At 41.9% G+C, this 72,089-nt stretch overlaps 2 protein-coding genes across 2 annotated transcripts in view; both read left to right on the plus strand.

Moving 5' to 3' along the window:
- Positions 1–209: 209 nt before the first annotated feature.
- LOC110300014 (liver carboxylesterase 1) lies at positions 210–31,930 on the plus strand. The gene is made up of 14 exons (XM_021170045.2): positions 210–442; positions 2,529–2,733; positions 4,087–4,231; positions 6,455–6,588; positions 9,202–9,355; positions 10,862–10,966; positions 11,856–11,960; positions 14,757–14,795; positions 18,093–18,233; positions 19,986–20,066; positions 21,009–21,156; positions 27,169–27,300; positions 28,302–28,374; positions 31,232–31,930. The coding sequence occupies exons 1-14, from the start codon at positions 388–390 to the stop codon at positions 31,413–31,415; spliced, it is 1,701 nt and encodes a 566-aa protein (XP_021025704.1). The 5' UTR covers positions 210–387; the 3' UTR covers positions 31,416–31,930.
- Positions 31,931–48,022: 16,092 nt separating this feature from the next.
- The window catches only part of LOC110300015 (carboxylesterase 1F), a 28,170-nt gene continuing 4,103 nt past the window's right edge, over positions 48,023–72,089 (plus strand). Inside the window, exons 1-11 of the mRNA XM_021170046.1 lie at positions 48,023–48,122; positions 52,379–52,583; positions 53,569–53,713; positions 55,838–55,971; positions 57,676–57,829; positions 59,738–59,842; positions 60,474–60,578; positions 61,551–61,589; positions 61,934–62,074; positions 62,729–62,809; positions 63,004–63,151. Coding sequence (XP_021025705.1) covers positions 48,071–48,122; positions 52,379–52,583; positions 53,569–53,713; positions 55,838–55,971; positions 57,676–57,829; positions 59,738–59,842; positions 60,474–60,578; positions 61,551–61,589; positions 61,934–62,074; positions 62,729–62,809; positions 63,004–63,151 — 1,309 coding nt within the window. The 5' untranslated portion in view covers positions 48,023–48,070. The remainder of the gene's footprint in view (positions 48,123–52,378; positions 52,584–53,568; positions 53,714–55,837; positions 55,972–57,675; positions 57,830–59,737; positions 59,843–60,473; positions 60,579–61,550; positions 61,590–61,933; positions 62,075–62,728; positions 62,810–63,003; positions 63,152–72,089) is intronic.

Raw genomic sequence — 72,089 nt, forward strand, 5'->3', positions numbered from 1 at the left:
AAAGCTTTTCCCTGTCTGAAGGCACTTACCTGCTGTGCTAGACTCTGCCTTTGGGAGGCTCACAGAACACTGAGGTTTGAATTCCAAAGGGGAGAAACATTATGTAAGAAGTTCCTTGGTTGGTTTATGGACCTCTGTTATCTGAGAGTTGTCCAATGGCTGGTCAAATAAGAGAGAGAGAGAGTTTGTTTAAACTCTAGGTCGGTGTGACTAAGAAGTCCCATTAGGCACCCAGAGAGCTCTCAGTCAGGAATTTTCATTTGGTGATTCTATGCAAATTGACTGAGTGGGCAGGATTTCAGGCATGAGTTTATAGCTGTGGGACAGGATCAGTGCATTATCTCCACCACCAGACACCTCACTAGACCTCAGAGCTACTATTCTTCCATGATGTGGCTCTGTGCTTTGAGTCTGATCTCTCTCACTGCTTGCTTGAGTCTGGGTGAGTATTTCTGGGAGCACATTTGAAATTCTTTGTCCTGGGCCTTGGTGAATGCAGATGCATTCAGGAAAATTAAAAACAGATCCCATTTCTTAGAGGTGTTCACCCTCCAGATATGGACAGAACACACGAGTTACTCTAAGCTGAGGGCTTTGGAGTTTTATGTCCTTGAGTGAGGAATTTAACTTTGCAGTGCCTGCTTCTTCCCCATTGGGTTGCAGTCCAGTGTGAAATGAACAATTTTCTGTAACACTCTGAATACCGGCTGGTCTAGGGGATATATATATATATATATATATATATATATATATATGATTGAAAGTAGAGTATATCCATAGGAAGTTTGACTTGTAGAATTAGCCAAGAACTGTTGAGCATTGAAAAGGTAATTTCTTCCTGAAAATTTCCTGAAAATGGGTGGGGCAAAGCAATGAAGTTATGGCAGAGGGAGATGCACTGGGGTTATTTAGAAGGCTGAGGCAGAATGGAAGCTGCTGTCAATGGTCTTTGTCATGATTTACCCTGGAAAGAAGAGGGGAGACAGGGGAAAGTGGTATAGCCTTGCCTAGTTGGGATAATTTCAGGGGATTTTAAAGATTTAGAAGCTGAGTCTATAAATTTCTGATATACATCTCCAGATCATTGTGTAACTCTTTCCTCTCATTATAGAAGTGTCTACTGTAGCATAGAATTTTGGAAGTCACACAAAATAGCAATGCTGTTACCTATGGACATTTCAACATGTATGCGTCTTAGGAAAGATACCTCGTTGGGTCTGGTAACCTAAAAGCAAAGAGAATAAGCATATGGTTTTCCTCAGTGCGTGGCATGATTTTTTATAACACTGTTTATAGCACTATTGGCTACTCTTGATAACAGACACTCTCGGGCTGGTGAGATGGCTCAGTGGGTAAGAGCACCCGACTGCTCTTCCGAAGGTCCAGAGTTCAAATCCCAGCAACCACATGGTGGCTCACAACCATCCGTAATGAGATCTGACGCCCTCTTCTGGTCTGTCTGAAGACAGCTACAGTACACTTACATATAATAAATAAATAAATCTTTAAAAAAAAAAACAGACACTCTCAAAACTATGATGGACTTGTTGCATTGTTAAATCATTGATCTTGAAGGAAAAACATCTCAAATAAAACATACCTTAAGTTAGAGATACACAGTAGTCAGAAAGAGAACAAATGAGAAGCTATGGGGAGATGAGAGAAGGACTTCGCAGAGCAAGAATAGAGCAGAGGCAGTAGTTATGCAAAGGCCCGATACCCAATTCTCTCCTTCTGCATGATCATGCTTAATGTTATGACTCGCCTCTTCTAGAACCTGAGTGATCCCATAGCTATTTATTGTGTTTATTTACCCACTACATAAAGCCCCTTGGCTAGGTATTCGGTGTCCTTCTTTACACATACCCAATAACACAGGATTATAATCTCTCCCCTTGGACTGACCTGGTTGTATTCATATGCCGTTTTCTCTTCCCAGAAGTGCCCTGCATGGTGCTGTCTCTAGCCATCTGTGCTCCATGCTTATTCTTCATTTATTCTCCATCTTGTCATCTCCCTGCTCGGTTCTGAGTCTGATGTTCTCAATGATGACACCAGCCAAAAGGCCTCATTCCTTCTAATTTCTGTATCTCCTGCTTATCCTTCTTGCAAGTCCCAACCTCTTTATTATCTGAAGGAAGTGTGTCTGTGGTCCTTTTCATGAGGTCATCCTCCAAAGGATAGGGCCACTGTTGGTCATTGTCTCATCCAGCACACAGCTCAGCACTGAGATGTGAATAAATGTCTCTAGTGGTGTCTCAGAGAGAAAACAAATGATATATTTATTCACAATGGGCTCTTTTTTTGCAACTACTTTGGCTAATTTTATACATCCAGTTTCAATTTTCTCCTTCCATCCTTCTTCTAATATAGGAAGAAAATTTCCTTCATCTTACATGAAAAGAAGCCATGGCCTAGAGTGTTGGGATAATAGTTAAGCTCACATGCCTACAGAGTGAAAAAGCCTGCTTGGAATCCAGGTCTGACCTTTCCCTTCTGTTCTATCCCCATTTTCTCTTGTCAAACAGGACACCCATCCTCACCACCTGTGGTGCACACTGTTCATGGCAAAGTCCTGGGGAAGTATGTCAGCTTAGAAGGATTCACACAGCCTGTGGCCGTCTTCCTGGGAGTCCCCTTTGCCAAGCCCCCTCTTGGATCTCTGAGGTTTGCTCCACCAGAGCCTGCAGAGCCCTGGAGCTTTGTGAAGCACACCACCTCCTACCCTCCTTTGTAAGCCACTGGTGCCCTGTTTGGGGGTCCTTGTTCTTATAAATTGAGCACCAACTTCCTGACTGTTTCAGGTGCCTTTCTATTGCTGTGTAGACACCATGACCAAGGCAATTATAGGAGAAAGAGTTGAATTTGAATGAAGACTTACAATGTCAGAGGATGAGTCCATGACTGTCATGTCAAGGAGCATGGTAGTACTTTAGCAGGCATGGTGCTTGAGCAGTAGCTGAGAGCTCACATATTAAGACAACCATGGACCAAAGGTAGGGGAACTAACTTGGAATGATATGCATTTTGAAACCTTAAGCCTATCCCCAGAGACACACCTCCTCCAACAAGGCCACACCTCCCAAACAGTTTTACCAAGTGAACACGAAGTATCCAAATGCATGAGCCTCTGGAGGTCACTCTTATTTAAGACACCATACTAAGTAACTGTCTGTGAGGCAGTTGTCTAACATCTGTGCTTCAGATTTTTATTCTATAAAATGGGGAAAAATAATAGATGTGTGTGGTTGATGTGGGTCTTAAATGACTTTTGTTCATAAAGAGTAAGTGTTTGAATACTTGAAGGACTCCATAATTGCCTCCATTCTTCTCTGTGTTGGACCATTAATTTCTCTTATAAGGGGAGCCATCAGTGATTGCTAGGCTTTGGAAAAGGCAGAACCTTAGCAGGTCAGGGCAGCAGTGCCCTTAGGGTTAATACTTTTTTCCTGGACCTGGCATTTTGAGTCCCAGTAGAGGAAAATAATTTACCCCAAATGGCCCAGATTATTAGTGGTTGAAGCAGAACTATGATGTAGTTTTTCCTAAGCTCCCTTATAAAGCACAATTCCTGATCTGTGCAGTGTATGTGTTTGTTGTTAGAAGTTGTGCCATTGGTTGATGAAAATATCTCAACGATAAGGACATGTTCTTCTGATGGAGTACATCAGTCTATAGCTCATAATAGAAAGCTCAGCAGAGGCTTGGACACAACATCTGTCCTGGCCATGAAGAGGATGCTGTATTGAAGGACAGGCCAGCATCTGAGTTCTTCTCTCCTGGGCTTAGGGTATCCAAAAACTCTGGGAAGGAGAAAGACACCAAACCCTTCTCTCTCTCTCTCTCTCTCTCTCTCTCTCTCTCTCTCTCTCTCTCTCTCTCTCTCTCTCTCTCTCTCTCTCTCTGCAGAGTTAGAAGGCATTAGAGAAGTCAAAGTTTCCTCCAGGAAACACATAGACCTCCCCCCACCCCTTACACACCGATACTAACTGCATGACCAAGTTCAAACCTGGTGCAAGGTTGAGTGGCAGACAGCATGCTCTATTTCCATTTGGTGGAAACTCAGGCGTTCTTTCTCCTTCCCAGGTGCTACCAAAACCCAGAGGCAGCATTGAGGCTCGCCGAGCTCTTCACCAACCGAAGGAAGATCATTCCCCACAAATTTTCTGAGGACTGTCTCTACCTCAATATTTATACTCCTGCCGACTTAACACAGAACAGCAGGTTGCCCGTAAGCATGGAGATCACTGGTCTAGACTTGTGGGTACCAGCATCTGTAGCCTGTGCACCACTGGAAAGGAACAAAGGCAGCTAGGGGCAGTGTCTTCATTGTCAAGGACTTAAGTAGGGGTCCAAGGCCTGTTAACCACCAAATAAGAGACCTTTTTCTGCCTGTGAGTCACAGTGTATTAGACTTTTGGTGGAGACGACCCTGAATCTGAGAAACAAATTGTAACCTTCTAAACTCTCTTATACTAACAATGACAGTAACCTCAAGTTTTAGTTTCTGGAGGGACAACCTGATTCCAGAGTAGCTAAGATATAATTTCAACAAACTTAAGATGAAAACACACACACACACACACACACTCAGAAATTATACATTCTACAGGATAGTTTACCTAAGTAGAAACTAAGGCTCTGATGAGGGAAACCAGGACACACAGTGAGTAGGCAGGGCAATAGCATGGGTCTTTTAATATTTAAACCTGTGCTCTTTGATAAGGACTAGCAAAGGTAGCTGGAGTATCACCTTTCTACCCACAGTAACAGCAATAACTTTCATTGGCCTGAGACAAAGTTCTGAGGGGAGGAGCCTGTGGGAAATGAGAAGTACTCTCCTTTGCCTTTTGTCAACCACGCTGGATTTTACTGTGGGTCATTGCTATCAGTAACTGCCTCTGGCACAGACTGATGCTGCAATGAATCAGCATTTCCACATAAACAAAGGGCCTGAGCTTAGGCAGATTGCCAGTTGGTAGGCCAGTGGTTTGGAATGGGGCTTTTGGAAAGAGCCAATCCCTGGGGTGTAGCAAGTCAAATGCCAAAACCCTGCCAGTCTCCATGGAAAGGAGAAGGGAGAAGAGAGTTTGAACTTGGACTATTATTAGGGCCCACACATACTTTCCAATGCACAGGAAACGTGGGAACAAATGTTCGTTCACTCAAACTCTGATTTCTTCTTTCATTTCTTGTGTACACAGTGTCCCAAGCACAGCCATATTTCTGGTCAAGGAAAGCAAGGACATAAACCACTGTCACACAGCCCTCTATGTCTTAAAGGACCTTGATATCATCAGCCTAGACTTACAAACTGCTCAGGTCGGGGAGGTCATTTCTCACCCTCACTAGCCATTGTCTCCAGCTTCCATAAGATGACCTTGGCTTAGTTGCTACTGGAGGTAGCATAGAACCTGCTTGTGTGGGCAAGAGTGCAGGGATTCTGGGAACCTTCAAGCAGAAGACCATCAATTTATGGACAGAGATCCAAGAGCCAAAGGGACTGGGGTTAAATTCTGCCTCTGCTGTCATCTCTTGTTCCAACTACTGACTTACTGTGTCATGACCATAGGCAACAGAGATTAGGAGCTCAGTGAACAATGCTGGAGCTAGGTGGCTTGGTCAAGCCACATGGTCTGGTGAAACCACACTACTACATTATACCCCAGGTGGCAAAGTGTCTTTCTTTCATGATGCAGTGGGCATTATTCTTATTTCCATATAGTGGCCGTTTCTTTGCCTTATTGCACTTCTTGGTTCACAGTATGCATTATGACTTCTTTTAAACAAATAGGATTTTGTAAACTCTCATTTCTTTTCTGCTCAATATGTACACACATACACACTGCAAATTTTTGCATCCTTTCACCTTCAAGTTTTAGCAGTCTTTGGTACATAATGAGCCCTCAAATAATGTTACCCAAAGTAGTAAAGACATCATGGAGAAAACAGAAGCAAGCTGGACTTAGCAGGGTGGGAGGAGTCAGGTGTGCTGAGGGAGCACTGTAGAAGTGGGTACCATCAGGCTGCTGTGCTCCTCATTAAATAGTCACTTACCAACAGAGAAGTTCAATTTATCACTGGCGGGTCAGTGCTATGAGATGAAGTGGTAGTTCAAGGACTGCCTCTTGCTTTTATGTTCAGTTGGGTGAATAGTCTAGGCATGACGCCATGGGCTTGCAGGGAGAACAGGACCTCCTTGGTGTTCCCATGAAGATTTTCTAAATTTGCTGTCACTGAAGGATGGAACTGAGGAGAAATACTGGGACTTACTGGGACTTCGAGTGTTAAGGCTGATCTGAGGGAGTTGGAAAGGAGAGGATTGCCTGTTACAGCCTTTCTGGACACTGGTGTGTATTTTGGATGAAGCCAAAGTCCAGATACAGGTGACCAAACTAGATGCAGTCTCTCCAATTCTGTTGCTTATGACCTATGTGATTATGTTCTTGTCCAGGTGATGGTGTGGATACATGGAGGTGGACTTGTGATAGATGGAGCATCAACCTATGATGGAGTGCCCCTCGCTGTCCATGAAAATGTGGTTGTAGTGGTCATTCAGTATCGCCTGGGTATCTGGGGATTCTTCAGGTGATATATTAATATTCCTCTTTCTATATCAGTTCTGAAATAGGATTGTTGCTGTTACTATAACAAAAAGCAAGAGACTATGACATTATAGAGAGTTCAAACTTATTTAGCTTAGGTTTCAGATGTTAAAAGTCCAAGACTGTGGTTGCACCAATGAGCCACTGGAGATAGCTCTGAGGTGTGTTAAGGCATGATGCAAAAACAAAAGGAGATCTGAACATGTAAGTAGCTCACATGGCAAGGCAGAATGCCTAGGAGTGGGAAAGAGACAGTCTCCTTTTTGTAAAAACTTATTTATGTGAGAGACAATCAGAGTCACGTGAGAACTATATTAGTTCCATCTCATGGCTACATCTCAAGGAACCAAAGAACCTTCCCCTGGGCCTCAGCTTTCCCAGGTCCTATTACTTCCAAATGCTGACAAACATCGATCAGAACTTCCACACTGAACCATTGGTGGACAAACCATAGCAAAACCTAGCCTTCAGTATGAGTCCTTGTTACAACCCTAGTCAAAGCTCCATGTGTTAAGACCTAATATTATTATATCTATCTCCTGTTATAAACTGTTATGTGGATACCATGGCTATCCTTTACAGAACCCAGAGTGTTCTGTGAGACAGATTAAGTCACTTCAATTCTCTATACAATGCTTCTGTGTTTTTTATAAAGACACAGATGTCCTTGCTAAGGCCTTTATTCTGATGGCATCTCATACCTACTACACTTACATTCTTGTTCCTGGTCCACTGGCCTTTGTATCTATTGTGCCTCCCAACTGCAGTTCCCTTCAGATGCACAAAACACATGACCTGGTTTGTTTTCTCTTGCTATGACAAAACACTCTGACCAAAAGCAACTTGGGGAAAGATAGGATCTATTTGGTTTATACTTCCAGGTCCCAACATATCATCAAGGGAAATCAAAGTAGGAAATATAGCAGGGGCTGAAGCAGAAACCAGGAGCAATGCTGACTATTGATTGACTTTCTACATGTTTCGTACTCAGCTATCTTTCTTATGTAGCCCAGACACACCTAAGTAGGGATGTTGTCATCCATCATGGGCTGGCCTCTTCTACACCACCCATCAGTCATGACAATCCCGCAGATATAGCCACAGGACAATCTGATCTGGGCCACCCATCAGTTGAGTGAGGTTCCCTCTTCCCAGGTGAGTCTAGACTGTGTTAAGTTGGCAACAAGAGCTAACTAGCACAACACATAGACATGATTTATTCGTGTTTCCAGTAAATAATACTGTCTCTATGATGCCTTCCCTTGTTATGCAATCTAAAGTCCCTCCACATAGACTCACTGCTGTCTCCTACCCAATTCTAATTTGCTGCTGTCATTATGTTGGACCATGAAAGGCAGTCTGTGTTCTGGTCAAGTGTCAAGTGAGGCTTACTCAGGAGACCCAGTAGAAAAATCTACAAGGGACCTAACCATAAGCTATGCTCCCAGACACAAGTGCCTGACAACACATCAACTCCTCAACTCCAAAATCCTGTGACTATCAGTCACATAGACAATGTCCCAAGCTCCTGGTATTCTGGCTACAGCCACGTAAGCTCCTCCCCACAGTTACCTGGCAACAGCAAGGTAGCCTAGCTCACTATAAAAGGGGCTACTTGGGCCCCTTCTCTCTCTCTCTCTCTCTCTCTCTCTCTCTCTCTCTCTCTCTCTCTCTCTCTCTCTCTCTCTCTTAAGCTCTTGCTCTCTCATTGTCCCTTACCTCTTGCTCTCCTTTTCCTCTTCCCTTCTTGCCTCTCTCCACGTGGCCATGACTGACTTCTAATTCTCTATTCCTTCCTTCCTCCCTTCCTTCCTTCCTTCCTTCCTTCCTTCCTTCCTTCCTTCCTTCCTTCCTTCCTTCCTCCCTCCCTCCCTCCCTCCCTCCCTCCCTTCCTTCCTCCCTCCCTCCCTTCCTACAAAATGCCTTCAAACCATGTACCCACTCTGTTCATCAAGATCTGCCTTGTTAGAGCAATAGAGCAGGTCTCCCTCTCAGGGAGGCCACAGCTGCTAGCCAGACTCTGGCCCGTGTGGGAACCACCCAGTGCCTTCTCCCCCTTCCCCCTTTTCCCTTTGGTCCTGGGGCAGTCCTAGTCACCCCCTGGGTTCCCACCTGTTCTCAGCTCTTCCATGGTGTCCAGCAACATCTTGCGATGCCCAAGAGCAAGAACCCATTGTCCCTTGACTGTGAGGCCCAGGGACCCTAGACTGCTCCCTCTCTACCCCTGTGGACTGGGGTTCCATGGATTCCCAGAGCCAGATGCCCACCCGGGTGGCATGGAGAACAGTTGGTAGTCTCTCGTGCCCACCCATCCAGAGCCCCGGAGCTCTGGCAGGACACCGGTCATCTCTCCCACCCCCTTTATTTCCCTGCTACCGGCACCCCACATCATATTCTGTTTCCATCTATTGGCCTGTGGTATACAGCAAGGGCTAAGTGTAACCAAAGATTTTATGTGGGATGAGCTGCAGGTGAACACTCTCATCAGTGATGTGGAGCCCCCCTTATTTCAGAGAACTTGCAGAGATCCCAATCTCCTTCTATCTCTTATGACACAGCCACAGCATCTTTACTTCTATCCACTGTTGTCTTACAGCACAGAGGATGAACACAGCCGGGGAAACTGGGGTCACTTGGACCAGGTGGCTGCACTACATTGGGTCCAAGACAACATTGTCAACTTTGGGGGCAACCCAGGATCTGTGACTATCTTTGGCGAGTCAGCAGGAGGTGAAAGTGTCTCTGTTCTTGTAAGTTTTCCTTGTCTAGTCTGGATGTAGCTGCCAACAGAACCTCTTAGAGACCAACCAGTCCAGCTCTGGAACCTTTGCTCTCATGACCTGGATCCAGGTTGACTCTACTTATTGCTCAGCATCAGATGGTGGATGCCTAAAGATTAAACTTTCTTTCTCTCCTAGGAAGCTTTGAGCTCAGGTTTATGTCATGGGCCATAACAAACACTAGTAGTATACTGTACTATGCCATTTCTCCACTACTGACTTATTTGAATTCTCTTTCTCTTTGTTAATCAGACTAACATTAGGGTTGATTTCTCTTACAAAGTGTTGGGAGTAAACTCCAAGTAGGTAAGGGAGAGACCATGAGTGTAATTGTTTGGTGATTGGGGGTTATTGACACTGTGAAGGGACCCAAGCACCCAAAACAGGCAGGGGTGTCCTTGGATGGTTTTTCCATGCCTTGGAAGGAAAGTGGCAGTATTTGGGACTGTCTGATATGGTGGGATATGGCATAGGACTTTAGGGCTTTGAAGGGAGCTATGGAAAGCATTGGTGACTTCTAGGACACCTCCAACTCCTCTAGAGGTGAACAGAGGATCAGCCCTATTACTGCATTGTCAGACACACTAAGTTCATGTTCTTATTGTCAAAGGAAATGTTCACACTTTTAAAAGTAGAGATAAAAGGAAAAGATAAATAAACCACAAAAAGCTGGGTGATATCTTATGTTTATAATCCCATTACTCAAAAAGCTGAGGTTTAAAGGTCACAGATGAAGGCTAACCTTAGCTAAAGAGCTAATTCTTGCCCATTCTGGGACATTTAGCAACACAGCAAATGTTTTGTTAAATAGGAAGAAGTCTTCTGTAGTATTACTATGCATATATATAATATATTATATATTATTATTATGCATTATATTAATTATATAATACCACATTATATATTTAGTATTTAGTATTTAGTATATTATTTATATTGTATTATATTATTTTATTATTTTATTATAATATAAATATAAATGTTTATATTACATTGTATTGGTCATATATAATGCACATATATAGTATTCCCCAGGGAGAATAAAACATTATTTGCTCAATCATTTGAAACCTTGAACTATTTATGATTGTAAAATTATGAATATCAGGAGGACACTTATTTTTTATGGGCCTCCATGATCACTTTTCTTGGGATAAATCCTGCTCAATATAGTTCTGAAGCAGAATTTGTGACAAAAATTGCTGTATTGTCTTGCTGGGGGCTTAATTATTGAGAAAGCCTTCTTTTAGCATTTAATTTTGTTTGGTTTTTGTTTGGGGCTGTCTCTATTGTGCTGAGGGTCTTTTGGAAGAGGTGGCTCCAGGAAGATCCTGGGTCAGGATGCTTTTATGTCCCCAGAGTCCCAGGGCCCCCAATTGAATGATACAGCAGCAGAGCTGGTAGACAGAACCTTAAGGAGCAAATGAGTCTCAGAGCACACCTTTGGATGCAAAGTCTTTGTCTTTCCCTTGCCAGGTGTTAAGCCCACTGGCCAAGAACCTCTTCCACAGGGCCATCGCTCAGAGTAGTGTCATTTTCAATCCTTGCCTGTTTGGGAGAGCTGCCAGACCCTTGGCTAAGGTAAGTATCACTCTCAAACAGCTATTGAACCTTTTAAACTAATGCCTTGAATCTTTAGCAGTCTGTCTTGCTACAAGATTCAGCTGAGGTGCTCAAGGGCTTCCTAAAATAAGAATGATCAAGTAGGAAAGTCTGACGATTTATGACCCACATCTAAACCACATTCTACACTTATTAAAGATTTCATGTTGGGGGGCTGATGAGATGGCTCAGCGGTTAAGAGCACCGACTGCTCTTCCAAAGGTCCTGAGTTCAAATCCCAGCAACCACATGGTGGCTCACAACCACCTGTAACAAAAATCTGATGCCCTCTTCTGGAGTGTCTGAAGACAGCTACAGTGTACACACATATAATAAATAAATAAATCTTTAAAAAAAAAGATTTCATGTTGACTATGTTATGCAGTCATCCAGCTATGCTGCACACATTTAAGCATATGAGAAACATTATCACCTCCTGTGCATGTCATATGTAAGCATCACCCTCATCTATGGGTAATGGAAAGTGAAATACAGAGAGATTGATTATCACAGCAAGCGCTAGAAGTGAGGCTTAAATCCAGACAGTGAAATTCTGGGTTTTAAACCTTAAATCTCCAACAGCCTCTTAAGAAACATTTTACATTGAGAATATCCCTCATCCCCTTTTTGGTCCTGGGAATTGACATTGTGCCCATTTATCAAGAACAGTAACAGAGGTGTAGGTATTGGGTAGCCATCTCACACCCCTGGTAGAGCAGTAATAGAGGTTACACTCTGGTATCTAGTCCCCACACTTGATTACTTTCATTAACACTCTATTGTTTTTAGAAATAAGACATGGGCTAGGATCCACTTTATGCATGGAGGGAGGGAACAGATATGCTCTTGACTCCTGATCTTTTAACAGAAAATTGCTGCTCTTGCTGGCTGTAAAACCACCACATCAGCCGCCATGGTTCACTGCCTGCGCCAGAAGACAGAGGATGAGCTCTTGGAGATCTCACTGAAAATGGTAGGTATGTCTAACCTCATGGTCCCTACCCTGTGTACTTGGCCTAGGTTTTGCTTTATTCAGCTGTCTTCTGAGATAGTTGTTATCTTTCAGGACAGTGTCAGTCTTGTGATCTCAATTGAGATTGTTACTGATTCCTTAACATGAAAGACCTACAATGTGAAACTGCTTAGTAAGAACATTTCACAAGAACTCACATAATTCCCCAGATTTATCAAAGCTTAATGTCATGGCATTCTTGTTTGCAGGTGTATTTAAAGTTATAAAATAATCCACATTTCTACACATAATCAACAAAACGAAATAGCAAAGGGGGCAAGGATATACACTATAAGGCTTCTAAGAAAAGTGTCACATGCAATCTAGGAGCACCTGCCCTTGGAAGGCATCACCCACAGTGAGCAGGGCTTTCCCACATCAATCATTAATCAAGAGAATCCACAAGCATGGGCAGTCTAATGGAGGCTGTTTCACAATTGAGTTTCCCCTGTCATAGATGACTCTCGTCTGTGTCAAGATGAGGAAACTAAGCAGCACAACATCCATTCCCCATCCATGTACCATCGATCCATGCATCCTCATAACCAACCCTATTAAGTATTGTTTACTAATCCAGTAGAGATACATCTAAAGTGTTTAATTCCTCTATTTTTAATTTATCTAATCCCCATTAATCATCCAGCCAACCTGTATCTACTCACTTTTACTTAGACCTTCAAAACAGTGGTCTGTAGGTTCCCCTTAAACCCCATGGAAGCTCTCTGGCACTATAATGTTTTTACTTGTCCATGGACTGAGCCATTGTGGACATAGGTTTTCCTTTGTTAGGCTTATGTAAGGAGATCAAGGTGTTAGAAGAATTAAGAGAGGGCTCTTTTCTTTTCTTTCTTTTTTTTGGGGGGGGGTGTGGGGGCCGGTTCAAGACAGGATTTCTCTGTCCTGGGGCTGTCCTGGAACTCACTTTGTAGACCAAGCTGGCCTCAAACTCAGAAATCTGCCTGCCTCTGCCTCCCAAGTGTTGGGATTAAAGGCGTGCGCCACCATGCCCGGCTGAGAGGGTTATTTTCTAATATCCAGAAAATAGGCAACTATTTCAGCTATTCCCCACATGGCAGAGGAGGACTCAGCTTGCACAGGAATAGCAAGTCACTTTGAGGAAACCAAGAGAATCCAATAACCAAGAACGTTCTACAATATTTAAGGTCTTGTAGAAGTACGTCCATGATGATCCATTGGTCCCAGCATGCACTCACATGCACTCATATACATGAGTGTGCACATACACACAACTCACTCTTGGATGATGGCACCACAATTTACAGTGGAGGCACTATAGTGATTGCATCCCATATGCAAATGAGACCCATGAGCTAGAGTGCTGTGGTGTAATCACTATAGTCCTTACAACAAAGAAAAGCATGGGTCACAATGATTTCCAGTGAGCTTAGTGGTGTCAGTTTTCTGAGTTCAGGTGAAAACCTTGTTTGATGTCTGTTGAGCAGAATAAAAGTATGCATTATAACAGAATCTCTAAGCAATTGAACTGTTCTGACAAGATGCTGTAGCCCATAGCTATACCCAGATGCTCTGAAGATACTTGTGAATTTACCAACTCTACTATTCAACTTTCTGGTCTCTTTTTCCAGAATTCTAAATTCATACCCTATCTGCTTAGAAGGCATTTTCCCTTAATTTCAGCAGTAGGTTTAGTGTAAACTCTGTTGGACCAATATGGTTTTACCAAGATTTCTGACTTTCATGGAAGTAGACTGTAGGGGAGGTTAGATGCCCAAACAGCACCTGGGAAGACCTAATGCTGCATTAAACCAGTCAAGGGACCTGGTGGATTATACTGAAAAGTGGAGTATAAAATGTGGTTGGAATCTGGGATCTTCCTTGACTGCTCCTCACAGTGAGAGAAATGATGCTCCAGATAATGTATAGTGGCATACTTTCAGAAGCAAGACCAAGGGAAGGGGAAAATGATGGAGAGGCTTTCTACTATTCCATCCCAACTGTAGCTGACCTCTGTAGGCTCCCTACCACCACCTTGACCTAATTCCACTACCTTGCAAAGGAGACACTAGGGTATTGTTGCCAGTGAGGAGAGGTGAGATTAGGAGCACAGGCATAGGCATGAAGCATTCTTCCCAGAGTTCTGATAACCCTGAATGGATCCCAAAGCCTGTCCCTCTACTGTCACCACCCTTGCATCATCATGATCCTGTGCCCATTCTCAGAGGACCCTGAACTCTGATGTTTCGTTTCTGTTGCTGTGATTAACTATCTCAACAAAAAGCCAACTTCAGAGAGAAATGGTTTGTTTTAGGTCACAATTCCTAGTTATTGTGGGGAAGTCAGAGTGGTGGGAGCTTGAAGCAGCTGGTATTGAGTTGAGAACAGAGAGAAATGATTGGATATATATGCCCTTGATTACTGTGCTCAATTATACCCCCTTATACAGACCTACTTCCCTAGGAAATAATGCCCCCTTCAGTAGTCTGGATCTTTCTACACCAATTAAATTAATTAGGATACTCACCAACCGACAAGACCACCATAGGACCATCACAATGTAGACTCTATCCTCATTGAGACTCCCTTCCCAGGTGGTTCTGGGTGGTACCAAGCTGACCATAAAAGCTAACCATCACAAACCAGGTATAAGGTTCTCTTAATCAAGGAAGAATCAGGGGAGATAATCTAATAACTCTGAGGTCAGGCTCAAGGGATAAGCTTTTGCACAAAGAAGTTTTCCCTCTATCTTCAATTTCTCTGCCTTTTTTTTTTTCACAGAAATTTGGGACAGTTGATTTTCTTGGAGACCCCAGAGAGGTAAAGTCCTTTGTTTTCTGAATTATGGGTTCTTTTGTGTGTGTGTGTGTGGGGGGGGTTGAGACAGGGTTTTTCTGTATAGCCCTGGCTGTCCTGGAACTCACTTTGTAGACCAGGCTGGCCTCGAACTCAGAAATTCACCTGCCTCTGCCTCCCAAGTGCTGGGATTAAAGGCGTGCGCCACCACCGCCCGGCTTGAATTATGGGTTCTTATAATTCTTGTTAAATCTTTCTATTAAGGAAGGATTCTCATTTGTAGAACAGTACTGTTCCTTGTGTGTACACTGCTGAGATCCAGAGAGGAAGTCACTTGTAAGGATTACATAGCTAGGAGGATTAGGGACAAGATGACCTGACTCCCAGTCCATTGCTCCAGATCAGCAACTTAGTATCCCCCAGAGGAACCTATCCCCTTGTAAGTAAAATTTCCAGCTTTTTTTTTTTTTTTTTTTTTTTTTTTTTTTTTTTTTGGTTTTTCGAGACAGGGTTTCTCTGTATAGCTCTGGCTGTCCTGGAACTCACTTTGTAGGCCAGGCTGGCCTCGAACTCAGAAATCTGCCTGCCTCTGCCTCCCGAGTGCTGGGATTAAAGGCGTGCGCCACCATGCCCGGCAATTTCCAGCTTTTACAACAACCCTGTAGGAGCAGTATGCACCAGAATTTCCTATGCTCAGGAGACTGTGATGGCGAAGGAGGTCTGGAGCCATCAATAGCAAGCACAGGTCTCTGAGGAGACACACATTTGATATGGTGAGAAGCGGGGGATTTTAATCTTAGTGCAGAGGATACCACTGTTGTAGAAACTGTTTAATCCTAATCCTGGGTTTCTTCCTCATCTATATCATTTAGTTCCCAGATAAAACACACACACAGTCTTTATATTTACAACAAGCCTTAAATAGCACAAGAGCTGTACAGATACCTACCCTCTATGCTATTAGAATCTACTTTCCTACTGACAACCCCAAGTTATTATTTACTATGGTTCATCTGGGCTGCTCTTAACTCCAATTGGCCAGCCCTCAGAGCCATGTTCTCTTGAACTCACCTAATATATGGCAGCTTTTCTCCCCCCCCCTCCTCCTCCTTCTCCTCCTCCTCCTCCTCCTCCACCTTCTCCTCCTTTTCATGGTTTTACTCCAACCTCAAGCCTGGCAATCTTAGAACCTGTCTATGGATTTTCTGTCCAGATATTGACTGCAACTTTATTCACCAATCAGAAATAACTTGGGGGCAAGGCCACATAGCTTCACTTGGGTCTACATGTGAACTCTCTTATTTTGGATGACTGCACTTAGCATTACAATACACAGCAAGACCAAACTTCAACTCACCACCCTCTTACCACCAGCTGAAAACTCTAACAATGCCCAACATCTCATCCCTCCTGCTCTTCTACGTCCACTGGCCAGGAGATTAGTTATGTAGTATCTCTAGTCCCATCTCCTCTGCCACCTCCCTAGGGATCTGAGCACTTTTCTGAAAAATTCCATGAGAAAGAAATGGGAGTCTTTCAACATCCAGAAAAACTGCAAGAAGCACTCACTATGTAACAGAATATGATTTAGGAACTGGGCATGACAATGAAACAGACATACTGTTTTCTTATTGTGGTATCACAATAGGGAAACATAGTAAACTCTATGGTTTATATTTTCATGGATAGAGTCATGGTAAAGACAGTGGGAGCTGGAGAGCTGCATATGGTTTGATGTGAGCAGCAGGATTAGGAGGTGGCTTGAATGGTTGGTAGCTTCTCAGTGGAGCTGTAAAGGAACGAAAGAAGTTAGATGTTTAGAACCCTGGAGATTGAAGTGTTTCTGATGGAGAAGGGCTTCTTCAAGGGTGTGCTGTAGAAGGCCAGTATGCATGGGGTGGAGGCAATCAGGAATGAGTAGGCCTGATTCTGGGTAGGTAATAGAGACAGGAAGTAGAGCTGGTCCATGAAGGTCCATGAACGGTTTGTATGGATAGTCAGCATGAGATGTGAGTTGTTTGGAGGACTATGTGAAGGAATACCTGAGCAGGACTCACTGTGGCTGTGTGCAAAGATGAAGGAAGGAGGCCCAAGATTTCTCTTACCTAAACAGGCACACAACACCAGAGAACAGCAACAAGAGTTCCAGGGAACAGTGGCCACTGCTCAGATTGTCAGAGTTACTACTGAGGAGGACTTCCTCTTGGATCCAGTTCAACCTGGTTTTCCTTTTGTGTCTATCACTTTTACTACTTTCCCATGATATCACCAGACTTACTCTTATGAACGTAAGAGAGATTAGCCATCTTAATAACCTGACCATTATTTTCAGATGGAAGTCCTTTTATGTAGTGGGTCCTATAAATCATTACTAAGTGCTAGGGATATTCTAGACATTAAGCAGATGATATACTTTACGCTTTCCTCTCTGTATCCTGTCCTTAAGCATTTCTCCAACCCAGGACTATTTGAAAGTCTCAGAAATAGCCCTGCACATGATACTTTGCCCGTAAGGTCATACCCCGCTCATTGTTTGGGATGTTTGAGCACAGTTCCCAATAAAGAGTACACATGATGTTCTGCTCTATGTGGTCAACATGTATCTTCTTTCAGAGAAGCTGCTTCTGTTGTCTGCTCCATGACAGCCTCTCTGCACTACAGTTTTTCTATGGCAGGAGTAATTGTACAGCAGTCCCAGTTTCTATTGTCAGTCTGTTGGAGGAGGGGTTGTCCCTCCCCTGAATCTCTCAGACGAAGAATCAAGTCATAGACTGGTCACCTTGTGTGATAAATTCGATGTCTTCTTAAAACTAATTCTTTTCAATTATTTGAGTGCCAAGAGAAAATACTTTGTCTTCTTGCTTGCTCTCTTAAACTAACAACTGTCTTGCTTTGCATCTATTTAGTGCTACATTTAAGAACAATACTTTGTTGGTTTTTTAAAAGCTCTTTATGATCATGTGTTTGGAGCTACTTCTTAGATACTGGTGGGTTCAGCAGTTTGTATGTAATAAGATATTGGTTCCTCCTTACCAGAGTCTATTAATGGTCAATAATGAAGGATTAAAAGGCAGAACCCTGTCAGCCCTTCTCATATCTTGACTTATTGTTGATATGGCCTGCCTTGTGTGTGTTCAGCATGGCTTATAAATTATTGATAGAAATTGTTGTCTAGGGGAGGGTGGTTTCACATGCTTCTCCCCTGTATCCCAATACTTCCTGCCATTCCAGAAGGTTCCCCAAGCCTTTGCAAGGGTAGTGTACATATCTTGCTTGTTCTTGGACAGGAAAATCACAGACTTTACATCTTCATCTTCCCAGAGCTATCCCTTCCTCCCTACTGTGATTGATGGAGTGTTGCTGCCAAAGGCACCAGAAGAGATCCTGGTTGAGAAGAGTTTCAATACTGTCCCCTACATGGTGGGCATCAACAAGCATGAGTTTGGCTGGATCATTCCAATGGTGAGAACATCTAGCCCCTTTTATAGATGTACTGACAGTTTCAACCATCACAATCCTGGGGCTGTGCCCAAGTCTTCCTTCTGCTTCCAGTTTTTCTAGAGACCACGAGAGATGCCCCAATTGCCATGAGTGGGCACTGCCATAGTTGTCCAGAAAATCCAACTTTCCACTGGGTATTTTAGTCCTGGCAACGTCTCTTCCCAAACACTAACATTTCTGAGAGATTGTTGAAATTCATAGACTGGCAGGGCCAGAGATAATATCTGAACAGATAGAACAACTGTGGACATCTACAAAGGAGAGGGAGCTGGAGTGCAGGGCTCAGGCAGGGCTCAGCAGCTTATACCTTAGACTTGAACTTTCAGTTCTCATAGATTTTCACAAGTGCTTTTAGGTGCCCTGTTGCTGAGATCCAGAGACAATTCATTGATTTCTAAAAGCCAAGAAGGATTTTTTAATATGTTATAGATAAAGTTGGACAGTGAGTAATCTAACTAGGAACTTTTAGTTCACCTTTAATAGTATGACAGAAATATGCAAAAGAGAAGGCATGGCCTGAGTTGGGTCCCTGGCTCCAATACCTAGATAGGTTTCCAGGCTGGGAGCTCAAGGAGGCTTTGTGATATGAATGGTGAATCTTTCACAAAGCTACTCACTTTGGTGAGAGTTTTATTGCAACTTACAACTCCATTGTCCTTCACAGTGGTCACCAAGAGAATCAAACATTATCTCCTCCAGATGTTTACATTTCCAAAAGGTTTCAAATGTTACAAGCAAATGTTCTCTCAGGTCTTGGGAAAATAATTCTGGCAAGGAAACTATAAGTCATAGGCTAGAGAAAGGATTCATAACTGCAAGCTCTCTAACTCTCCAAGAGAAGGTTCAGGGGCCAGTCTGCTCAGCACCACGCTCAGGCTGGAAAACTGAATAACTTCCACTGAGTGTCCTGAGCTGGTGTTGTGCTAGGGTATGGCCACTAGTTGCTAGAAATTGTGGTAGAGTAGGGTCAAATCTTTGAGTGCAGAAGTTTGGATGAGGTATCTACTCACTGATGATTCTACAGTTGTGCTTGAAAAGAACTTCAGGGATCATAAAACGTGTACAGCCACATGGTTGATTTGGCTTCTTCAGTCACCTGAAACTGTGGGTGAGGGCTTGAGTCTTCTGTCCTGAAATCTCATTTCTACATTATTCTTCTGACCAAGATGTTACTTCATTCTTATGTATGTGATATATATATATATATATATATATATATATATATATATATATGTATTAGAGAACATATAGACATATATAGAATTTGGCCTTACAAAGACTATACATACATATATATATATATATATATATATATATATATATATATACACATATTACTATATTGTTATATACAGTATATAATATATGTATATATACCATATTACATGTAGTATACAATATATACTATATAAGAATCTATATTTAATACAAATACAAATAAAATATGTTGTCTGTATATGATACATATTATATTTTACATGTCACACACACATGCATACATGCACAAATGCACACACACACATACACACACACACACACATCCTCGTACTATTCATTTGTCACATTGGCTATTTCTTCAAACATGAAATCACACACCAATCAAGACCCAGTGAAGAAGTTTCCTTCTGTATTGATTTGGTTGTTTGGCTGTTGGATTTCTTCTTGTCATGTCTCCACAACTCATGACTGTTTATAAACACATCTCTTTAACAGTTTTTGGGCTTCCCACTCTCTGAAAGAAAACTGGACCAGAAGACAGCCGCATCCATCCTGTGGCAGGCCTACCCAATTCTTGTAAGTGTTGAGGGAATCATGGGAGCTGGTTGAAAAATAAAGAAGTCTGTATGTTTTCCCAGAAATGCAGACTTAATCAATGGTTGGAAATGTACTTAGATGTTGGGCTCAGCCTGACTTCCTTTCTCACTTTCCCATCCTCAGAAGAAACACACTTTTGTGATTTCCAACCTTCTCCTCTGGTGAGTGCAGGCAAATTCTTGGGGAATTTTTTTTCGAAATTTAATAATCCAAGTTGGATGGAGGCATAAGATTTACATAGGTTACTGTGAAGAGGTATAGCCAATGGGGGCACCATGGTAATTACAAATTCTGGGTATTATGCTCTTCTGGTACATAGGCTGCTGTTGCCTATAGGTCCTTGGGTGCCCTGGGACCTGTAGAGTTAAAGAGAAGTTACATCGCTAAGAATTGTATGACCTGTATCTTCTTCATTCCATTTCCCAGGAGTATTTTATTTTGAGGTTAATTTATTGGATACTAAAGGCATCTTTCCCAGAAAACAAGAGAAGATACCAAAAATTGCATTTCCCTTGAGGTCCTAGGGATGATGTGCATGTGTGTATCAAGAAAAGTGCCTTTCTTTAAGGACATATCTTGAGATATCCCCCAACTGGGGAACAGTTTTAAAACCAGTATGTGGCTTCAGCCACATAGATTTTTGGCATTGAAGCCAGTGGGATAATAATGATATATTGTGGAAATTCCTATCTTCCAAATTTAAGCTTACAATCTACCAAGAACAAAAGAACCTAAAGAATTTGCATTATTCTTCTCCTGCACCACATCCTTCTCCAGAAGTTGCCCTCTTTTCCATTCACTGCCCAAACTAGAAGAATTTGGCATCGCACTCAAGTGACTCAGAATCAAAGAATGCCTGGTAACTTTCCGGAAAAGCTCTCTTTGCAATACGTAAGGTGGCTGCTTTCTGGTTCATTTCAGAACATCTCTGAAAAGCTGATTCCAGCAGCTATTGAAAAGTATTTAGGAGGGACAGAAGACCCTGCCACAATGACAGACTTGTTCCTGGACTTGATTGGAGATGTTATGTTCGGTGTCCCATCTGTAATCGTGTCCCGTAGTCACAGAGGTAAGACATGAGAATGGGGGAGGAGCATAGACTCATCAGACAAGTCTCTACCTTCTTCTTAGCACAGAGAGATATGAAGTCTGCTGAGGGTCAGGTCTTAAAGGCTGGCTCCCTATGGCCTATAATGTTTACTCTTGCTTCTACCAGTAAGTGTCTATGAGAATAATGTTCACATGCAATTTCATCTAGGAGGTGATGTTATAAAACATTCTAAAGAAATGTGGGGGTAAAGCTTGGAAAAGATTGAGGCCAACCTGGTGGTCAGCCCACTGAGCCACTTTTGTAGCCCTAAGGATTACACTTTTAATATGTTGTTGCACCATACTTGGTAACAAGCTGTTGAAGATTTTTACATCTCTGATCATAAAGGATGTTAGGCTGTACTTTTATTTTCTTGTAGTGTCCTTGTCTCCTTTTAGCATCAGGATAGTAATACTCTAAGAATTTTATGAAATTTCCTCTTTTTTTTTCTTGAATTTTAGAGCTGTTTGGAAGAGTCTAAGCACTGATACCACCCATGCTTCCCTTCAATTTGTGGTCTGTTTATCAGTGACATTGCAATAATCTGGGTTTTTGCTTTGATGGGTGACTTCTAATTACAGTCTCAGTCTCCTTACTCCATACTGAACTGTTCAGATTGGCCATTTCTTCTCAAGCCGAGATTACCCAGCCCTTTGCTTTGTCTCTGGAGCTTCTACAAAAGCATAAAGCAGTTGGGCCTGGGTATCCAGATTCCTTGGTCTTTAACAGCAACCAATGTTGCAACTCTTCTGTAGGCTCAAGAATGTGAAATTCCTTAGCCCTTAATATTGGTTAGTGTCACAACTCTAGTGCTTGACCCAGGATCTGAAGCCCTTAACCCAAAACTCTAAATATCCTTTGCAAACTCTTCTGTCAACCAGAGTCTGCTGTATCCTTTTCCAATCTCACCTCCCCAGCATCTCCTGCTATGTTTCCTCCCACTGACTTTTCCTGGCTCGGTTCTTCACAAACTCTTCTGCTGCTTCTTCTGCCTTAGCATCTGGAGCTTTCAACTGCTCTACTGCCTCTGCCATTGCTCCTGCTGCTGTCCATTGTTCATTTTTTTGTGCTACTGCACTGCCCACACTACTGAATTAGAGGAGAGCAGAGACACTCTAAACTCTCACATTAGACCCTATGTTTCAGTACCAGGGGAGGGAGCAAGGGAGAGCATCTCTCAGCTGTATCACCAAGCCTAAACAGCTTATACACAAAGGAGAGGTATTTGTGTCAAGGGGTCTTGGGTCTTTAGAGTTAGTCATGACAACCTTCTGTTTCACTAAGGTATGTCTGGTACAAGGGTGAAGGTGAGGCTCTACCCTCAGTATCTGGGGCATTTATTTGTCTGCAGATTTCATGATGCCCTTGTTTTTAATAGCAAAGTAGTATTTCATGTGTAAATATATCACATTTTCTTTATCCACCTTCAGTTAAGGAATATCTAGTTTGTTTCTAGTTTGTGGCTATTATGAATAAAGCTGCTATGAACATAGTTGAGCAAGTGTCCTTGTGGTATGGTGGAGCATCTTTTCGGGTATATGCCAGGTGTAGTATGCCTGCGTCTTGAAGTAGAACCAATTTCCATTTTCTGAGAAACCTTCAAATTGATTTCCAAAGTGGCTGTACAAGTTTTCACTCCTACCAGCAATGGAGGAGTGTTCCCTTTATTCCTCATCCTCGCCAGCATCTTTATGATCCTGACATCAACAATTACATCATTTGGACAAACATAATTTATTGTAACTCTAGATGATAATATGCCTCATCTATCATTATTGGCATAATTTCTATTGACGTACATTTGCATTACACAGGATTAAATTGTATCCACTTTTCAACGGAGAGTGACCCGCCTGTGGCTTGCTTTATTCCTATGGCTTTGACGTCTCCTGTCTCATTATTTTGAAGTTTTGCTTTAAAGAACACTCTTTAGCCATTCCCGTGAGGAAGGACCAGAGACGCAAGTTCCACAGCTTCTGACTGGAGAGCTGCTATGTCTCCCTTACTTTTGAATGGCTCTGCCCTGAGGACAGTGCTTGAGACTGGAGGTTACTCTCCATGCCCATGAGCTTTCCTCTGAGACACTGGTTATAAATTTGGTCCATCCTTGATTGTGAAGCTCTTCTCTCTGATGCTTCTGGGTGTTCCCTTCTCCTTGATGATTAATACCATGATTGCTTTGTGTCTTGGCTACAATCAACTGAAGGCCGCTGTGTTTCCTGACCCAATGTTGGGTACCTTACCCAGGCAGGGAGCATTTTCAATCAGTCTCTTGAAATCAACCCTCTGTCTTTCTTCCATTTCTTCCCACCTGCTAGTCTTCTTGTTCAAGTGTCTAGCCTGGAAACAGCCTCCTCCTGTCTTTGGTTTTCTGAGTGTTTCACTTTGTAATTACCAACACATGGGTCTCACTTTCTTTCCAAATCTCACATTGTGATTATAAGAAGTTTAGAAATACCAGGGACTCCACAAAAAGTAATACAAATATCTTGGATAGCTTGCTGTGTAAAATGTAGTCTCTTGTTCATGAATAATCTCTGCTCTGTAGCTGGGATCCGAGTTCTCTTCTAAAGTAATCAAGTGACAGAAACAAGATTAATACAATATCTCAAGCAAGTTCTTGAAATATCTGTTCCACAATTGGTTTCAGAGTCACAGGGTTAACAAGGTTCAAGTGAGGGAAGCTGTGAAAGGTGATTATTCCTCGTCCTATGCTGGGAGGACGTATGTCATTTAAAAAATTGGTCAGTTGATATTTTAGGATGTTGATATTGTTGTTCTTCCTATGGGGTTACGATCTCCTTCAGCTCCTTAGTCCTTCCCGTAACTCTTCCACTGGGGTCCGCAGGTTCAGTCCAGTGGTTGGTTGTGAGTGTCTGCTCCATTTTTTGTCCATGAATTTTCTTTAGACAGGAACAATTCTGGGTTAAAAATTTTGAGGTGGGTGGGTTGCCCTATCCCTCCACTAGGGCCATGTCTATCTACTGATCTCTTCAGGTTCTATCTCCTAGCTGTTGTGTCTTTCAGCTAATGCCACCCCCATTGGAATCTGAGAGCCTCTCCTTGGTGTCTGGGACTTTCTAGTGGTTTTCCTTGCCCTCCTGCTCCCCATACCCCCACAGCTACTTATTTCTATTCATTCTCCTGGCCTTCTGGACAGCTACTTATTTCTATTCATTCTCCTGGCCTTCTGGACTTCTCTTTTGTCTCTTTATATACCTGGTCATGCCCCCCTTTTCCTTACTCCTTCCCTCTCCCATCCAGGTCCCTCCATCCTTCTGCCTCCCTTGATTATTTTCTTTCCCCTTCTAAATAGAACCGGAGCATCTACACTTTGCCCACCCTTCTTGTTAAGCTTCATATGATCTGTGAGTTGTATCATGGGTATTCTGAGCCTTTGGACTAATATTCACTTATCAATGAGTACATACCTTGTGTGTCCTTTTGGGTCTAGGTTACCACACACACTCAGGATGGTATTTTCTAGTTCCATCCATTTGCCTATGAAATTCGTGAAGTTGTCAGTTTTTAATAGCTAAGTGGTATTCCATTGTGTAAATGTACCACACTTTCTGTATCCATTCTTCTGTTGAGGGACATCTGGGTAGTTTCCAGATTCTGGCTACTATAAATAAGGCTGCTATGAGCATAGTGGAGCATGTGTCCTTCTTACATGTTGAAGCATCTTCTGGGTGTATGCCCAGGAGTGGTATAGCTGGGTCTTTTGGTAGAACTATTTCCAGTTTTCTGAGGTACTGCCAGACTGATTCCCAAAGTGGCTAAACCAGCTTTCAATTCCCACTAGGAATGGAGGAGAGTTCCTCTTTCTCCACATCCTCACCAGCATCTGCTGTATCCTGAGTTTTTGATCTTATCCATTCTGATTGGTGTGAGGTGTAGTCTCAGAGTTGTTTTGATTTGCATTTCCCTGGTGATTAAGGATGTTGAACATTTCTTTAGGTGCTTCTCAGCCATTCAAGATTCCTCAGTTGGGAATTCTTTGTTTAGCTCTGTACCCCATTTTTAAAAGGGTTATTTGGTTTTCTGAAGTCTAACTTCTTGAGTTCTCTGTATATTTTGGACATTAGACCTTTATTGGATGTAGGGTTGGCAAAGATCTTTTCCCAATCTGTAGGTTGCCATTTTGTCCTTTGCCTTACAGAAGCTTTATAGTGTCATGAGGTCCCATTTGTCATCGTTGACAGAGATCCCTGATCTTAGAGTCTGAGCCATTGCTGGTCTGTTCAGGAAAATTTCCCCTGTGCTAATGTGTGCTCTTTCCCACTTTCTCTTTGACTAGATTCAGTGTATCTGGTTTTATGTGGAGGTTCGTGATCCACTTGGACTTGAGCTTTATAGAAGGAGATAAAAACGGATCAGTTTGGATTCCTCTACATGCATTCTGTCAGTTAGACCAGCACCATTTGTTGAAAATGCTGTCTTTTTTTTCTTCTGTATGGTTTTGTCTTCTTTGTCAAAAATCAAGTGACCATAGGTGTTGGGTTTATTTCAGCATCTTCAATTCTATTCCATTGATCTACCTGCCTGTCTCTGTACCAATGCCATGCAGGTTTTATCACTATTGCTCTGTAGTACAGCTTGTGGTCAGGGATGGTGATTCCCCCAGAAGTTCTATTAGTGGTGAGAACTGTTTTCACTACCCTGAGTTTTTAGTTATTCCAGATGAAGTTGAGATTTTCTCTTTTTTATCTCTGTAAAGAATTCAGTTGGAATTTTGGTGGGGATTGCATTGAGTCTGTAGATTGCTTTCAGTAAGATGGCCATTTTTACTAATGCTAATTCTACCAATTCATGATAAGTATGGGAGGTCTTTCCATTTTCTGAGGTCTTCTTCAATTTTTTTCCCTTCAGAGACTTGAAGTTCTTGTCATACAGATTTTTTACTTGCTTGGTTAGAGTTATGACAAAGATACTTTAGATTATTTGTGACTATTGTAAAGGGTGTTGTTTCCTTAATTTATTTCTCAGCCCATTTATCCTTTGTATAAAGGAAGTCTATTAATTTTTTGAGTTAATTTTATATCCAGCCACTTTGCTGAAGTTGTTTTTAGATGGAGGAGTTCTCTGGTAGAATATTAGGGGTCACTTATGTATACAATCATATGGTCTGCAAGTAGGGATACCTTGACTTTTTCCTTTCTGATTTTCTGTCACTTTGACCTCTTTCTGTTGTCTTATTACACTAGCTAGAATTTCCAGTACTATATTGAATAAATAGGGAGAGTGGGCATATTTGTCTTGTTCCTGATTTTAGTGGGTTTGCTTCAAGTTCCTCTCCATTTAATTTGATGTTGGTTGTTGGATTGTTGTATTTTGCTTTTATTATGTTTAGGTATGTGCCTTGAATTCCCGATCTTTTCAAGACTTTTAACGTGAAGGGTTGTTGTATTTTGGCAAAGGATTTTAGGTCAGAATAGGATTTTAGGTTTTTTTTAGGATTTGAGATAGGATTTTAGGTCAGAATCTTGCTTTTCAGGTATGTTAAGGTATCTAGGGATGGCTGTAGTGGTAGAACTGGGTTGTGATGGTACCACTTGGCATTGGTTTCTGTTGCTTATGTTCTTGTGCTTTCCCTTTGCTATCTGAGTATCTCTCCTGTTAACTGGCCTTGTTGTCCCTGACTGGAGCCTGTCCCTCCTGTGCTCCTGGTTATGATGGGCTTCCTTGAGTCAGGCTGTCCCTGAGTGTGGGAGGGGGTCTGGTGCTCCTGATCTGCAAGCCTGATTATGACAGACCTCCTGAGAGTCAAGCTATATCTGGGTATGGGCATGGGGGTGGGGGGCATGCTAGAGCACGTGATCTGCCCCCTGGTACAGTTGTGGACTGGAAGGATGATGGCCATAGCCTTATTAAAATTGTGTTTATCTCTTCTGCAGATGAAGAATATAATCAAGTGCAGGACCTAAGGCTGTGACACCACCCAGGTGTGTGTCTGGTAATGTAACTCTACATGAATCCTTGTCTCCACAGATGCTGGAGCCCCAACCTACATGTATGAGTATCAGTATCGCCCAAGCTTTGTGTCAAATGATAGACCCCAGGAATTGTTAGGAGACCACGCTGATGAACTGTTTTCTGTATGGGGAGCCCCATTTTTAAAAGGTAATGTCTCTTTGCTGGCCGTGTTCTTGGTGATATGAGGCCTCAATTTGTGTCTTGCCTTGATGACCTTGAGGGAGTTCCTCCTTTTAAACTGGCTTTCTTTATGCTTTGTGACAGGGATCAACTATAAGATGGTTTCCAGTCTCTCTCCTTTAACACACATGATGGGGTTATGTTACTGTGTCCCCAGAGATAGTCATTCTCAGAATCCTGATCTGTGACCCCAGGAGGAAAAGTGGAAGATCACCACAGGCCTTGCTTTATGGCAAGAGTGCCAGAATTTAATTTTCCTCTCATAAGCATTACACTGTGAGTGTAGTGGGGTGTGAGGAAAATTTCTAACCTTGAATAAGGTCTATCATGTTCCTACCCACCATCTGGCTGGCATATATATATATATATGTGTGTGTGTGTGTGTGTGTGTGTGTGTGTGTATATATATATATATATATATATATATATATATATATATATATCTCCTTTCACAATGGTCTTCAATACTTTACTTTTCAACAGTTTAGCAAACTTTGTGAATTATGCCCCTCATAGCATACCAGTGTCTCTGAGCATCTCTCTGCTGGATATCTACTTGGTATCATTCCAGTTCTGATTGTTTTCAGATTCTATGAAGAGGTATGTGTGTTGGAGGTAGCCCTATGGGCAAGCAACCTTGGTGGTAAAGCTGGGGAAGTTGAGTGTTGTTGCCATTAAATTCCAGGCAGGTGAGCATGACAGAGAAAGGCAGAGAACACCTGGAATGTTCCTCTTGACTTTAAATTGCAGGCACACTCACCAAGATCTTCTTAAAAGGCAGATTTTTGAGTAAATGAGTCTGCCATAAAGGCCAAAAGTGCATTCTCCCCTTCAAATAGTAACCAGGCCTGAGTCCATTTATCTTCATAGATCAGGGTAGACAGGACACACGCAGGGTAATCCATTCATAGACAAGATGGCATTTCTTAAAGGTGCTCAGATTCAAATACAAATGCTCTTTATCACAGAGGGTGCTTCAGAAGAAGAGATCAACCTCAGCAAGATGGTGATGAAATTCTGGGCCAACTTTGCTCGAAATGGGTAAGACAGGTGGCTATGAAGACAAAGCTGGAGGTGTGGTGCCGTGAGTCATACACACCCCTGAGGAAGGACTAGTTTTCTAATGTTTGAGTGATTGTCCTCCTGTCCCTCTGACTATAGCATTCTCACAATGAGAGCTGTGTTAATCCAATTTGTAGCTATGATGATATTTGTGACAGTTCAATATATAGGAGAGAATGTGAATTTTGTCCCAGATTTTGGGTTTTGCTCATTTTGCCCATTAGTTCTTGTGTTGGAACAGAACATCATGTGTGGGGAGCATGATAAGGTCAAAGCTCCTTATCTCCTATCATTCATGGATGGAAGGAAAGGGCCAGGATCCTACTATAATCCTCAGTGGAAAGTCTTCCATGATCATTCTTCTCCAAGCTCTCCTTTATTACTTTTCTGCCATGTCCCAATGGCACCATCAGGAGGGGATCAAAGCTTCAACCCATGAGAATTTGGGGCAATATTAAATTCTAAATTATAACATCCTGCCCATGACCCCCAAGAAGCTCGTGCCCATCACAGAAACTCATTACCACACATACCTAACTTCTCATTACTTTTAATACTGCTTTGGCATCCAAGTCCAAAGAATTTCCAGGCAAACCTTTGTTATGAAAACCCACACCAACAAAAAAGTAACAGATTCCTAAGATACAAGGAAAATAGCCAAACATTGCTGTTCTACAGGGAGGTACAGGAGAATAGCAATGAGGAACGAGACTAAAGCAGGTCCAAAATCTGAGAGAAGAATTTAAATCTTAAATCTCCTTTGGTACATCCAGGAATCTATTGCCAGACATGGGCTCTGAATGCTGGGGAATGCATTCTAAAGTCTCAATGCCTATAGCCTCTGTGGCCTCTAGGGCTCTGTGGTAGTTTGAATAAGAATGACCCCCCATAAGTTTATGTAGTTGAGTTCTTGTCACCAGGAAGTGAAGCTCTTTGTTTGGATAAGAAAAATTTGTGGGTATGGCCTTGTTAAAAGGAAGTGTAGACTCAGGGTAGACTTTGAGGTTTCAAAAGCCCTTGTCAGGCCCAGTCTCTCTCTGACTGTAGGTCAGCGTAGCTATCACTTCACTACCATGCATGCTGCCATGCTCCTGCCATGACAGCAATATACTAAGCCAATGAAAGTTTACTCTAAGTCCCAATTGAGTGCCTTATTTAATAAGAGTTTCCTTGGCCAGAGTGTCTCTTCACACCAAGAGTGACTAAGACAGTCATTCTGCTCATGGTCTGAATGTTCCCTAGGCCGATGCTCCAAGCCATGTCAATTATGACTTACTAAGGTCTCCCTCAAAAGGTCGCTTTACTCTCATAGCTTCTTGCATTATGCTCTTAGGGTTGCTACTTGAGACATCAAACTTTCGACACACTTGATGGTTGCCCATGCTTTCCCTTGAAAACCAAATAGCAACCTCGATGGCCCCATGGGCCTTGCGTTTTGCTTGCCTGCAAAATCAGTGCAATGCGATGACGTTAAGATCTAACTATAGTTTGAGGTAGAGTTAGGGCCCATGGACCATCAGCTGTAAAGCCTCCAAGAACCTGAACGTAGGGACACCAATCCCAGAAAATCGATTCTTGACACCATACTGTAGATGAAGGACAGTTAATGCTAATATCTCAAGAAATGTCTTTGAAGCAAGTGATACCCTCGTGATGGGCCATCTCGCAGATCCCCGAGACATCCTTAGGAATATGTCCTCCTTTCCTCTGTTCAGAAGACTTGGGTCTTTATTGGCCCTACTCTTAATTTTGAAGCACAGAATCATTAAGTTCTTTATGCTGTAATTTTTTCCCTTTAATTTCACTGTAAATCTAATTGAAACCAACAAAAAGTACCTTCACATTGCCTGTAAGCTGTGATGCTTTTGAACAAGTCCATCAGTTATGCAGTCTGCCACTGCAATCAATCTACCAAGAAAGGTCAGGGAATGGACAAATGTAGACATAATGGAACACTAATTATCTCTATTCAAGTTCTGCACAGAGGCTTCATTGCCCTCTGAAATATCACAAGCTTGGCTTCATTGTCTTCTTTCATTTTAGAACCCACTAGAATCTAGAATATCCTACTCACCTATTCTGAGTTTGCTGCAGCATGCTCTCTAAACTTCTAATTTCCTTCACAAACCAATTAAAAATTATTACAAACTACAATGCCAGCTTAACCATAGAGTGATCCCTTTCTCAGAAGCAATTTTAGATGTTAGCTTTCAAAGACTGACAAAAGTGCCCAAAGTCCACTCACTTAAATGGAGGTTGTATTCTAGCTCTGAGTTTCACTTGGACTTTTAATTTGAGGCTTGTGATGAGGCAGAGCAGCATGCAGTCAGGAAGCTATGACAGGAAGGAGTGGGACCCCCAGCACTACTCAAGGTCGCCAGCATTTGCTTCTTCTAACTACACTCCACCCTTTATTCCACTAGCTTCTAGCTCAGTACCAGCCTGTAACACATGAGTATTTGCAGAGAATGCAAAATGTATATCATAACAAACTTAGAGAGAGAGAGAGAGAGAGAGAGAGAGAGAGAGAGAGAGAGAGAGAGAGAGGAAGGAAGGAAGGAAGGAAGGAAGGAAGGAAGGAAGGAAGAAAGAAAGAAAGAAAGAAAGAAAGAAAGAAAGAAAGAAAGAAAGAAAGAAAGAAAGAAAGAAAGAAAGAAAGAAAGAAAGAAAAGAAAGAAAGGAAAGGAAGAAAGGAAAGGAAGAAAGAAAGAAAGAAACCTGTGCCAGGATTTAGACACCTGTCCATTTGATCTGTGGAAGGTTACAGGCTTCTTGGCAGAGATAAGCCTGGGCATCTTTGTACATCTTGATGAATTTCTTTTTATTCTGTTTACAGGAACCCTAATGGTGAAGGGCTGCCTCATTGGCCAGAATATGACCAGAAGGAAGGATACCTTCAGATTGGAGTCCCAGCACAGGCAGTCCATAGGCTGAAAGACAAGGAAGTGGACTTTTGGACTGAGCTCAGAGCCAAGGAAACAGCAGAGAGGTCATCCCATAGGGAACATGTTGAACTGTGATCAGAAGGCCCAGCCAAGTTTGAGAGTCTGGAGCTAAGAAAAGGGTGATTATTTGTCAGATTTTGCTTCCAAAATCAATCATGTGGCACCAGTGCAAACACAAAAGGGAGAAACATTTGATTTTATGCTTTCAATTTTTTGTTTTTTGTTATTTGGTTACCTGTGTGTGTAGTCCTGGCTTTCCTGGAACTCACTCTGTAGACCAGGCTAGCATTGAATTCAGAAACCCACCTGCTTCTGACTCCCAAGTTCTGGGCTTAAAGACATGTGACACAACTGACTGGCCATATGCTTTCAATTTTTAATGACATCACAAATACATTCCCTTAGAAATCAAACCAGAGTCTCTGTCTTTGGCTCAAAATGGATCTATATACATTAGTGTACTAACAATGTTTTTGTACGCTGTATAAAGTTTACCCTTGTGTTATTCAAATGCTCATTTCTCTTCTTTTGTGTCTTGTTTCATTCTGGACATGGCATTGTAATGCTTATATAAAGTATCTCCTGTCTCACGTCTGTGTAAACATTTCTTACCACTTATTCTCTGCCTTGTCAATAAATGCTTAACCAGTGGCTGAGCAGAATAGAGAATAGGGCAGGACATCTGCCAATGAGAAAAGGAGAGGGGAGAGGAGGAGGAGGAAGAAGAGGAGAGAGGGGGGAGAGATTTATATATCAGGGGCAGGATGGAGAAATTAGAGCCACCAAGAAGGGATCTGAGAAGCCACATCAATAATAATATGCAAGTATCAATTGGGTGAGAGGCAGCTGGATTAGCATAGAAAGTAAAGGTAGATCATTAAATTACTCAGCTATTGAGGCACACTTTTAAATAAATATTGGTTTATCAGTGTGATTATTGGGGATTAACATAAAGAAATATAGCCGCTGACTTAATTCACTGCTTACATTTATATTAAGAATAATTCATTTATACATTAGAGAAGGGAGCATGGAGAGAGATTCAGCATCATGAGATGCCACCTCCACAGGAGGTAGATAGATGACTGACTGACCCAATGTCTATGCTCTCTCAAGCACACTGTGGCAGAGGGGAGATGTTTTTTGCTACTTTTTCCTGGGTCCCGTGACAGATTTGGGGCCCATAAAGTAGGAATGGAGGCAAAGGAAGACTGAAAGACAGCAGGGCAAATTATTAGACCCTTTATATTCACAGACTTACACCCATGGCATGGCACATTCTATTCAGAAAATAGCACCAACAGGCTACAGTCTCCTCCTCTATAGACCTGAGGGTTATGGTGCATATGACCTCTCTGAGCTGGCTCTGCTCTTACTGCAGCTGTTCTACAGAGGACATCTGTAGGTTCCACATGTGTGGACACATGGACATAAGGATGTAAGTGGTTCCACAGTCTGTGGTTATTCTGACATGGCATATATTGTCTGCTTTTCCTTTGAAATCCATGCCAAGGATTCCATGAGCCAATAATTTGCATTCTGTGTGCCTGAAGACCCAGCATCATGGATGATGCCAATGGCTGTCCCCAGACGGTAGAGCAGACAGGCCCTTAGAGCCTAGCTGTAGAAGCTCCTTAGTGCTTAGGTCAGCAGGCAGGGAAACACACCCTCTCCCTCTCTCATGGCTTGCACGACAGGAACTATGAAAATTCTATTTTCAAGGAAACACGTTAGATTCTTGAGGGATATACGTGGGATCTGAATAATTCCTGCAATGCCCATGAGGCTTCTTTCTCCTACAGATGAAAATTTGTGACTTAATTTTTTAAGTCTTTAATCTTGTCATCTCCCATAATTTTCTTGTTCCCAATATCAAATGGACTTCTGCTTTCAACCTGTGTGTTTCCTTACTGCATTTTGCTGCTGTCTCTCACTGCAAGCAAAGCTAACAGCTCCTACCAATAACCAAGGTCCACTTGAATGCTGTTCAGTGAGAAGTTTCCACTACCAGCTTACTTAAGCCCCCTTTGATCTCAGTCACAGGCAAAATCTCAGACTGGGAACACAGTGTAGACACCTTCTTTGCCCAAATAAAATAAAACTAGCCTCTATTAGGTATTTCCAAAGTTTTACTTTTCAAACATGGCATTATTTACAGAGTTCACTCTCTAGTACTAGGCAATCAGGTTACCAAAAACCAAACAACAAAGGAAAAAAGAAAGAAAGCACTAAAAATCTCATAATGCTTTAAGTAAGTTTAAAATTTGGCCATCCTCTGCCAGATGCCTTCAGAGTAACTCCACAAGCCTTGGTACACCCATCAATTTATCCAACACTTTAGTGGAGTGCACATGATGACAGACCTGAGATATGGGTAAGCCATGTCCTATTGCATGCTACACTTAGCTGTAGTTATGACAGGATTGGGCCATGTGGAGAACACTAACCTGAGAAGTCAAGAGACTCAGATTCTACCACCTGGCTTTGCAGACAGTATGAGGATGGGGCTTTTGGGAAAGTTCTACCTCATACATCCCCTTTCCAGGGCTTGCCACTATACATCACCAGTGTAGACTACATTGCCCTGTTTCTGGAATCTTCACTTGTCTCATACTGTCACATTTTGGCTATTGTGAAAGCTACCAGAACCCAAATTAAGTCACTTGTGTCCATTTAAAGCAAAAAGTAATGTCAAGAGAGTTATAAGAAGGGAATCAACATTACAAAGGAGTCTGTCAAAATCACATCCTTCTACAAGTGCCATTGTAACATGCAATTAGCATATTCTGGGAGGATTCTAGTCTGGCAGCATCTTTTCAGACTTGAACCAATGTTACTGATCCTTGTAGTCAATGAATGGTGTTTCAAAATAGCATTTTCACAACAATCCTGATGGTTTTGCCTCTAAGTTTCCTTTAACCAGTAGCCTCCAGCAATCTCCATGGCATCTTATCCTGCACCCCAATGTCCTATGTTTACTCCCAAATAAAGTATATCTCTCCCTTCATGTTTTTATTTAAAGGTTGACTCCCATGGACATACCATCTACAGCATTAGAGTTCTGTCAGTTTATTGAATCTTCTTCCTGTAATATGTTACTTCAATAAGGAGCTTTAATACTATTCCCATAAATGGAAGAGATGTATTAATTACAATAATTTGAAGGCTGGCATTGAAAAGGTGCTACTTTTGTACAACTGTATAAACAAACAAAATTATAACAGACAAAATAATGCCTTGTTAAAAAAATAATATATCCCCAAATAATCATCCAGTATAGAAACTCAATCACTGATAGTCATTTAGCAAAATAAAGAGTGCCTACCTTGTCCATCACTGTGACAGGCAGTTAGCCAACAAGGGTCCTGATCACTGTAGACATCTCCTTGAGCTTCAGAGGATGTCGTCTGACATGGAAAAAGTCAGTCTCCCTGGAGTCAATCTTGTCTCAAGACCAACTGGTAGAATCTTTTATACTTCGATGAGACCCATTGGAAGAACTGCCCTCTTCATGCATACAACTGGCCATCTTGAGGGGCATAAAATACAGCAACCCTGACCATGCACACCAGAGAATCATCTTAAGACTGAAAGAATCTATCCGTGAGAAGAAGACCAGGTGTGAAATGAGAACAACCTGAAATCCCTGAGTCTAACAGAGAAAAATCATAAACTCAAGAAGGAAATTTAAGGAGACACTAGAAAATGCAAAGACCTCCCATGTTCAGGAATAGGGAGAATTTGTATTGTCTAAATGGCCATAACATGCAGAAAGAAATATACAGGTTTAGAATAATACCCAACAAAATCCATATGGCTTTATTCATAAACATGCAGAAAGAAATCCTGAAGTTCAGACAGAAACAAAAGAGTTACTGAATGGACAAAGCAACAACTGTGTAACAATAATGCTAAAGAATGACAAAGTAGGGGATGGTGAGATGGCTCAGTGGGTAAGAGCACCCGACTGCTCTTCCGAAGGTCCAGAGTTCAAATCCCAGCAACCACATGGTGGCTCACAACCATCCGTAATGAGATCTGACGCCCTCTTCTGGTGTGTCTGAAGACAGCTACAGTGTACTTACATATAATAATAAATAAATAAATCTTTAAAAAAAAAGAATGACAAAGTATTATTCTAAAACATACTACAGAGCCTAAGTAACAAAGGGAGCAGGATGGTGGCATTAAAATAGACCCTAGCCTCTCTGAATGAAATGGAAGGACTCTGAAACAAATCCATTAATCTATAGTCAATTGATTCTTGACAAAGCACTAAAAATGTACATTGGAGAAAGACAATTTTTAAGTGGTGCTGGGAAAAATGTCTGTGGTGGTTTGAATAATCTTGGCCCAGGGAGTGGCACTATTAGGAGGTGTGTGTAGCTTTGTTGGAATAGGTGTAGCCTTATTGGAGGAAGTGTGTCACTGTTGGGTTGAGCTTTGAAACCCTCCTTCTAGCTGCCTGGGAGAGTCTTCTGGCTGCATTTGGATCAAGGATGTAGTACTCTCAGCTCATTCTCTAGCACCATGTCTATCTGGATGTTGCTATGCTTCCTGCCATCATGATAACAGACTGAACCTCTGTCACTATAAGCCAGATCCAATTAAATGTTATCCAAATATAAGAGTTACCTTGGTCATGGTGTGTCTTCATAGCAATAAAACCCTAACTAAGATGATGGCTATGCATATTTAGAAATTAGAAACTAGTTACCTTTTTCTGTCTTGTAGAAAATTCAACTTAAGATGGAAAAATAATCTTGCTGAGCTGTAGAAAACTGTAGAACAAAGACAAAGGCCTGGCTACAATTATTTCTCAAGTAGGACTCAGGAAATAAAAACAAGAATTGGTATTTGAGCTTCTATCAAATTGAGGAGCTATGTTCAACAAAATATTCAATGAACAGATGATACATCAACAAAACATCTCTTACATCTAAGGCCCAGGGAAGATCAGGAGGAGGAGGAGGAGGCGGGAAGATTGGAACATCCTGCAGGCCAGGAAGTCTGTTGGAAGATTACATTTCCTAGAGATGACAGGGAAGTTACACCTTTGATACCACAACAATTTGGCTACCAAAACAAGTCTGAAGCAATGATACAAGAAATAAATGAGCTAACATGGAGGACTGAAATCTCCAGCAGCTCCACGTCAAGACACAGAAATACAAGCAACTAATGATTGCTAAGGGAAGGAGCATTAGCCCTTCTTCAGGATGAAACCCCTAAGTGGTTCTCCCATAGAATGTGGTCAGATGAAATGATATAAACACAGCCACACTATCTGGACTCAGTGTGTTAGTGTGTGTGTGTGTGTGTGTGTGTGTGTGTGTGTGTGTGTGTGTGTGTGTGAATAATTCAAACAAACATACTTACAGTATGAGAGCAAGTGAGATCGAGGAGGGAGCATAGTAGGGCTAGCAAGGGAAGGGAAGCAAGGGGGTTTGAGGAATAATAAGTGAAGTAATGTAATTACATTTCAATTTTATAAGTAAAAAAGTGCCATAAAAAAAGCAGAGGCCATGAACAGAAGGGTAGGAAAATTATTGCCAGCCACTCATCTGACAGAGTTGGGCAAATAACCAGAAATTCATTGGTTAACATCAATTTTCAACTTGATTTGTTTGGGCAGACACTGGGAGATTAGTTCAGCACACTTCTGGATGTGTCTGCAAAGGAGATGACTCCCCTTGAGTGTGGCTTGCACCATCCCACATGGAATAAAACAGGAAGAAGGAAGAGCCCACTGCACAGGCATCTCTAAGGTCCTGACTGCCAAGGTGCCATGATGCTCAGCAGGGCTGTGCCTTCCCATGGTAAACTGAGAGTGCCAAACTTATCCTCCAAAATAAAAGTTCTGTCTTCTAAGTTCTTTATTTTAAGCATTTGTTATGGTGACACAAAGTCTGATTAAAAACATTCATAGTGGGCATAGGGCTGTTGTAATTATTATATAAAGTCAACAAGGACTTCCAACAAATTGGAGCTATGGAGAAGAGGTTGTTCTAAGCAGAACCAGAAAGCATTTAAGAATGTGGAGCATTAGGACTCGTATGGCAATGAGACTCGGTTGGGAACTAAACTGCCAGACATCAGCCAGGGCATAGCTGTTAAAGGGGCACAACCAAAATTTAAACTCACTCAAAGTATTATGATATTTTTGGTGTTTATTTTATTTTTTCATTGTTGGTTGTTTTGCAGTAACCTGATTACCTAATTATAGAGTGTGATCTCTGTAAATAATGTCATGTTTTATATTTAAAACATTTAAAATGCCTAGTAGAGGGTAGGTAGTTTTGGTAAAAAATAAAAATTGTCTACATTGTCTTCCTAGCCTGAGACTTTGTGTGGGACTAAGCCTAAAGGGGGCTTAATTATGCTGGCAGTGGAAACTTCCAACAGAAAAGTGTTCAGATGGTGCTTGGTCATTTGTAGAGTCTGTTAGCTATTCTTGCAGTGAAAGGCATCAACAAAAATGCAATAAAAAACTCGTAGTTTGCTAGCAAAAGCCCATTTGATGTCTTAACTGGTCATTTCCCAGGATCTTACTCCCTGTATCATATAGTCTAAGGACTCTCCACTCAGGAGTCTTTAGTGGAAAGCATCTCAGTCAACTGACACATAAACAGAAGGATGTGACCAGCCAAAGTGACATGGGGAAAATAGATCTGTTAGCCTGCTCTGGATTCTGGCGTGAGGCTTTGTAGACCCCAGTTTCACACATCACTTTTGCAAGGCAACCATGGGCCAGGAACTGCTCCAGAGGCTACAGCCAAGTGGGAAAGCTCTAGGTGTGGCTGCCTCTAGTTGCCTAATATGGTGGTGTTGCATGTGGTCCTGTGATTCAACAGTGGATGGCAAATAATTCATTCTTTGTAGTTATAAAGGTTTGTTTTATATGTGATGGTTGGTGTTTACTTGAGAATATGCCATACAGTTTTATGGGCTGATGTGCCAAGACGATCAGCCAGGTTTCAAATGCCTACAAGATAGTTAATGGGGGTAGGGGAAAGCTTGGTGCTCAGGAATTAACTGGAAACCGCTTTATTGTCTTATTAGAAGGACTACCCAGATTAGCTTAAATGGATAGAGGTAGGGGGACAATCTTTTATTATGGTGTCTTTTGAAGACCAAATTTCCTTTCTGAATAGGAAAGGAGGGACTTTGAAATGAAGGGAGGGACCTCAGCCCAGGTTAGTCTTTGGCCAAATAGAACTCCAAAAACCAGTCGTGTCACTGTAGTTGTTTCCTGAAGTACAGGGCACCACACCAGGTCATAGTGAGTGCTAATGAATGTTTTTGAGATTCTGGTTTCCAGAGATTCCATAGAAGGCAACATTGTCTTAGGGAAGAACTCATCAGTGTGCCTTCAGTAGTAGGGGCCTACTTAGGTGCTGCTTGCTCAATTCTTCATGGTATCAACATTGATCCAATCCAGACAATGGCAGGCTTATCAAGCCATCTTGGTAAGAGAATACTCCTCCCTAGGCTTCCTGCTTCTTCCTGTGGCTTCTCTAACCCCTCAGTCCTTCCCTCCTAATCTTTGGCCAAAAATCTGACATCACGATTCTGCACAAATCAAAGCATTTTGCTTTATGAGAAAGATGCTAGTTAGGACATCTTCCTGGTGGATCAACAAAATAAGAGTCTCTGGGCACTATAAGGTAAAAGTCATGTTTCAGCTTCTGATACTGATTTTGACATTGAGTTGCTGCATCATGTCACACATCATCTATGCATGTCTGAGAATTAGATTCCACCAGGAAACAAGAACAATGTCGAATTAGGCTTACATGGCACTCTTCTTGAGCTGCTGTAACAATATAGCACAGGATGTGGGAGAAGGTACGTACCCACATCCCTGTTCTTTAATTTCTAGAGGCTAATAGTCCAAGTTCAAGTTGTCAGCATGGTTTTCTTTCAGGCCTTGTGATTTTCCAATAGCTTGTCCCCTTTGTGTATTTACAGGTAGGTCCTCTATGCACAAAATTGCCAGTGATGTCACTTTTGTATTTTGTAAATCATTCCTTTGGTGATGACATCAATTAGATTGAATTAGTGTACACCAGAATCACATAGTATTCCATTATAATCTCCTCAATAAAGCTCCCTTCTGCAAACACAGTACCCCCACAAAGTCTGAAGGTTAGAACTTTAACAAATGAACTCTAGGGGATAGTTATTCATCTGACAGAAAACATGGGGGACTAAAGACGCTGGAGAATTTGTTTTATTTTGGGTTTTTGTGAGATTCAAGAAATAGTCATGGAAAATCATGCAATGAAGGATTAAATGTACAGCCAGCTAGTTCCCTGGGTGATCAGAATCAAGATGAAAAGAAAATGCAGGAAAGATAATGTGTTTGTTCAAAGTAAGTACAATAGGGATCTAGGGAAACTAAGATACGTATACATCATATTGCCTCCTCACTTGACTAAGAGTTATTTCAGGGCATAGAGAACTATGCATGCCCTAGAATTACTACCTGTCGTGAGTGTGATTGTATTTTCCCACTTTACTTCGATTCCTGAAACAGAGAGAGCTTCTTGGCAGGTGGAAGTCATCCAAGAACACTGGGGTCATGTGATCCAGGGCATTGGGAAGCTACTGACATCTACTCTTACATTTTCGTTCTGGGTCCTATGAACTCATCTGTGGGAGTATTTGTACACCCGATCAAGGGGGAAATACTAGAGATCAAAAGTGACAACTCCCACCACCATGGAAAGAACTGTTCATTGTTTGAAGTTTGTTCAAATATTTTTAAGGATGATTACCCAAACAAGTATGATGGCTAAGAATAGACATTTACTTCAGGCTCACAGGGAGCCCAAAGGCAACTATAGAGCATAGAGTCTCTCTTGCCCAGGCACAGAGCTAAGATTCAGGCTCCAGCCATCTTCTTCCTTAGTGTCTCAGAGCCACTTATTCCAGTTGGCTGTAGGGAAAAACTAGTATTGAGAAGGCTGAGTTGACTCCTCCGTGCACTGGCCTTGAGACAACCCACTGCCCATTTCCATTCTTACTCCACTCCACTGTAACACCTAATCTCATGATGCTGGTTAGATGCCAGTACATTGAGGCCACTTAACTCTTGGCAGGGCAAGGTCTTTTGAGCAAGAAGTCTACAGTAGTGAGTTTAGGACAGGGAGCTCAAGAGCTCAGAAATTGTGACTTTGGGTCAATCCCTCAGCCACTCTGAACATTAGGATTCACTAGAACAATTCTTGGGTTATTTTGATCACTGGTATTCCACACTCACAGCACCAAGCACAGGGCCTGCCACACTGTAAGTGCTCAAGGGACACTGGTACATAGGGGCATGATGGATAATAACAGAAAGTTAAATTAAAATGGAAATTTACAACCCAAACTAGATACATGTTGGGTAATTTTATGTCAACTGGACACAAGCTAGGGTTATTTGGGAAGAGGAACTCTCAACTGAGAAAAATGCATCTGTAAGATTTACTGTGAGTGGGCCAGCTCACTGGAGATGGTGCCACTCTGGCAGCTATTCCTGGATGGTATAAGAAAGCAGAGTGAGAAAGCATGTATTGGAAGCAAAATAAACAGAATTTCTCTATGACCTCTGCTTCAGTTCCTGCCTCCAGAATCCTGTCTTGAGTTCCTGCCCTGACTTCCCTTAGCAATGATGCAGGGCCTGAAGGTTGCAAGGTGAAATCAATCCTTTCTTCTTCAAGTTGCTTTTGGTCATGGTGTTTTATCACATGGGCAGAAATCCTAATTAATTGGAGTTGTAAGCCATTCAGAATACTTCCTACTCAAACTGTAATTCTTAGCATAAAATGGGATCGCATCATGCAACTCACTGTCACACACAGACCTTCCTTAGCAGTCATAGGGTGACTCCGAGTCTGTTCAGTGTGTAAGCCATTAGTCACTGTCCCTCAGGATGTAACTTGTATTGACAGCAGAGTGTATTCTTCTCTGGAACTCAACTAAAGACTAAAGATTCTCTGACACTGAATCAATCTTCAAACCTGATGGATCCCAGGGAGACGGAACCCTTATGTACAGCACAGTATGAAAGCCCTAGAATGTGTACATGTGTCCTTGCTGCACAAGGATCTGAATGGCAATACAGAGAGAGTTCTTGGAAGCTCAAGGAGATGAGAGCAGTAAGCTGTCCAAGCCCTGTCACCTATCTGGTGTTCACACGGTGGTCAAAAATGGTAGCTACCTTTAGTTACCAGATCCAACCCAATGCTCATTTTTCATCAGTGGTTTATTTCTACATACATGTTATAAACCAGATGTGTTATATAGCATGAGTTCACTTTTATTTCTGCCATTATTTTAGTTTTGGACACATTATATCAGCTTACTTTAAATTTATTTTATTTCAAACCACTTCTCCCACTTGTCCACCTCCTATGAACGTCATCTTTTGAATAAATATATTAAAATAAAAGTGTTTACAGAACTTAATAAAGCTACTTTTATACCTCTTATTTACAAATATATTTTATTAGATTTATTTATTTACTCTGTCCCCCAGAAGCCAGTGACTGCATTTAAATTCTTAGGGAGGCCTCATTATACACAGAGACCCACATATTTAAAAAGGTCAAAATGAATCCCACTATTATTTATAATTAATGTATGTTAATAAAAAGTTTAAAACTATAAATAATATATATTACTATAGATAGTATGGTAATATGTGAGTGAGAGGAGATGACAGAAAGAGAGGGAGGGAAAAGAAAGGGAGAGATAGAGAGAGAGAGAGAGAGAGACATGCTACAGAAACAATGGCTGTCTTCCATAGCTGCTACAAGGAAGTGTGGAAGAAGAGACAGAAAGAATGTAAGAATGATTGCACAGGCCACCTCTCATCAGCTGTGGTTATGTGCACACAATCAAGGCAGCCACAATTCTAGCATGCACTGGGGAGGGTTCCTTGAAACCATACCCCCTGGCAAAGGAGCTACTGAGAGTTTATGACTATTAAGGGAAGGAGAGCCATTCTCCTTTGGGGACATGGTTGATTGATGATAGGTTGCCCATGTCCCCAAGGGTGGCCCCATGCCCATGCCCATGCCCATGCCCAAATGTAGCGCTGCTACCTGGACTCATGTTATTAATAATAAAAAAAAGAAAGACAAAAAGGAAGGAAGACAGAATGGAGGTTCTAGAGGTAGCTGGAGGGACAGAATGGTGGATGCTATGATCAAATGAAAATCTCAAAGAATAAATATAAATATTTTTAAAAGTCTAACAGAATATTCTATAAGCTATTTTAAAATAAAAATCCATGGCTGAAGATTAGCAATATTTCCCAAGGATCAAATATTTGAATGACTTTTGTCTTGCCCCCCCAGTTTAAGGTAAAATGTTCAGGTTTCACAATGGGATCCTTGGGAAAGTTTTATTCCCATGATATTGCAGTGGCCTTAGTGCAAGGTTGTGACTTTGTTAGTCTTTTTTTTTTTTTTTTCTGATACGCCTGTTATCAGGCCAAAGTTTGAAATGTCCTTCCCTGTGTAATTTCCTAGCTTTAGCTTATTTTTGTATTTCCTATGACTCTTGGTGATTTCTAAATAATTAAATAAATGAACGAGTGAGTTCAATATTAATGGGGGCTACACAGGTACAGCTTATGTGGCAGGGTACATGGGAAGATGTCTGATCATTGCAGGCTATGTATGCTGCTCCGTGGTGGATGATGCATGAGTGAGCAAACCACCTCCCCTTGAGCCTTCAGACAGTGTGGATCTGCAATGCAAGGGACATGGTGGTTTCTCAGATGTTGGACCCCTCAGCACAGTGTCTCCATCCACAGTTTATCAGAGATTAGTCCCAGGACAAGTAGGTAAAGCATTATGTATAGTTTGTTCTTGTCTAATGCCTATTCTAATATGGGTCTCCATTGACTTGCTGAGTACATAAATGGTCATAGGAAAAGTTTGTTGAGTTAATTTGCATCCCTCAGAGACATAGCCTGCCAATGTCTTAACATTTACCTCAGTTCCTTGCTGTTTTCTTTCCAGTTCATAGACTCGGGAATCTTCTGAGGGTTCCCAATGGAAAAGCAATGATATCAATTCATTGACACTTAGATGAGTCACCTTCAGCTGAAATAATACAGGCAGATTTGACTTCAGAAACATCTCTGAGCAATTGTGTGAGTCTTGTTAGACTCGAGAGTCACCAGTCATTTCTGCACACCATACTCACCCCAAGACAGAGAGTCTTATGCCCAGGTACAGGCAAGCTGTACATGTGGCCTCTTATGTGTGTCAAATTTCCTGGAGTACAGGGAGTCCTTTAATTCAATAAGGGCTGGGAAAATAGTTCATTCTTATCTTTCATGTCTTGCCAGAAAAGCATTATACAATCTTTATAAATGGAGTGTCAGGGCAGCTTGTCAGATATCAAAGGCCAGTTAGCTAGGGAAAATAAGGTATGTGTGTGTTTGTGTGTGTGTGTGTGTTCTGTAATTGGAAACAGTCTTTTTGTTTAATTAGGAGGCCCACACAAATCATCCCATATAAAAAGGAATGTATAAAACTTAAAAATTTTTATTTTTAAAAATCTGAACATGTTTATTTCTTTTTCTGTAGCTTTTTTGCATTATTACCAGGCCAGGCTCCACTCCCAAAAATATCTGGAAAATGCCAACTGGACTTGATGAGGAAAGACTCTTGTATCAGAGGGCTTGCTCTTTGAGGCCATATTTTCTTCCTGGAGAAAAGGAAGAATGTAAGCCCATACCAATCTTTGCAAAGTAGAACTTGCTTACATACTGATTCTTTAACTAAGTTCCCACAGTCAATGAAGGTCTCAACACCTTGTCACAGAGTGTGAAAGAACATCTTTTAAACCTGAGGTCTCTAGAAACTTCGCTGCAGGTAAAGGCACTGGTCTTGGGGAAGATCTCATGAGCATGTCTGGGGTGGTGGAATGCTGGCTTGGTTATCAACATTGGCCTGACCTAGTGGAGAAAACTCTTCTCTCGAGGTTCCTGTTTCCTCTTATAGACCTTTCTAAGGCCTAGCCATTCCCTCCTTAACTTTGGTCATTGAACTGACAGTGTCACTATGCAAAAGGTCAAGGCATTTTGTCTTGTGGAAAGTCTGCCAGTTGGGACATTGCCCTAATAAATCAGGCAGGACGGGTGATTACTAATCACAACTTTATAGAAGTTATTTGCATGGGACTTCACTTCTGATTTTGAGATTGAGTGACTTTGTGCTATTTGGCATACCCTCTCACATCCTGGACAAGAAGAAAAATATCAGCCTGTGCGCATGTTATTCTATTTGGGTTGTCTTAGTGAGATGACACAGGCTTGGTGGAAAAGAAGGCTGAATACAGGCTATTAACTTCACATCTTTTGTTTATGGAGGTTGATCACTCAAGCTCAGGTTACCACTATGGTTAGTTTTCCTTCAAGCCCTTTATTCTTTTCAGTGGCCACCTCCCCCCATTCCTCTATACACATGCCAAGTCCTCCGTGCATACCCTAAATTCATGCCATGGTGACATCAGTCAAACTGGATTAGCATCTGCCATCATGGCCTTATTTTACTGTCAAATCTTTTAAAGGGCCTATATCTAAAAACAATCCCGTTAGGAAGTTTGAGGGGGGGTCCTGCACAACTCAACTTTCAGCAGACACATAGTGATTTGATCTCAGATCGCAGAATACATGCATCCTTTGTCCTTTGGTGGATTGTCTTACAAAGGAACTTGAGATAAGCCCTGTAGTAGAAGTTTGTTTTGAGAGTTTCAGGGAATGGTGGTGAATAATGAGATGGGAGGGAAGGGCTTATTACTCAGTAGCTAGCTAATGCCAGAAGGAAAAGTGGGGCAAAGGCTGTGTTTCACAAGTACTCCAGCAAAGAGGAGACGTGATACTTACTGCCAGCTCCACTCAGATCCCATTCTGAGATCTCCGAAAGAAGCTGTGGGAATGAGCTTCTGTGCTGCAGCTTAGGTGAGAGGCTGGAGACCAAATTAATAAAGTCTCCTATGCTGCTGTGTTTAAGTATTTGTACTTAAGTATTATATCTGTACCTCTCAAGAGTGGCTGCCCCAAAACATACATGTATATGATGGGTGTGTGTGTGTGTGTGTATTTGTATGTATTCATACATATATATATATATATATATATATATATATATATATATATATATATATATATATATGTTAAATTCTTGGTCCCAGGAAGCCCACACCACATTTGGAACTCTAGAGCAGCTGTCATCCAGGTGCAGGCTGAGGACTCAGGTACAGTCACTGTGTGTCTGCCTTATCTCTTCAGTCTCACAGTTGTGGTTTCCAACTGGTTGTAGGAAAAATCCTATATGGAGAAAACTCACATTCATTATGTTGGTTTGGGGACAACACCCTCCCATACACACACACACACACACACACACACACACACACACACACACAATGTCACTTTACTTCATTGACTATAAATAAATCCGTATTTTCAGTTCAATTACAGAAGGGCTGGACCTTGTGACTCCTGGCTAAGCAGTATTTTTCCAGAAAGAAATCCACACTGACAGAATCAACCCAGTTTCTTCTGTCACCCAGCTGCTGTCTCTTCCTGGAATCCTATGGGTCATGCTTTCATTCTCTGACCCCCTGACCCCTCCATAGTGTACTCTGTGCTCATCCTACCTGGAGGCTTGGAAACACAGTGGAAGCCAGTAAGAAGTGTTGTGTGGGTATTTTGATGAGGAGAGGTGGAGGGAATTCCAGGAGAAGGGTATTTTCCCATATCTCCCTCAGAAAAGTCCCATGTGTACAGTTGACACTCTCCACAGAAGTTACAACTATAGCTCCATAGCCCTACAGGTTTTTTTCAACCTCAGCTTTTTTTCTTATGTGATGAGATCTAGGGCCAGCCCTTCAGCCAAACTGAGCCTTGGGGCCCCATAGTGAGAATCACTGGAATACTCTGAGCAAGATTGTCCTGCGCACAGGACACTGAGGTCAGGGCTTGCAGGCTCTCAAGTAATATTTGTCAACGAAATAGAAGGCTGGATAAAAACTTTAAATAAATAGGAATCATACAACCCAGCAGGTTCTAGCAGGTTAAAAAAGATGCATAGTGAGCTATACATCGCTGCCGACTTAGCACGTTTCCATCACGCCTCAGACAAATGCAAAACCCAAATGCAGGCTCCCCGGCCTTGGCAGCAATCCATTGCCCCTTCACCTCCTTTCCCTCAGCAACCAGCCCTCATTGCTCATCTTTATGTTCTGGAACCTTGACTCAACTGGGAGCCTAAAGCCTATTAGCTTTGTGTCTGGCTTCTTTTATTTTTCATAGTTTCAAGTTATGGCAGCACCTGCTCTTACAAACAATATTCAGTGAGGGACACAGGTGACCAATTTATTTATTGTTCAGTTCATGAACATTTATTTGGGCTGTTTCTGCCCCTTAAAATATTAGAAATAAATGCTCTTTGTAGAGATAGTTTTGTACTGCTCGTGGTTTTAGTTATTGTAGGTATGTTAGTAGGACTTTCTGCTTAGCTATCAGAGAAACTAAGTCTTTAAACTAATGATAATCTATAACCTGTGTTTTCCTCTCCTGAGCTGATTCTCTCTATTTCCTGATCACACAGTGATGCCCACAGCTACTTTGGCATTTGCTTAGCCAGCTGTACCAGACTGTATTCAACCAAAGCACTGTCCTAAGGCATTTGCTGGTCCTAGGAAGGGGATCTCAGCAGCTTCCTTCAACAGCACCTTGTGAAAGACCCTCTCCCAAGTGCATGCTTATACCGTAGCCCCATGGTTTGGAGCTTGGACACACATGTCAGACTCTTCCTGACCTCATATCTGTTCTGGTTAATATTCAAAGTATTCATGGATCAATGGGCAGGTAGGTGGTAAAAGCCAAGGGTTTTGAAATGGAGTTGAATTATTATAAGAAAGATCTATACCTAAATTTCTGCCCTGAAGTGAGTGAGTTCCCAAACTTGGTTGCATGTGGCCCAAGATAGGGCCACTTGACAAGACTACTATACAAATAATCTAAACTTCTCCAAGGAGGGTAGTTGAAGCTTAACGTTGTTACCAAACACAAGAGTCCAAAACGCTAGAAAAGGGAGGCAGAGCGATGTGCCCTGATCTCCCTGGTGAACAGCTGTGGAGCTGTGAAAGTCTCTAAAAAATTTTCAGCCTGTTATAAGAATCCCCCCACCTCACTAAAGCTTTTCACTGCCTGGAGGTATTTGCTTGAATTTGAGATCTCCTGGCCCTCTGAAGGGAGGGTGTTACAAGGAAAAATATTTATGTAAGAAGTGGGAGGGAGTGGGTAGGGGAGCAGTGTGCGGGGAGAGTATAGGGAACTTTTGGGATAGCATTTAAAATGTAAGTGAAGAAAATATCTAATAAAAAGTTTTTTTTTAAAAAAAGAAGCTGTTGATCTGTCATCTGAGATTCTCATACTAATTGTTTAGATATTAGACAGCTAATGCTGGGTGCATGAATGTTCAGATAAAGCAGAGTAAACTTGGAAGAGCTGTGGCTAAGGAAGAGAAAGAGGTTTTGTGTGTGTGGTGTGTGTGTGTGTGTGTGTGTGTGTGTGTGTATGTGTGTAGTTCTGTATTGTGTAATTGGGCTCTGTGGGCAGGACTCCTGGGAGGTTCCCAGGATGTGGGCAGGACCTTACACACCCCTTCCTTGTGGATCAGAGTTAGAAGGTTGATTTGGGAGCCTGTCCATGCAAGATGTGCCTTAGCAATCTGTTCCTGGTGTCTCTAGCAACCTGTGTGGTTTGTGGTGAGTACTTTTGAAATACAAATTTGTGGGGGACACAAAAAGTAGCAGGGTTGTGCATAGAGCACAGACAAGACAGATTTAGTTCTGCAGGAGAACTCACTCTCCAGGCTTGGATTTGCCTCTAAGTGGCCTACACCATGGTACAGGACACTCTGAGATCAAGAGACACTAAAATCCCTGAGACCCTGCAGCACACTTAGGTACAGAGGACAAAGAGCCAATTCCAGCACAAGAGGAATCAAGACAGGTTGGTTTCCTTACTTCACTGGACTGTAGAGAATTAGTTGGTTTCATTTCTAAAGCTTTTTAGGTACACTTGCAAAAGGATGCCCCTTCATGCCTTTACATGTAGTGGGTCCTCCAGGCAAATTTTATATTAATACATAAATATAGGCTGTATTAATAGAAAATACTCAGTATGGTCATGCTAGCACATCAGGACCAAATAGTCATTAAAAAATCACTTTGTTGTTCATTTTCCCCAAGAAGAAAGTCATAGTACTAAGGTAGGGGGGGCAGGACGTGCCAGGTCAGTGAGGAGGCTCAGGCTGGGGAGCTTGTGGCAAATGGCTCTTTTGTTAGCATTTCAAGGAACTTTAGGGAAACAGTGCACATCTTAAGTGTCTGGCAGCAGGTTCAGGGTAATGAGGGCAGATGGACAGGTAGACAGTAGTCCATGCTATCATAAAGGAGATGTTTAGTTAGGGTCATGTCTCTGAAATTGATAGACTCTGAGAGGGACAGTTCCCATGCGTCATGATAGCCTCCTAAACATCAGACACATGAGTTAAATTCATGGTAAATATGTGGTTATAACATTGATTTCAATGCATATCTGTGCCATTAATAAGTGGCCTGCAAAAACTGGTATGTTTTTCCAAGTTTTTCTGGCAAATTGTGTCCTGGGCTGTCTCTAGCACTTAAATACAGAGCCAGTACTCAGCAATCAATCCCTTAAATGCCTCACCCTGTGTGGACAGGTGACGTTGAGAGAGGCCTGGAACTGAAGGACCCAGATTTGAAGCAGAATATGCCTTTGCTGCTGGTTACCCTGGCAACGGCACACTTTTTCCATTTTTAGGAACTCCACACAGGATTGATTGATTCTTCCAAGTTAAATAGAATAACACCAATAGTTACCTAGAAAGACGATTGTTATTGTTATGAATACAAGAAACTGGGATGTACCTCTGGTATACAGTAGGCATCACATGTGTGTGCAATGTTGCAAGTCATAGCTTCTGTTGGCAATATTCTCACCCTACCTCCACCCCTTGCATGCAAGCACATTTTGCTCTAGGTAATCCTGTTGAAAATTCATAGTTAATTCAGCCATGCCTAGTCACTTATAATCAGACTTGGCCCTCTTTCATCTCAGAAGCATTTTTTTCATCTCTCCTCCTCCTGCTCCTCCTCCTCCTCCTCCTCCTCCTCCTCTTCCTCCTCCTACTCTTCCTCTTCCTCCTCCTCCTCCTACTCCTCTTCTTCCTCCTCCTCCTAAGGCTTCCATGGTTCATGGCTTCTCCTGCCAGAACTCTTGGTGGGTGTTCTCACTCAGCTATAGCTGTGCCTCTCTGTGATCTTGGCTCTCTCTCTTATGTTACACTCCTATAGTGGATGGAGTCACACACACACACACACACACACACACACACACACACACACACACACGCTGCATATCCTCAGCTCAATTGGACAGAGCCATCTGCCCCTTTCTGATCTTTCAATTGGAGATGATCACGTGCAACGTTGTTTTTGTTTGTTTATGTTTGTCTTACTACGCAGCTCAGGTTATACTTTCTTTTTTTTTTTTTCATTTGCTATATAGCCCAAGCTTTTCTAGAAACTAAGGTGGTTTCCCCCTGCCTCAGTTCTCCAAGCAGTGGGGTCATAAGCATACCCCAAGAGTCCTAGTTCATTTATCAGGCTATCTCACGTCCTTTCCCTTACACTTACCCCACACAGAGCTGCTATTGCAGATTCACCTGGAGCCTTCTTTCCCTCCTTAGCACCATATCAGGGCATGGAGCAAGTCCCTATTCCTCATAAGTAACTCCATATCTTTTAAAGCAGTTTCCTCCTGATTATAAATGGGACCCAAGCACAGGCAACATCTCTTGAATTCACAAAGGAAAAAAATATTATCAATTGTTTCAATCTATGGACCACCTCATATCCAGGTTTCCCAGTGGTGTGTTTAAAAATAAGAAGCTAAGCAGATAATAATAATTAATAGCCATGACATAAAGACACAAGCTGGGGACTGACTTCTAGTAACACCAGACATGGCCTCAAGCTTGTAATCAGGAATTTCCCAAAGAGTCCCCAGCTTCTCTAAAATGCTCATCTCAGACTTAGGGAGAGGTCTCAATCTGATAATTTAATGATCTTAAAGTAAAATACACATCGTTAATCAAATGCCATTATGTCAAAACATCCTAAGTTGAGGAGCAAATGTACCTGTGATTCCCCAGAAGTTCCCTTGCTTTTATTTACAATATCCAGCATCAGAAATAAAAACAACCAAATGTTCATATTGTAGAACTGGTTACTGAGTCTCACAGATAACTATTTTGTAAACTTGATCCCCATAAAGATTTTCTAATGCCAAGTCTATTTCTGAAAGAAAAGTCTGGATTTTCTGACCAACCTTATTATTGTTGCTATATAAAAATTTATACAATACTGATCATATTTGTTACTCTTCCAGGGTCCTCCCAGCTCTTTTCCACCTTCCTACCCACCCTATGTCATGTTCTCTCTCTCTCTCTCTCTCTCTCTCTCTCTCTCTCTCTCTCTCTCTCTCTGTCTCTCTCTCTCTCTCATTTATTGAGGGAAGAATTGACATACTTTCTGCAGCTAAAGGGGAGCAGTTAGGAATAGCAGATAGAAATCACATGTTTAAAGCGATGCTCTGACAAGAAGGCTATTAACCAAACAAGGGTACGCCAGTATCTGGTTGTGATGAAATGTGTGGACATCCTCCTGATGCTTAGGGTGCTTCTTTCTGGTCCTACAGAAGGAGGAGAAATAGATAAGGAAGCTGTGGGGGAATTAGAGAAGATTGTCTGCTGTTCAAGAATGGAGCCAAAGGTCAGATTGCTATCACTCCATTTCTTCTTCCCCTTGGAGGATCCCACACAGAGAGTCCAGAGTATTTTAGATCATCGTGTTCTCAATACCAGAACGTATTGTTATGTATTTGCTCACCATGTAAATTCTAATCATTTAGCCAGACATTCAGTGCCCTCCCAGACACATATTGAACCCTAAGTATTATCTTCTCCCCATGGACTCCACCTACAGGCTGTTTATCCTTCCTAGCTAGGTGCTTGTGCTGTCCAGAACTCTTGATTCCACTGTTCATAGTCATCCATCCTCCTGCTCAACCTCTCAATTCCTCCACAATGTCACCAATCAGAAGACCTTATTCCTTACAACTCCAGTATGTCTGTTTTCCTATAAGGCTCACCTTCCTGAGACAAGGGGCCACTTCTTGTTCATCCTCTAGTTCAACATATTGCTGAGCACCACAGTCCTGACGGATACACGTTTCTAGAGGTTTCCATTTTTTTTCAATTAATTTATTTATTCATTCACTTTATATCCTGATCGCTGTCTCTCCTCAGTGCCCCCATCCTACAGCCTCTCCACCATACTTCCCTCCTATTCTCCTTTCTGAGTGTGGAGGCCTCCCCTGGATATCCCTTACCCTGGCACACTGAGTTTCTCCAGACTAAATGCATCCTTTCTGAAGCCAGACAAGGGAGCCTACTTAGGGGAACTGGATCCACAGACAGGCAACAGTATTAGGAACAGCCTGCTCCAGTTGTTGAGGGAATCAGATGAAGACTAAGCTGTCCATCTGATTCACATGTGCAAGGGAAGGGAAGGTCCAGCCTGTGCATGCTCTTTGGTTGGTGGTTAAGTCTCTGAGAACCCCAAGGGTCTATGTTAGTTGACATTGTTGATCTTCCTGTAGAGTTTCTATACCTTCTGGGGCCCTCAATCCTTTCATCAACTCTTCCATAAGAGTCCCCAAGATCTGTCCAGTGTTTGGCTGTGGACCGCTGCATCTGTTTTAGTAAGCTGGAGAGATGATTCAGCCATTAAAGGCTAGTCTCACAACCAAAAAAATATGTGTTTCTAGAGGTTTCTAAGAAGGAAACCAAAGGTTTCTGTTTGTCCTAGCAGTTCTTTTTCCTCCGTGACTTTGGAATCCAGGTCTGATCTTATCAATCCTCCATGTTCACTAGGAAATCCCTCTTCACCACCTGTGGTAGACACTGCTCATGGTAAAGTCCTGGGAAAACACATGAACGTAGAAGGATTTTCACAGCCTGTGGCAGTCTTCCTGGGAATCCCCTTTGCCAAGCCTCCTCTTGGATCCCTGAGGTTTGCTCCACCGCAGCCTGCAGAGCCCTGGAGCTTCGTGAAGAATGCCACCACCTACCCGCCTATGTAAGCTGCTGACATGAGTCCAACCTCATTCTCTGAGAGCATCTGTCTTTATATAATGCAGAAAGGAGTCATCCTCTGGCCAGATAGCAGTTCTTCTGGAACCCTCAAGAGTAATTTAGAAACATTACAGGCCTTTCATTATTTTCTAGAGTCTTCTGTTCAGCACCTCTCTAAAGTGACAGTATTAAACAGAACTAGGGATAGGTGGGCAGCACTAATGTGTTAGTAATTAAATAACTTAGTTACTTAGTATTAGCTTAAATGAATTAGTATATAAGGAAAATTAAAATCCGTGCCTGGGGTGCCACAGTGACTCACTAACTCCCACAAACTCCATATCTATTCTACATTGGTCCTTTGTGATCTCTCATTAATGACGCCAACAGGTATTCTTGCATAAGAGGCTGATAGAGGTCATTAGAGATAGCATTGGCTTTACTTGCAGCTGGAGCACAAGCTCTTTTTACCTGCTCTGGGCACAGAGAAGGAAAAAGCACTGAACCAATATTGTCTAACATGTCAGTGACTAACAACTAGAATGCAGGTCTTTGGAATCATTCCATAAAGATGTCAGCCATGACTTGCAACAGGATAAACAGTTATTGGTATAGTTCCTGGATTCACAGAAATCTCATAAACACTAGAAGAAAGCCACCCTCAGCCCACTGCACTAGGGCTAGCCAAGAGCAAAGCACTATACAAACACTGGTGAGATTATCATATCCTGGGTAGGTCAGACTACGAACATCTCTCAATTACTCAAAGTGTCTCAAAGGCTCAAGGAAAGGGAGAGATGCCAGGTACTTCTCTACTGGATTGGGGGGTCACTGGGTTCCCACCACTTACCAGTAAAGTCCCTCTTACTAATGATACTGGGTTCTAGCCCTCCATTTATAAGCACAAACATCCTAGTACAAGGTTGAAGCTCAGGTGATATCTCCCATTTCTATATGTTGGAATCTCAGGTGTTCACTCTCCCTTCCAGGTGCTCCCAAGATGCAGCTAGAGGACAGGTGGTGAATGACCTCATAACCAATAGAAAGGAGAAAATCCATCTTGAATTTTCTGAAGATTGCCTGTACCTAAATATTTACACTCCTGCGGACTTTTCAAAGAACAGTAGGCTACCGGTAATTTTCGAAAGCACTAATCTAGTCCTATTTGCTATAGCATCTGGGTCTTTGGCGTGACTGGAAGGAGATGAAGGTATCTAGACACAAGGGTAGACATGCCAGGACTGAGTCAGAGACCAAGAGCTTCCTTCCACCAAACAGAAATAAATAAATAATTAAACAAACAGACAAACAAGACAGAAAAACTCATGTAGGAAAGGGAGAGAACACAGAAGGAGTGACAGGGTGACAGGACAAGAGCTCATGTCTTTGATCTTCATGCCTGTGCTTTAGGCAGAGGCTGGTAAGGAGGTGTGTGCCGCCTTTCTCCTCACATTACTTAGACATGATAGCAGTGTGGAGGGAGGAGTCTGGGACGATCTCATAAGCACTTTTCATATCCTTTGCCACCCACATGATTGTATTGTATGTAGCTCTTTCCCCTCCCTGGTTGCCCTTGGCACATGCTGATGGCCTAATGAGTCAGCGTTTTTCATAGAAATGAGGAGGCCAGAGTAGGGTAGGCTGCCAGTTACAGAGCAGAGTCCTGGGGAGAAACTACTATAAAAGAGATATCTTTGAAGTGGAATAAAAGAGGGTGTGAGCTTCTACCCAGTCTCCTGGGAGCATCTGGAGCAGAACTCAGAAGTGTAGGAGGAAGCAGAAGTCACCAGAATCACGATTTCACCTGAAACATGTTTGCATTGTGCAAGGATGTGGGAACAAATCTCATCCCCCACTCATTTGCTCCCCTTCTGTTTTGGACTCTGCATCCATACAGCCAGATTTAGAGTCAGAAGAGGCAAGAACCCGAAGAGTTTTGCGTAACCTTGCCTTCATGGATCATGGCAGACACATAGGATAAGAGCCCCAACATGTCATTGGTCAACCTGCTGACTCATCTTTACTCGAAGATGAGCTTAACTCAGACCTTCCATGTAGGTTGTAGAGAGCCCAAGGAGAGGAGAAAAAGAAGTGCATGGAGTGTGGAAAGCAAGGAACTGTCCAGCTATGTACACAGGCTCTAGAGACATGGGGTCTGGACATAGATTCTGGATCTGCTTCTACTTGCAAGAAAGAGCAGGAATCATTTGCCTTCTGAGCCTCATTTTTCCTCACGTGTTGTAAATATTCCTTAGTGGCGGCTGAGCTGCATCCAAGTCCTGGCAGAGAACACAGAAGCACTGACCGTCTAGTCAGAGCTACGGGAGGGCCTGGCTCCTGAGCCAGATCATTGAATGGTGGGCCTGAGCTGCACTGCTTAGGAGCTCAGCTGTGGTGCTGGGGCCAGATGGCTGCTCAAGCCTTACTTGTACATTTCATTAGCTGTGGAATCCCCGGTAGAGGTGACTCAGTTTTTCTATCTATCAAATGGGGTAATCTTTGTTTCTGTATTATAGACCATAATCATTTTACCATGCTCAGATTACCTTCTCTTTCCTTATTAACAGTGCCTTATAATGTCCTATAAAATTTCAACATTATCTTCTCTCAGTTCTATGAAATGTGACCTCTTTAAGTTCTGAAGCCATAAATTAAAGGTTATTTTATTCCCCGATCAGCCTCAAGTCCTCAAAAAGAACCTGGTATAGACACTCTTAATAGCCAGATGGCTGAAGGCTTGACAAGTGAAGGTGGATGTAAACTGGGATTAGCAAGATGGGGAGGACTGTGGTGGAGAGATGGAGCAGTAAAGGCACAGGGGAGGGTACTAATCGGGGTCTGGAGATGAGCATGTAGGCACATCACAGGTAAAAGTGATGGAAGCTAAAAGACTCAGCTGTAAGAATTGACCACCTTCCAGGATGTCAGAGGGCTGGGAATAGACAAAACCTTCACCCGTTGTTGTTCACATAATGATGCTTTCAGTTAGAAGAACCCTGGGAAGACTTGGCACATAGGTCTCAGAAGAAAGGTGGGGACATTGAATGAGGTGACATCCTGGCTTCTAACCAGGTAAGTTGAGGATGAAAGACAATATTACTTTGGCAACCCAGCTAGGCCCTGGTGAACTTTGAGCATCATGCCCTGAATCAGGGCCAGGCCAGGAAAATCAAACCAGGAAAATTAAACCAGACATCTTCTGACCCCCTTCCCAATTCTATTTCCTGGAGCAAGTATGATTCTTTTCTTGCTAACTAGGTGATGGTGTGGATCCATGGAGGTGGACTGAAGCTGGGTGGGGCATCAAGCTTTGATGGACGGGCCCTCTCTGCATACGAAAATGTGGTGGTGGTGGCCATTCAATATCGTCTGAGTATCTGGGGATTCTTCAGGTAGGGTTTGTGGACACTACTCTTTACAGATTGGCTGCTATATTGATTAGCTCTACAGCAACGTATTTAACATTTCTCAGTGGTAAGGAAACCAGGTCTATTTACTTCAATGTTTGGAGTGGTGGGATACCAAGGACTGCATCATTATTCAGACTTGGGTGTAGGGTGAGGCCCTAAGATATAATGCATCATGATGGAACTGAGTCCATGGGATAGACTCCACATGGTAAATCAGGAAAGCCAAGAAAATGAAAAGTCAGTCTTTTCCTTTTGGTAACAATTTTCTTTCTTGGGATATAGCATGATTTCCCTGAGCATACAGACTCCTTCACTGAGCGTACAGTGCACCCAATGAAAGACCTCACCTTCTACAAATTCCAACACTGAATAAGCCTAGAACATTAGGAACCAAAGTCTCTATACATGAGCTCTAGGGGCAAAGAGCAGATCCAAACCATTGAATATGCATGCAGCCAAGCTGTTAACCTAGAAACTCATTGCAACCTTCCAGGTGCTCATCCCAACCTCTTATTCATATAGCTTATAACACTAGCTACAGTGAGAAGGTTCTTTGCCCTGGCCTTGCTGTCCTCTTCCTTGCTGTTGCCATGCCTACTCCTTCTCTGTCTCCCTTTCCTTGACCTCAGTGTCTGTGTGCTTCCTTCTCTCTCTCTATAAATACTTTGAATGATTCCAGCAACACCTCCACCTAATTTGTGACCCCTGATTCTCCTTTAAATCCTATGTAGTCCTTTTATCTACCTCCTGTTCTTCTCTAGACGTGTACAGAGTATAACAGCTGTGGCTGTTGCAAGCACCCATTTGCTCACAAGGGTTTACTTCCATCCTGGACTCTTGGCTCATGCCATTTTTCCCCAGGCAGGCAACAGATCCTTGCAAGTCTATCTTTAAAAATATATGCTCCACTCACTTGCTTTGGACCCACTTTTCTACCTAGCAAAGCCTTGGGGGTGGGTTAATGTTATAAAGGTCATTTTAATCAAACTTAGAACTTTGACATGATAGCTGCTGCATTCTGTGTCCAGAATACTGAGTGAAACAATGTCTTTCTGACACATGTTGTGCCTTTGCATAACACTCACATGAATTGCAGTGGTGCAGAAGCTGTTCTAAGGCTCACAGCACTGCCTCTACCTGCATTGCACAGAATTTGCACACATGTTTTTGTTCTCCAGCCCCAAGGCCTTTATTCCTGCTACCAATCTTAATTGAAATTCTCTTCTTTGGATATTTACAAAGCCCTGGGTGCTCATTTTACTTAGTACTCTATCACAGGCAACCAAGTCAAGAGGGTTTTCTCTGGTACAAGCCTAAAACACATCCCAGACCTGCCATTGCTTCTTTCCTTACCTGACTTACTTTCTCCAGTGGCTGGCACCATATTCTCATTTTATCTGTCTGTTCTGTGCTATGAGCGGAATGCTGCCTTTCTTTCTTCTTCTTTTTTTTTTTTTAACTTTGTTTCAAGAGAGGCTGTGGCCCTCACACCAGAGTTGGATGTATGCTGGATTCTTAGTACAGAATTGTCAGAATAATGAGTGACAGCTTAATGCAGAGAAAGATTCCTATGTCAGAGTTGCTGATCTCACCTGAATTCCAGAAAGTTGCAAAGGACACAACCCCAGTGCACATATGGTCCTAAGATCCCTGCCGCACAATGTGTACCTTTTATGTCTCTTACAGTACAGGGGATGAACACAGTCAGGGAAACTGGGGTCATTTGGACCAAGTGGCTGCTCTGCACTGGGTCCAGGACAACATTGCCAACTTTGGTGGGGACCCAGGCTCTGTGACCATCTTTGGAGAGTCAGCAGGAGGTTACAGTGTCTCAATTCTTGTAAGTATCTTGGGTACCATACTTCATGTCAAATCTTGCTAACGTGGCTGTTGATGGGACCTTCAGAGACCAGCCAATTGCTGGTCTCAAACCTGTATTTGGTGTTGAGTTTACTTCCTGCACAATATTAAATCATCAGTTGCCTACAACCAAACTAATGGCATTTGGTTCCTAGGAAACTTGGAATTTTACTTGATATCCCTAGAGCTGTATACATCTCCAGTTCTAGTTTGGAGTAATGACAGCCCTGGCCTCTTCACTTAATTGAGTTCTTTTTCCCTTTGTCTACGATATTTTTCAAATCTTTAACCTGATTATTCAAGAAACAAGTTGCAGAGAAGACTTTGGCTTTGTAATACTTTTGTTATTAGTTTTTGAGACTTTCATTCAGTGAATTTTGATGATATTCAAATTCTCCATTCCCTATGTCCTGCATATTCACCTGCCCCCCCAAGTCCCCACTTAACTTTGTGTCCCCTTTTTAAAAATTTAAACTCATCATATATAGTTTATGTTGTCCATATACCCGAGGAGGTGTGGCCTTCACTGTGTCAATCGACCAGGGCCACACTCTTACTGAAAATGAACCCTTCCTCTCTGGGGTTACTATCAACTACCAGCATCTTCTAAGCTAGGGCTGGGGCTTACCTTGTTGGGAAATAATGTTGATGATAAACAACAAATCGGAAGAAGTAATTGTTTGGATCCAATATAGATCTATATGGTAGGGGACTCAAGTGTGGAAAGAAGAAAAGATTTTCTATGAGATAGCCTTATGGCTTGCCTATAACTACCAGGGTGGGCATCAGAGTTTAGAGCAGAAGGGTGGGTTCTTTCGTGGGAAGTGACTGAGAAGAAGGGCATATGAGGGTGGGACAGAGAAGAATGGGTAATGGATGTGCAAAGCACACAAACTGAGTTGTGAAAAATGCTTCTATGGAAAATGGGAGTAAAGGGGATGTTATAGAAAGTTCTGGTAGCTACACGAAACTACAGAGTTAAACAGAACATAAAACTCGGTGATTGCATTTTATACATACATATTTAAATTGAAAAAAGAAAAATTACAGATGAACATTAAAGAGAATAATGTCATCTATAGCCCCGTGACTCTTATATTTTCACTATAGATATCTTGCCCTATCTCTTATTGTTTCAGCAAATTTACCTATATGCCTGTCTATATATCCATCTATCACTTATTTATTTATTTATTTGTTTTTTTGTTTATTATTTTTCTGTGCATCTTGTGAATCTTATAATCTAATTGTGGTGGTTTTTTTTTTTTTTTAACAATGAAGCTCTTCTTTAAAATGCAGTATGACATAAATATCTCCTCAGGCATTAAACACTCATACAGTGTTATTACTATAATTACAGAGTTCCATGGTAAGATATGAATTGATGTTTATTGAATATCTCAAATATTTGGATTTTGGGATATCTCCCATTGTTTCCATTATACACAATAGGATACAAAGTAAATGTCTTTCCATGGGGATACCACCATTTCCTGCCTTCCTTCACCCTTCTTCCCTCTCTTCATTCCATATTCCATGTTAACTTGGATCATTAATTGTTCTACCCTGAAGTTGAATCCTCATTTCTTTTTTCCCATGATCATTATTTTTTGTATAAACTCAACATAACAAAAATTCTCAGACAGAACTTGTGGCTAGGAATTGTCAAAATGTCTTTTAAGTAGTTTTTCTTGTTATCATAGGCACTTGCTAAACACATTCTCTATGGTTTCTTACTCTACACCCTAGTTCCACTCCACTGAGTTTCTTTTGCAGAGTCTTATGGCCAGAGTCTTCAAGATTGACCAGGGCAGAGGAGCATTCAGAGGGTAAGTGGATGACATTGAATCCCCTGTAAACATAAACTCCCCTCTTCTTCTCATGACAGATATTGTCCCCATTGTCCAAGAACCTCTTCCAAAGGGCCATTTCTGAGAGTGGTGTGGCCTTCATTCCTGGAATGTTTACCAAGGATGTGAGGCCAATCACTGAGGTAGGTCCTACCCTGGAAAATCACCATACTCTTTCTTGGAGTTGTCAGGGGTCCTTCTGGTCACAGGACTCAGCTATGTGCTCCAGGGATTTCCAAAGTGAGAATGGCTGAACAGAGATTACTTCTAGGGCTCCATCTAAACCACATTCTGTAGGTTCTGAAGTTTCTTCTTGCAAGTCAAGTTATTCAGATGCTCTGCAATTATGCATGGGTTGCATGGGAAGACAGGTTGCCCTCTGAGGCAAGTGTATTGGCTCTCCTTATGTAACAGATGCTGGAAACTAGAAAGGCTGAAAGTCCTGTAAATGGAGGAAGTGGATCTGAAGGGGAGAGTGAAATAATGGATTCCTTGCCTTTTATCCACTGCACAGGGCTTCCTTTATGATATTCATTTTTGCAACAATGTATTTTAAAAGTTAAGACAACAAGCTCAGATGTGTTCATGATACTCATTAAAAACAAGAACAGAGGCAACATTTTGTTGTGCCTGTATGGAAAGTCTATTGATCTAGAGTGTTTTCAGGAAACATTTTCTGTCTTCAGAAGTAGCACTTAGGGTAGAACCTGTCTATATCAGTGGAAGGTACTGATGCTGCTCTTGACATCTTCGGGTGCCTGTTATCTCTTGCAGCAAATTGCTGTTACTGCTGGCTGTAAGACCACCACGTCTGCCGTCATTGTTCACTGCATGCGCCAGAAGACGGAGGAGGAGCTCTTAGAGATCATGCATAAATTGGTGGGTGTGTAGTCTAGTGAACTACCTCTACTGGCTTACACACAAGCTTTGATAATTCGGCTGTTCTTTAGCCAGTGTGGACCATGTGATAGTCTAACCATAGCACACACTTAGGTCAGACCCATTAGATAGAATAGCATTGAAATCCCCTCCATTGTGGTGGGTTGTAATGAGCATCTGAGAGCTTGTAGGAGTTGGGGTTTTCTATTGTCAACAAACACTCAAGTTAGAAGCCTTGAACAGGAAAAGGAATGGGTTGTAAATTTACATCAAATAACTCAAATAAAAGAGCGTATCTTGTTCCAGGTGCTCTAAAGATAAGAATTTACACCCCAGCTTCCCACTGTTTTGTTGGCTTCCTTCTGAAACATGTTTGCCTCCTATAATATTTAAGCACATCAGCAATCTACACTCATATCCTGTGTGCTAAGGAACTATCTATTCTTCCTAACGCTCCTGAAGAGTCAAGGTCTATCTGACTAGCACTCTCTTATATCCATCTTTGAGCTGTCCCCTGTGTTCTGAGACATAGCAATCCAGCTCACATTCTGAACTCATGAAGACAGAGTAGCACAAGGGCAGGAGCAGATGATTCACCCCATTCTGCCGATCCATTGTCTATCTAGCAATAGTGTGAGACTATCACATCAAATTTAAAACATCTTGCTACTGAAGTCACCTCGCCTCTACATTTTCTTAACAGAAAAATTGGGGTGCTGTTACCAGAAGAGATAGGGATAGGGCTGAAGGAGGATGCCAGCTCAGAGTGGGGCATCCTCTCAGAGCCTCAGTGACTCTGATGCTGGGTTTTAGCACAAGTTAATTCCTACTGCTACCCCACTATGGACCCCATTCTGCTCCACCATGTGCATGGACTGAGATGATGCCATGTAGGTTTCACTTATCCTGCTTGAGAAGATGTAGCCTATACCAGGAAGACTCTAACCATAACCACTTTCTTTGTGTCCACAGAATCTGTATAAACTGAGTTTACAAGGAGATACCAAAAATGTAAGGACCTTTTAAAGTTTATAGCTGTAACAGTCTTAGATGGTGATTGAAATAATTTCTGATTGTGGAATCACAATCCTTGTGTGTGTGTGTTTATGAATAAATAAAGTCTTTATACATGCTACATGTTTAATGAAAGTGCCTCTCTCCTTTCACTTAGCTACTTATTTTAGTCTTATCATTCACAAATGCCAAATGTTTGGTCTCTGTGGCTCACAGGCCTTCTAAGAGACACAGATTTCTGTGCACTTCCTGGTCATGGGGTCTATGTTCCAGCTATTCCCTTAGAAGGACATAGCGAGAGATGTGTGAGATTTCTGACACTGCACTGCTCTCTTACACAGAGCCACCAGTTTGTGACAAGTGTGTTTGATGGAGTGGTGCTACCAAAGGACCCCAAAGAGATCCTGTCTGAGAAGAACTTCAACACTGTGCCTTACATTGTGGGAATCAACAAGCAAGAATGTGGCTGGCTTCTGCCAACAGTGAGCAGGAACAGACATTTAGACAGATGCTTGTCCACTAGCCTGCTGCTATCATACCTCTACTCTGTGTTCTCATGAATTCTGTCTTTAAGCCCTGCCTTGTGTCTGGAGCAGCTATTCCCATTGCTCTAATGTATTCATCCAAGGAAACATTCTCTGGCATGATCCAACTGAGATGCACAGGCTTGGGAACTCTAACTGGGGGTCATGGTTCAGTTCCCAACTCTGAACTGTGACCCTGGTCAATTAGTCCTGGGGCATATCTCAGTAAACTATTCCTGTCTGACTGCGTATTCTCATGGTTTGTGAGGCAAATCCTAGACCCAAACATCAGGAACTGAGCTTGTGGGGAAGGGTATGACCTGTGCTTCTGTCTCTGAACTCTTTGCTTCTGCTTTAACTTTGAATAAGTGTTTTCTAGGGATCTTGTTCCCAGACATAAGCAAGTATGTAGGGTGCCTTCAGTTTCTTCCTTGAATTTCTCTGTATAAAAACATTGGCTTCATTAATTTCTTTTTGTCAAACTCATGAGAGACCCAAACTCACTGGATGAATAGCTAGAGCCTTCATCCCACATTAAGAGGATGGCTTTCTCAATTTTCTCTTTCTGTTCATTTCTGAGCACTCACAAATGCTTAATTACTTTTTCAATAGATGATGGGATTTCTACCAGCTGATGTAAAATTGGACAAGAAGAAAGCCATTGCACTCCTGGAGCAACTTGCTTCCATGACTGTAAGCATCTAGGGATCCATGGCCACTGGCTGAGAAATACAGATATTTGGAAGGATTGGGCCAAATTACAGATCAATTTAATGTCTCTCACTGCATCACCCCAGGAAGGATTTACACAGGTCACAGGAGGGTCAGGCTCAATGAAGTCTCAACCCGTGGGAGAGGCTGGTGATCACTTTTGACATCTATTTCAGGCCATACCAGAGGATATTATTCCAGTTGCTGTTGAGAAGTACACAAAAGGTAGTGATGACCCTGATCAGATCAGAGAGGGAGTTCTCGACGCAATTGGGGATGTGGCATTTGGTGTTCCATCGGTGATTGTGTCCCGTGGTCACAGAGGTAAGTCCCAGAAGTTGGACAGGAGAGAGACGAAGATTCACCTGCTATGGTCTCTAAGCTGCATACTCCCTCGGATAGACAGATGTGGAAAGTTCTTAGAGTCAGCATGCAAGTCTGACTCAGCAGAGGTCCCGCTTTGTTTTGTTTTCTAATCAATAAACTGAGGATGAGGTGCGAATGCAAATAGTTAACTTGGTAGTTGATAGCAGTAAACAATGCCAGGGATGTGTAGGATGTTCATATTAGCTGCTGGAATGCTTGCCTAACATGCACAAAGCCGTGGGTTCAATCCCCAGCATCCTACACACTGGGGTAGGGCATATACCTTCAATCTTACCACTTGAACTATAGTATTAGAGATTTTTTTAAATGTTGAACTTGAATGCTTTCTTTATTGGTGGCTGCCTTTAGACCATCAATAAAGATGCAGGCATCACCAAAGATAAGAGGCAGGAGGAGCAGAAGGTCAAGACCATCGTTTGTAACACAACAAGATTTCAGTTCCATGGCCTATTTTTTTTATTGTGTTTACTTTCTTGATATTTAGTTTCTTGGGTTTTATTTTTTTTTATATTCTAGGTATTAATTCTCTGTCAGATACAAATGGCAGAGTTCCCCCACCCATTGTATAGGCTGCTTCTTCAGTTGACTGAGGTTTCATTTGCTGTACAAAATCTATTTTTAATTTTATTAAATCTCATTTTGTTGATTACTAGGCTTATTCTTTCAACAATTGCAATCTTATTCAGAAAGAAAGTCCTGTCTATACACCTTGACTTGTGTACTCTACTTTTTCCTCTGTTTCACTGTTTCAAATCTTAGGTTGAAGACCTTCACCCACTGGGAGTTGTTCTTGTGCAAGCTGAGAAATAAGGATCAAACTTCATTCTTTAATATAGAGATACCCAGTTTTCCTAGCATGTGTGTTTTGGGGGACTTTTGTAAAGTCAGGTGTTTGTAGTCATGCAGTATTGTATCTGGGTCCTCTATTCTATCTCATCCATCCATGTATCTCTTTCTGTACCTTTCTACTTTCAATGCTATGGTTCTGAAGGCTATCTTGATATCAGATATCGCAATACCTCCAGCAACAGTATTCCTACTAGTCAACATTGCTTTATCTATATGGGTTTTCTTGTGCTCCAGTATGAATGTTAAGATTGCTCAGTCTGTTTTCCTGAAGAATGTCATTTGGATTCTGAATGGGATTGCTCTAGCAGGCTCCACACAGTGCTGTGTACAGGAAGGGCGAGTAGGGGGCTATTGCCTCTGTAACTGCAGTGTCCTTGCTGTTCTGGCATACAGGGGATGGAAGCTTGTGAATCATTTCATGGAACTTCTCTTGGATCCCTGAACTCTACCCTGAACTCCTCTACTCCCAGCAGGCAGGCAAAGGTCCAAAGGCAGGCATTTTGTACATTTTTATAATTTCATAAATCACTCTCCTTGCTGCCTGCTTATTTGTTTGTCTTTGTCTCTGCCTCTCTGTCTCTCTATGTGTCTCTGTCTCTCTATATGTGTCTGTGAATCTGTGATTCTGTGTGTGTGTTTGTGTGTGTATGAGTCTGTGAATCTGTGAATCTGTGTGTGTGTGGTCCTGGGGGTTGAACCTACTTCCTCTAGTACACTAGGCCAGCATTCCATTAGTAAAACATTTTCCAAATCTTCCTAAGTTGCTTCTGATCTGCTCTTTACTTGCCTACTTCTCTGACTTGATCATAAATATTTTAACTTTTATAATTAAAGAAAATTATAAAACTCATCTTTCTTATGATTTTGGTTCTCTCTATTCCTTTCCGAAAAGATATTTGCTATAATTTCATTCCTGTTAACTTTAATGAAGATTTTCTTGTGCCTTCATGTGAAATATATTTCTGAAGAACGTAGTGTAGGAGTTTAAAAAAACATCCGTCTCGAGGGCCACAGGCCTCATCCGGCCGGATCAGCACCAGGGGAGCTAGAGCGCAGGGTCAGCTGACACCCACCAGCTACCCACGATCCCCGCCACAGGATTTTGAGACTGCTGGTGAGTGGAACACAGCTTCTGCTCCAGTCCAATCACGCGGGACCTGAGACTGCTCTGGTTGGGGAGGCAGAAATCCGGCCTACATAGGGCCACAAGCCTCTTCCGGTCAGAAAAGTACCTGGGTAGCTAGGGCGCAGGGTCGGCTGACACTCGCCAGCTACCCACAACACCCGCCACAGGATCTTAAGACTTCTGGAGAGTGGAACACAGCTTCTGCTCCAATCCAATTGCGCACGGGACCTGAGACTGCATTAGTTAGGGAAGCAGAAAACCGGCCTGAGTAGGACCACAGGCCTCTTCCGGCTGGACCAGCACTGGGGTACCACCAGCTACCCACGACCCCCGCCACAGGATTTTGAGACTGCTGGTGAGTGGAACACAGCTTCTGCTCCAATCTTTAACCAGTGACAACGACAACAACTAACCCCAGAGATTACCAGATGGCGAAAGGTAAACGTAATAATCTTACTAACAGAAACCAAGACCACTCACCATCATCAGAACCCAGCACTCCCACTTCGCCCAGTCCAGGGCACCCCAACACACCGGAAAAGCTAGACACGGATCTAAAAGCATATCTCCTGATGATGGTAGAGGACTTCAAGAAGGACTTTAATAACACACTTAAAGAAATACAAAGGAACACTGGTAAACAGGTAGAAGACAGTAAAGAGGAAGCACAAAAATCCATTAAAGAATTGCAGGAGAACACTGCTAAAGAGTTACAAATCCTTAAAGAAAAACAGGATAACCTAATCAAACAGGTAGAAGTCCTTAATGAAAAACAGGAAAACACATCCAAACAGATGATGGAAATGAACAAAACCATACTAGACCTAAAAAGGGAAGTAGACACAATAAAGAAAACCCAAAATGAGGCAACACTGGAGATAGAAACCCTAGGAAAGAAATCTGGAACCAAAGATACGAGCATGAGCAACAGAATACAAGAGATGGAAGAGAGAATCTCAGGTGCAGAAGATTCCATAGAGAACATCGGCACAACAATCAAGGAAAATGTAAAATGCAAAAAGATCCTAACTCAAAACATCCAAGAAATACAGGACACAATGAGAAGACCAAACCTACGGATAATAGGAGTGGATGAGAATGAAGATTTTCAACTCAAAGGACCAGCAAACATCTTCAACAAAATTATAGAAGAAAACTTCCCAAATCTAAAGAAAGAGATGCCCATGAACATACAAGAAGCCTACAGAACTCCAAATAGACTGGACCAGAAAAGAAATACCTCCCGACACATAATAATCAGAACAACAAATGCTCTAAATAAAGATAGAATACTAAAAGCAGTAAGAGAAAAAGGCCAAGTAACATATAAAGGCAAGCCTATCAGAATTACACCAGATTTTTCACCAGAGACTATGAGAGCCAGAAGATCCTGGACAGATGTTATACAGACACTAAAAGAACACAAATTCCAGCCCAGGCTACTATACCCAGCCAAACTCTCAATTAACATAGATGGAGAAACCAAAGTATTCCACGACAAAACCAAATTCACACATAATCTCTCCACGAATCCAGCCCTTCAAAGGATAATAACAGAAAAAAACCAATACAAGGACAGGAACCACACCCTAGAAACAACAAGAAGGTAATCCCTCAACAAACCTAAAAGAAGACAGCCACAAGAACAGAATGCCAACTTTAACAACAAAAATAACAGGAAACAACAATTACTTTTCCTTAATATCTCTTAATATCAATGGACTCAACTCCCCGATAAAAAGACATAGACTAACAAACTGGCTACACAAACAAGACCCAACATTTTGCTGCTTACAGGAAACTCATCTCAGAGAAAAAGATAGACACTACCTCAGAATGAAAGGCTGGAAAACAATTTTCCAAGCAAATGGTATGAAGAAACAAGCTGGAGTAGCCATTCTAATATCTGATAAGATTGACTTCCAACCCAAAGTCATTAAAAAAGACAGGGAGGGACACTTCATACTCATCAAAGGTAAAATCCTCCAAGAGGAACTATCAATCCTGAATATCTATGCTCCAAATACAAAGGCAGCCACATTCATTAAAGAAACTTTAGTAAATCTCAAAGCACAAATTGCACCTCATACAATAATAGTGGGAGACTTCAACACACCACTTTCACCAATGGACAGATGATGGAAACAGAAACTAAACAGGGACACAGAGAAACTAAGAGAAATTATGAATCAAATGTATCTGGCAGATATCTACAGAACATTCTATCCTAAAACAAAAGGATATACCTTCTTCTCAGCACCTCATGGTACCTTCTCCATAACTGACCACATAATTGGTCACAAAACAGGCCTCAACAGATACAAAAATATTGAAATTATCCCATGCATCCTATCAGATCACCATGGACTAAGGCTGATCTTCAATAACAAAATAAATAATAGAAAGCCAACCTACACGTAGAAACGGCACAACACTCTTCTCAATGATACCTTGGTCAAGGAAGGAATAAAGAAAGAAATTAAGGACTTTTTAGAGTTCAATGAAAATGAAGCCACAACATACCCAAACTTATGGGACGCAATGAAAGCATTTCTAAGAGGAAAACTCATAGCTCTGAGTGCCTCCAAAAAGAAACTAGAGAGAGCACACATTAGCAACTTGACAACACACCTAAAAGCACTAGAACAAAAGGAAGCAAACTCACCCAAGAGGAGTAGACAGCAGGAAATAATCAAGCTCAGGGGCAAAATCAACCAAGTGGAACAAGAAGAACTATTCAAAGAATCAACCAATCAAGGAGCTGGTTCTTTGAGAAAATCAACAAGATAGATAAACCCTTAGCCAGACTCACTAGAGGGCACAGGGAAAGCATCCTAATTAACAAAATCAGAAATGAAAAAGGAGACATAACAACAGATCCTGAAGACATCCAAAACACCATCAGATCCTTCTACCAAAGGCTATACTCAACAAAACTGGAGAACCTGGATGAAATGGAGAAGTTCCTAGACAGATACCAGGTACCAAAGTTGAATCAAGATCAGGTTAATGATCTAAACAGCCCTATATCCCCCAAAGAAATAGAAGCAGTCATTAATAGTCTCCCAACCAAGAAAAGCCCAGGACCAGATGGGTTTAGTACAAAGTTCTATCAAACCTTCAAAGAAGAACTAATCCCAGTTCTTCACAAACTATTCCACAAAATAGAAACAGAAGGTACTCTACCCAACTCATTCTATGAAGCCACAATTACTCTGATACCTAAACCACAAAAAGACCCAACAAAGATAGAAAACTTCAGACCAATATCCCTTATGAATATTGATGCAAAAATCCTCAATAAAGTTCTTGCTAACCGAATCCAAGAACACATCAAAACAATCATCCATCCTGACCAAGTAGGTTTCATCCCAGGGATGCAGGGATGGTTCAATATAAGGAAATCCATCAACATAATCCAGTATATAAACAAACTCAAAGACAAAAACCACATGGTCATCTCCTTAGATGCGGAAAAAGCATTTGACAAGATCCAACACTCATTCATGATAAAAGTCTTGGAAAGATCAGGAATTCAAGGCCCATACCTAAACATGATAAAAGCAATCTACAGCAAACCAGTAGCCAACATCAAAGTAAATGGTGAGAAGCTTGAAGCAATCCCTCTAAAATCAGGGACTAGACAAGGCTGTCCACTTTCTCCATACCTATTCAACATTGTACTTGAAGTCCTAGCCAGAGCAATTCGACAACAAAAGGAGATCAAAGGGATACAAATTGGAAAAGATGAAGTCAAAATATCACTCTTTGCAGATGATATGATAGTATATATAAGTGACCCTAAAAATTCCACCAGAGAACTCCTAAGCCTGATAAACAGCTTCGGTGAAGTAGCTGGATATAAAATTAACTCAAACAAATCAATGGCCTTTCTCTACACAAAGAATAAACAGGCTGAGAAAGAAATTAGGGAAACAACACCCTTCTCAATAGTCACAAATAATATAAAATATCTTGGCGTGACTCTAACTAAGGAAGTGAAAGATCTGTATAATAAAAACTTCAAGTCTCTGAAGAAAGAAATTATAGAAGATCTCAGAAGATGGAAAGATCTCCCATGCTCATGGATTGGCAGGATCAACATTGTAAAAATGGCTATCTTGCCAAAAGCAATCTACAGATTCAATGCAATCCTCATCAAAATTCCAAATCAATTCTTCAAGGAATTAGAAAATGCAATCTGCAAATTCATCTGGAATAACAAAAAACCTAGGATAGCAAAAACTCTTCTCAAGGATAAAAGAACCTCTGGTGGAATCACCATGCTGGACCTAAAGCTCTACTACAGAGCAATTGTGATAAAAACTGCATGGTACTGGTATAGTGACAGACAAATAGACCAATGGAATAGAATTGAAGACCCAGAAATGAACCCACACACCTACGGTCACTTGATCTTCCACAAGGGAGCTAAAAACATCCAGTGGAAGAAAGACAGCATTTTCAACAAATGGTGCTGGCACAACTGGTTGTTAACATGTAGAAGAATGCGAATCGATCCATTCCTATCTCCTTGTACTAAGGTCAAGTCTAAGTGGATCAAGGAACTTCACATAAAACCAGAGACACTGAAACTTATAGAGGAGAAAGTGGGGAAAAGCCTTGAAGATATGGGCACAGGGGAAAAATTCCTGAATAGAACAGTAATGGCTTGTGCTGTAAGATCGAGAATTGACAAGTGGGACCTCATGAAACTACAAAGCTTCTGCAAGGCTAAAGACACCATCAATAAGACAAAAAAACCACCAACAGATTGGGAAAGGATCTTCACCTATCCTAAATCAGATAAGGGACTAATATCCAATATATATAAAGAACTCAAGAAGGTGGACTCCAGAAAGTCAAATAACCCCATTAAAAAATGGGGCTCAGAACTGAACAAAGAATTCTCACCTGAGGAATACCGAATGGCAGAGAAACACCTGAAAAAATGTTCAACATCCTTAATCATCAGGGAAATGCAAATCAAAACAACCCTGAGATTCCACCTCACACCAGTCAGAATGGCTAAGATCAAGAATTCAGGTGACAGCAGATGCTGGCGAGGATGTGGAGAAAGAGGAACACTCCTCCATTGTTGGTGGGATTGCAAGCTTGTACAACCACTCTGGAAATCAGTCTGGCGGATCCTCAGAAAATTGGACATAGTACTACCGGAGGATCCAGCAATACCTTTCCTGGGCATATATCCAGAAGATGTCCCAACCGGTAAAAAGGACACATGCTCCACTATGTTCATAGCAGCCCTATTTATAATAGCCAGAAGCTGGAAAGAACCCAGATGTCCCTCAACAGAGGAATGGATACAGAAATTATGGTACATTTACACAATGGAGTACTACTCAGCTATTAAAAAAATGAATTTATGAAATTCCTAGCCAAATGGATGGACCTGGAGGGCATCATCTTGAGTGAAGTAACACAATCACAAAAGAACTCACACAATATGTATTCATTGATAAGTGGATATTAGCCCAAAACTTAGGATACCCAAGATATAAGATACAATTTGATAAACGCATGAAACTCAAGAAGAATGAAGACCAAAGTGTGGACACTGTGCCCCTTCTTAGAATTGGGAACAAAACACCCAGGGAAGGAGTTACAGAGACAAAGTTCGTAGCTGTGATGAAAGGATGGACCATTTAGAGACTGCCGTATCCAGGGATCCATCCCATAATCAGCTTCTAAACGCTGACACCATTGCATACACTAGCAAGATTTTGCTGAAAGGACCCAAATATAGCTGTCTCTTGTGAGACGATGCTGGGGCCTAGCAAACACAGGAGTGGATGTTCACAGTCAGCTATTGGATGTATCTATCACAGGGCTTCCAATGGAGAAGCTAGAGAAAGTACCCAAGGAGCTAAAGGGATCTGCAACCCTATTGTTGGAACAACATGATGTACTAACCAGAACCCCGGAGCTCTTGTCTCTAGCTGCATATGTATCGAAAGATGGCCTAGTCGGCCATCAATGGAAAGAGAGGCCCATTGGACTTGCAAACTTTATATGCCCCAATATAGGGGAATGCCAGGGCCAAAAGAATGGGAATGGGTGGGTAGGGAAGTGGGGGGCGCTATGGGGGACTTTTGGGATAGCATTGGAAATGTAATTGAGGAAAATATGTAATAAATATTAAAAATTAAAAAAAAAACATCCGTCTCATGTTGAAATTGGTTAGCATAATCTATACATTTTTGCTGAAATATTTATATGTTTTATCCCTAAGCCACTTGAGCCTGGTGTTTCTTGATTTTTTTTCCTATGGGAATGATCTGCCCAGTTTTAAGAGTGGGGATATTGAAGTTCCATCCTGTTATTGTATATAAATCTTTATCTTCCCTAAGATCAACCCATGAATTCAGCATGTAATATCTTTATTTCTCTGCCTTTACAGTTTTGGCTGGAACTTTATCATTTCATACAACTGTAGCTACCTCTCCTCTGTGATATTTCTATCCTTGTATAAATATAATATAATATATAATATAATATAATATATAATATAATATAATATATAATATAATATCTCTTTTTGTTCCTTCACCTTCAGAAGATACAAAGTGCTTTAAAGAGGGGCAAGTCTCTCTTTTTTGAGAGTACCTTGGAGAAAGTTATTGATAAGCAAAGACTTAAGAGTGTTATTTTCTTGAGATGTTTTGTTGTTGTTGTTGTTGTTGTTGTTCTAAAAATATCACTTTGTTTCTACCTATCTGGCTGCCCTCCCTTGAGGCTTGATGGTTTTCCATGGTGGAATGCTTAGAGTCTTTTCTGCTTTGACTTTGTGCTCCTTCCTAATTTTTACATGTAATTGCCTTGTGCTTACAATCAAGAATCTCTCACACACAGCAGCCCACCTAAAGCTGGTAACAGTTT

The sequence above is a fragment of the Mus caroli genome, unplaced genomic scaffold (assembly GCF_978045245.1).
Source record: "Mus caroli unplaced genomic scaffold, Mus_caroli_1 scaffold_10, whole genome shotgun sequence".
NCBI classification, from domain to species: domain Eukaryota; kingdom Metazoa; phylum Chordata; class Mammalia; order Rodentia; family Muridae; genus Mus; species Mus caroli.

Excerpts from the sequence above, each read along its gene's own strand:
- LOC110300014 (XM_021170045.2), top strand. The coding sequence starts at position 388 with ATGATGTGGCTCTGTGCTTTGAGTCTGATCTCTCTCACTGCTTGCTTG. Across the intron at positions 4,232-6,454 it reads CACAGAACAGCAGGTTGCCC|GTGATGGTGTGGATACATGG; the intron begins GTAAGCATGGAG and ends GTTCTTGTCCAG. Across the intron at positions 6,589-9,201 it reads GGTATCTGGGGATTCTTCAG|CACAGAGGATGAACACAGCC; the intron begins GTGATATATTAA and ends GTTGTCTTACAG.